Below are 63,772 nucleotides of genomic sequence, written 5' to 3' on the forward strand. Positions count from 1 at the left end.
CTAGATATTTTGCGCATTAGGAAAAAACACCTGGTGTCATCACTGACACCCCTGTAGGATAGAACACCTGGTAGAATCGCTGACACCCCTGTAGGATAGAACACCTGGTAGAATCGCTGAAATACTGGTTAGATTGACACCTGGTGTCATCACTGAAACCCCCGTAGGGTAGAACACCTGGTGTCATCACTGACACCCCTGTAGGATAGAACACCTGGTAGAATCGCTGACACCCCTGTAGGGTAGAACACCTGGTAGAATCGCTGACACCCCTGTAGGGTAGAACACCTGGTAGAATCGCTGACACCCCTGTAGGGTAGAACACCTGGTAGAATCGCTGACATGCTGGTTAGATTGACACTTGGTGTCGTCACTGATATCCCTGTAAGAGAGAGAACCTGGTAGGAACACCAACACTGTTTGGAATAAATGTCCTATGGGATCACACGTATGGGGGGGGGGGGGGGGGGGGGGGCGGGTATGGACACTTATACTGATCTCTCGGTAATAAAACAATACACTCGGTGTATCCACTTTCATCATTGCAATACTGTTTATCATCACTCAGTCTGAAAAAGAAAACAGTGTCGTCACTATCGACACGGTCATATTGTTGGACAGTGGCATAGATATTACACTATATCTAAATGCTTAGTCTATGTATTATTAACATAAATTTAAAATATCCAAACCAATTTAGAATTATGAGACGCGAGGTGTGATACTACACACATCTTCAATCACCAGATTGTCTGGTCCAGACTCGATTATTTACACACATCCCTCATATACCTGCAGTATTGAGTGCGGCGTTAAATAACAAATATATCCATTAATACTGACACGGGGCACCTTGTATAATTAATGACTCGTCACTTGTCTCAACCCTATTTCTGAAAACAACAAGAAGCTTGATTTCCATTCATAATCTAACCACTAAACGACTGATGCACCTGTAGAACTTATACACGCCGCTGGTCCAGGTATGAAGCAATGTACCATGAAGGTATTGTGAACTTCAGCTGGGTCGACATGGGTAAGCGACTGTCCCAGTGTCAATCTACGTCACGTTAGGCTGTGAATGGGAAGTAATAAGCGTTGTGATCATGTCGCTACAGTTTCTCACGCTCTCTCAATGTTGTTTATTTACTGTTATGGTGATTGATGAAACAGTTCATTATAACGCACTGTTGGGTTTTAATAATTCAGTATGTTTTGGTTTTAAATGTGGGCGTGTTTAAGTCGTATTGATTAAATATTCTCTTGGGACTTGTGTAAGGTGTGAGGCATGTATTATTTATCAATTTCTCCAATGATTCGAAAACGTCTTTGAATAGTTCAGCAGTTGCAAGGGATGAAATGAAAAATTCTCATCCTTTTTAAACACTCCTATTTTTTATGTGTCAAACCACTATGACTTCTCGCTTACATTTTCATTAATACTAAATTGTGTTACAAATGACTGACAGGAGCCCGGGGATGAATAAATCGTCTGCTTGTTGCCGGGAAATTATGCCAACAAATACGTGTAGTTGTGCGCATGCGCACACGTCGCCTGAAGCGGATTAACATCAGTGAGTGATAGAAGGCATAGCAGACGACAAATGAGAGCGCGACAGTTTTGACCACTGGCAGACGACACAGTATGAGAGGGAGGGCTGAACGGCGCAGACGACTGGTGTTCAGCTGTTTGGAGGATCGTGTCAAGTGTTAGCCGTGTGTTGAGCGTAAACATAGACGATTAGAAAAGACTTAGTCGAACACTCGGCGTATTGGGACTCTGGTAGCTGTGATAGGAAACAAGGAACGTAAACTACCCAGAGGGATTACCATAAACTGTTATGAGTTGACTGTTGAGGAAATGCATGTTCTACTCAAAATGTTCCCTTGCAACCGACTGGCAAACTCCAGAAGTGTCAAACCTATTTGTACATAGCGGATCAAACAAGGTATACAGCACCCCAGGTTATTTGTGTGTGTCTTATTTACAGCAGAGATTAACACTGAAGGGAGATATTTGCCATAGTTAATGTTTTTTAGCTACTTTGCATCTTACAGAGTCCCCGGAAGAAGAGATTTGTTTGCATCCAGTGTGAAGAGAACAGCAGAATCTCCGCTATCACAAGTCTGACCTGAACGCAATGCACAGTGTTAGGATATAGATTGTGGCGTCGGCATAACACACGTGTTGCCTTCTGGATGACAACAACTCCTGCTGCTCTTAAGCTGGTAGTTACAGGAGGGACGTCAAACTCTTGTGGCATTGATCCCGTTTCATCAAGGGGGGATCTCTGAGGATCAACCAAGTACTTTCAATATTGAGTCAACTTCCTTCACGTCAAGGTATATGTAGTTTCGGGACTGTTAACTAAATTCAACATGGAAACTTCACAGATTATACAAGTCGGGACAGAGTATGTTGCTGCGACTGAGAGAATCAATACAGCGTTGGCAACGCTAAGGAGAGAACTGGTAAGTAGTATTTTACTTACTGCTGTCGCGTCGTATATACGTGTTCATGTATAGTTACTGTTTACTGATTCATTTTCCGACATTCGCGCAGGTATAAGTTTTATGTAGTAACATGGGGCACAATTCCGTTACACAGATAAGCTTTGTGATAACAGTACCCTCAGGAGAGAGATGATTAACGTACACTTTAATGGGGAACCAGTTAAGCTCATGACATCGTACCCACATGTGCGAGTACTTAGAATTCAACATTTGTGATAAAATGTATAATATTATTTTACATTTAAATCGTATATTATCAGTTAAAATGTATAATGACCGAAATCAGTTAATATACATAAGAACTGATTATATAAGTTTTAATTTAACATATACGCATATATGTACACAGCATCAGGCTACACTTCAAGTTCAGCTTTGGTTATGGCATATGCCACTATTCACACCGTCTCTATGGATATATCTGCTAACGTACAGCGAGACTGATTACAGAACACATTGAGGTATTCTTTGGTTTGGTTAAGTGATACACTTACATTAAAACGAGTTAATCGTTGGTTGAGATGTGATAACCACGATCAAATAGTGACATGAAATGAAGGAATTTACTTCCAGACGATATTATACTCTTACTTCATATAGAAACACAAAAGCAGATTTACTTTAAACAAACCGTTGATTGTATTTATTCACTAAAACTTACTGCATAGAGTCTCGCAGGGGCAGATTTACTTTAAAAACATCGTTGATTGTGACACAGAAGCAGATATAATTTGAACACATAGTTGATTGTGTTGTATACGCTAACCTCATATAGTGACACAGTATCAGGAAATAACTCTTTTGAATACGTAGATGTATATTGCGATGCAGCTGTTTTTATGCACTTACTTGACATTTTGACACGGAAGGGATATTTGCTTTATTGCTGGACCTGTGATATGTACTCGCATACAGGGTAACGTGTACTGTTAAAATTACATCTGGTAATTCACCTTTTATATCAGCATTGTCCTGATTCCATGTACGTTTAACATGCGAGGTTCCATGTAATCCTTCTACATGCGAGCCTTTAACAAGCGAGGTTCCATGTAATCCTTTAACATGCGAGGTTCAATGTACGTCCTTCAACATGCGAGGTTCCATGTACCTCCTTTAACATGCGAGGTTCCGTGTACCCCCTTTAACATGCGAGGTTCCATGTAATCCTTTAACATGCGAGGTTCAATGTACCTCCTTTAACATGCGAGGTTCCATGTACGTCCTTCAACATGCGAGGTTCAATGTACCTCCTTTAACATGCGAGGTTCCATGTAATCCTTTAACATGCGAGGTCCCATGTACCCCTTTAACATGCGAGGTTCAATGTACCTCCTTTAACATGCGAGGTTCCGTGTACCCCCTTTAACATGCGAGGTTCAATGTACGTCCTTCAACATGCGAGGTTCCATGTACCTCCTTTAACATGCGAGGTTCCATGTAATCCTTTAACATGCGAGGTTCCATGTACCTCCTTTAACATGCGAGGTTCAATGTACGTCCTTCAACATGCGAGGTTCCATGTACCCCCTTTAACATGCGAGGTTCCATGTAATCCTTTAACATGCGAGGTTCCATGTACCCCCTTTACCATGCGAGGTTCCATGTAATCCTTTAACATGCGAGGTTCCATGTACCCCCTTTAACATGCGAGGTTCAATGTACGTTCTTCAACATGCGAGGTTCCATGTAATCCTTTAACATGCGAGGTTCAATGTACGTCCTTCAATATGCGAGGTTCCATGTAATCCTTTTAACATGCGAGGTTCAATGTACGTCCTTCAACATGCGAGGTTCCATGTAATCCTTTAACAAGCGAGGTTCCATAAGTACCTCCTTTAACATGCGAGGTTCCATGTACCTCCTTTAACAAGCGAGGTTCAATGTACCTCCTTTAACATGCGAGGTTCCATGTACCTCCTTCAACATGCGAGGTTCCATGTAATCCTTTAACAAGCGAGGTTCCATAAGTACCTCCTTTAACATGCGAGGTTCCATGTACCTCCTTTAACAAGCGAGGTTCAATGTACCTCCTTTAACATGCGAGGTTCCATGTAATCCTTTAACAAGCGAGGTTCCATGTACGTCCTTCAACATGCGAGGTTCAATGTACGTCCTTCAACATGCGAGGTTCCATGTAATCCTTTAACAAGCGAGGTTCCATAAGTACCTCCTTTAACATACGAGGTTCCATGTACCTCCTTTAACACGCGAGGTTCAATGTACCTCCTTTAACATGCGAGGTTCCATGTACCTTTAACATGCGAGGTTCCATGTAATCCTTTAACAAGCGAGGTTCCATAAGTACCCCCTTTAACATACGAGGTTCCATGTACGTCCTTTAACAAGCGAGGTTCCATGTACCTCCTTCAACATGCGAGTTTCCATGGATATTTTAACATACGAGTAAATTTCGAATCCAGCTTCAGAGAATTATTCTCATACGTACGATTGCAATATTGCTGAGAATAAGGTAACCGTTATATCATATAGGGTTAATATACCTTTCCACGATTAGGATTAAGGGATACAGATAAGAAAACTAGTGAAATGCAAGGAAGATATAAATTCACGACATTCATCTTTGTAAAGTTCCAATTGAATGCCAAGGTGTCCATTTTTAGGTACCCCACCCGTGATATTGCTGGAATGTTGCTAAAAGCGGCGTAAAACCAAATTCACTCACTCACTCCAATTGAACATAATACTTATCAAATGAAAAGAAAGCGTCTGTGTGTGAGAGTGAGTGAGTGTGTGCGTGTGCGTGTGCGTGCGCGTGCGTGCGTGCGTGCGTGCGTGTGTGTGTGTGTGTGTGTGTGTGTGTGTGTGTGTGTGTGTGTGTGTGTGTGTGTGTGTGTGTGTGTGTGTGTGTGTGTGTGTGTGTGAGGTTTGGAGGATAATCAGAAGTAATCTCATCAGTTCTATGAAAAAAGAGCCAGATTCTGACGACTGTGTTCATGTTATATTGATTGTACCCACAGCTGTAGGGGACTTTATCCTCGAGACATGAGCGTGAATTTTAGGAGGCAGTTTGATGATTACATTGTCGATTATATACAATGTCTTTCAGATGTAGTGCTAAGGCGACACAGATGTATAACAGTTAATAAATGGAGGCACGTGCAAAACGCGTCATGTTGAGGGTGTTTGACTCATGTGGTTCACAGATGAAAATTTAAACATGACATGTTATATATGTACACTAGCAGCTGGTGTTATTACACGTAAGCGTGGTTGTATATATCAATTATCAACAGAACATAGGGGTGTAGTGTTAATTATGATACAGTTTCTGAAATGTGGTTGGAAGCATTGGCTAAGAAATGAGGATTCACAAAAGGAACAGTTTGAATCTGTGTATTGATATGAAATATGAATGATGCATGACTGTAAACATAACTCATATGTGGAAATGCTTTGTATTCAGGGTAGTGATTCCTTCAACACAAGTTTTGTACTATACTTGTCGATGCATATTAGAGGTTTGGAACAATCTCTTGCAAGTTGATGGGTACTTCCAAATTGTAACTATATGTCGAAACCGTGTATGCGTAAATCATACTTCTTGTAGTGGCAGGTTAACGGAATACTTCAGGTCTTTGAATGACATTTAGAGTGAGTGAGTGAGTATGGTTTTACGCCGCTTTTAGCAATATTCCAGCAATATCACGGCGGGGGACACCAGAAATGGGCGTCACACATTGTACCCATGTCGGGAATCGAACCCAGGTCTTCTGCGTGACGAGCGAACGCTTTAACCACTAGGCTACCCGACCGCTCCGAATGCCATTTAGAAGTGATACACATAAGGAAGATTATTTAAGGACGTCAGCTTCTTTATTATGGGGAACACAACGTTTCGGAGCATATACTTACTCCTTCATCAATTGGAGGAGTAAATATATATTCCAAAACGTTGTGTTCCCCATAATAAAGAAGTTGACATCCATAAATTCTCTTCTTTAGTAATATTTCATGATAAAATAAATTCTTTCCATATATAATCAGTTACGTGCACGACGCGGGAAACAATAGATGATTAAACTCGGGTAGTACTGGTTCATATCCATGAATTTATTTTAATAAATTAGACGTACGGAATTCCTGTTCAGTGAAGGACCAAATTAATCAGAATTCTGCGACTGACAAAAATATGGACAGAGTCAATTATTATTACCAGTATTATTTTTGCACTTACTAACTCTCGTCGCCTTCATTTGTAAACAATAGTACTTGTAAACAGAAACATATTTACCACAATGGGTAATTTATCACTATTTGTATAACACATTCCAGGGCATTATAAATCACAGGAAATTGACGCTTGTCCTTGTGAAGTGTATTCAATATAGCCTGGGCGTCCTCCTTGGGTGTATTTATGTCACGACACCAAGGCTTCAAGGACTGGTCCAATATGAGTCTACATGAAACTGTTGTATTGTTTACAGTAACACTGGCCCTGTGTGACAGTATGTGTACTGCTGCGGTGTTAGAAACGTCCCTAACGTAGCTTTGTAATAACCCTACATTGTTATTACAACTGGTAAAAAATGCTTGTATTCTGCAAATTATAAATCGTTGAGATCATTTTGTTACATAAAAACAGTGAAATGCAAAAAACATAACGTGATAACGTATACACTTCTGTCTACATTTCTATCGTATATGTACTGAAGAGATCAAATGTTGTATAAACACACACACTGATATCCTATGAGCATGACCATAGCAAAACAGTTGTAAAACAATGTTAAGGAGAAAGTCAATCCTCGTTTATCCAGTGGATATATTGTCATAATAGAATGTAGATATAATACACTGGCTGATCGAGGATGGAGAAGGCCTGAGTAGTACTGTGATTGAAGACATCATGTGTTTCTTGTCTTTACTGTATATATTGTCACAAGCAGGTGCCCTGAACTCGTCAAGCTACACTGGTAATTCCGTTACTAGTGCAATGATAACAGTGACATATTTATATGTTTTGTTACCACGATAAGAAATACAATACATGTGGACATACTTAAGCTATTTCATATGTAATAACATCTGTTTACTTCGGAGTTCTATTCTTCAATGGTCGACAGATCATATATCTTTCGTTACTTTATTGAAATGATATGTGGCTTCCTGTATGTTATGTGATACCGGTTTTATGTAGTGTATGATGTGGGTTATGTGATGTCACTTACAGGTATATGCACGTGGGTGATGTGATGTTACTTCTGGGTGTATGCATGTGGGTTATGCGATGTCCCTGCTGGGTATATGCACATGGGTTATGCAATGTTTCTTAGGTATATGCCCGTGGTATATGTTATTTCTGTGTATATGCACGTAGTATATATGATGCCACTTCTGGGTATATGCATGTGGGTCATGTGATTTCCCTTCTGGGTACATAAACCTGGGTTATGTGATGTGACTGCTGAGTATATGCATGTGCGTTATATGATGTCACTGCTGGGTATATGCACGTGGGTTATATGATGTCACTGCTGGGTATATGCACGTGGGTTATATGATGTCACTGTTGGGTATATGCATGTGGGTTATATGATGTCACTGCTGGGTATATGCATGTGGGTTATATGATGTCACTGTTTGGTATATGCACGTGGGTTATATGATGTCACTGTTGTGTATATGCACGTGGGTTATATGATGTCACTGTTGGGTATATGCATGTGGGTTATATGATGTCACTGTTGGGTATATGCACGTGGGTTATATGATGTTACTGCTGGGTATATGCACGTGGGTTATATGATGTCACTGTTGGGTATATGCACGTGGGTTATATGATGTTACTGCTGGGTATATGCATGTGCGTTATATGATGTCACTGCTGGGTATATGCATGTGGGTTATATGATGTCACTGTTGGGTATATGCATGTGGGTTATATGATGCGTACATTTTCGTGTTATGACACCACTTCCCATATGAAGTTCACATATTTGACAACAGCTGCAGATGTTCTCTGTTACTCCCGACCCCAGCTGTAGCGGGCCAGACAGTATATGATTTACCCAGTGTTTATTTAAATGATGTCACGACCTTGTACACTATCAGTTCCTGGTGCTGTGGAGATAACAATAGGAACTGGACTGCTTCCGTCCTCACCGCTCCCGTGACTCGTCCCCGTTACACAGTTTCACTTTTGCAACAGAAAAATACTGCCTGGATATAGTACTATCGTACCCAACTCACACATGTACGTCCTTTAACAAGCATGGAACCTCGCATGTTAAATACTGCCTGGATATAGTACTATAGTACCCAACTCACACATGTACGTCCTTTAACAAGCATGGAACCTCGCATGTTAAATACTGCCTGGATATAGTACTATAGTACCCAACTCACACATGTACGTCCTTTAACAAGCATTGAACCTCGCATGTTAAATACTGTCTGGATATAGTACTATAGTACCCAACTCACACATGTTTTATCCGTTTAGGAGCTTGAAAAGTTAGGTTTCATTAAACACCAGACATGTTCAATTATAGCAACACAACTGACTGATTAAATTAGTAAATAAACTAAACAGTCGGATACGTTCATCCGAATGGTGTATGTTGACTGGTCTAGTTCACGGTGTTGTTGCGCCTTTTACGCAGCAGTTAATAGGAGAGGTAATTAGCGAGACTTCCTAACCGAAAGCTAACAGTTCATGTGTTTTGAAATACGATAAGTGTGGAGAAACGATCTATTATTAGACATAAATGAGGGGTTGTCATGCAATTACAGGGATCAGTGGGTACATGCAGATTATCTGACATTTCCATATACATAACGTGTCGATAAACAACATTCGAGTCAACTATTATTTAATTTGTAAAAGCAAATTTGATATTTTCAAATGTATCAGAATAGTGACTGAAAAGTTATGAGCCTAACTGCGAAGTATGTATTGCACTTTAACAGTTTACATGGACGTTGCTCCTTCCAGCCTGTTAAGAGCTGGAAGATTTCAAGAGGGGAAGGGAGAACCTCGAAGATTATCTAAGAACAAGTGCCACCACTTAGGAAAGTTATGTAACTACATGATAAGATTATGGATGTTCGACGACACACCACACGTGACATAGCTCATAAAGGAGGCTTCTCTCACGAGGGAGTTGACAACATTCTGAGAATTGTACTGGGCATGACAAGGGTTTCAGCACGAAACATTAGACCATTAATGGCCAATATTATGCTAATCTTCTTTGGCAACTGCGTGAGAATATCAAGGCTAAATGACATGGAAAATTCACAAATTTACGAAAGATGTGTTGTTAAACCACGACAACGCACTTGTGCACATTGACTGTGGCATTGAACTCATTTACATCCTCTGCATTCAATATATTTGGCAGTGTCATATTTCCACCTCTTAAAAGAAACAACTGTCACCAGGAAGAAGCCTTCTACACAAGTTGGCTCCAGCAATGTTGGTAAATGTGTGTGGACCTCAAAGTTAGGCCCAGAACATTTCAGCCATCCCTCGTATTATGTGGTGAGGTGAAAAGGGGTTTAACGTCGCGTCCAAGATTATTGCACCTATATAGCGCCGTGCGTGTACGTGTATGTGTGTATGTTTGTGTGGCTGCTTGTACTAGTCCGGACTGATGCCGATTTATAGTGCTAGCTCACTGAGATACCATGCCGCAGTTTAACATGAACACCCCACTCAGACACAGTATACTGACTCCGAGCCGTCCAGTCCTTGTTTTAGCCCCTTAATGCCGAGCGCCAGACAGGGTAACAACAAGTACCATCTTTTAACGTCTTTTGGTGTGACGCGGCCGGGGATCGAACCCCGGACCTTCCGCTCTCCGGGCGGACGCTCTACCACTAGACCACGGAGGCGGTCTCGTATTATGTATGGAACCAAATGTATATGAAAAAATGTATATTTTGGCTTGTCCATGCAACAACACGAACCCACAAACCCCGGGCTTCTTTCATTATCCATCCAGCGTATATTTTCTAATATGTATCCCTATCCCTATCCCTCCACGCCTCTATCCTTGCACCCTCCTATCCCTGCACCCACCATCTTGCTCCCTGGGGAAGCATAGTTCCGAGAACCCATTGTCGTAAGACTAGATTAGAGAGGTTCGGGTGCTCAGGCTCTGTGACTTGGTTGACTGAGAATTTGATTGAAAAATATGGTATTGCCTAAGAACAAAAGGATCGGAAATATACTGTGAAACTTACATGGTCGTCGCCATCTCTGACCTCAACCATCTCGCTTCCCTGCATCTCTAACCTCACAACTATCTCGCTTCCCCTGCATCTCTAACCTCACAACTGTCTCGCTTCCCCTGCATCTCTAACCTCACAACTATCTCGCTTCCCCTGCATCTCTAACCTCACAACTATCTCGCTTCCCCTGCATATCTAACCTAATAACTATCTCGCTTCCCCTGCATCTCTAACCTCACAACTATCTCGCTTCCCCTGCATCTCTAACCTCACAACTATCTCGCTTCCCCTGCATCTCTAACCTCACAACTATCTCGCTTCCCCTGCATCTCTAACCTTACAACTATCTCGCTTCCCCTGCATCTCTAACCTCACAACTATCTCGCTTCCCCTGCATCTCTAACCTCACAACTATCTCGCTTCCCCTGCATATCTAACCTAACAACTATCTCGCTTCCCCTGCATCTCTAACCTCACAACTATCTCGCTTCCCCTGCATCTCAAACCTAACAACTATCTCGCTTCCCCTGCATCTCTAACCTCACAACTATCTCGCTTCCCCTGCATCTCTAACCTCACAACTATCTCGCTTCCCCTGCATCTCTAACCTTACAACTATCTCGCTTCCCCTGCATTTCTAACTTCACAACTATCTCGCTTCCCCTGCATCTCTAACCTCACAACTTTCTCGCTTCCCCTGCATCTCTAACCTCACAACTATCTCGCTTCCCCTGCATATCTAACCTAACAACTATCTCGCTTCCCCTGCATCTCTAACCTCACAACTATCTCGCTTCCCCTGCATCTCTAACCTCACAACTATCTCGCTTCCCCTGCATCTCTAACTTCACAACTATCTCCATGTCCTTCTATCTATATTATATTATCACTATTCTATACATGAATATACCGCACTTATTCAGGTACTAGTATCTGCTCAAATGCTGTTTATTTGTTCCCCGACCGATGGACCCGTTTCATTCCAGTTTGCATTTTCAACTCCCTTATAATTATCTCTCTGACCCTCTATTTCTATCTCGCTACCCCTCTGTCTCTACCCTTATAACTATCTATCTGTCCTATTTTTATCTGTCATCCCTGTATATCTACTCCAATGACTATCATTCTATCCCCCTATTTCTGTATCACTTCCCCTCCAACTATCTATCTCAATTCTGCCACTACAACTATCTACCCTATACCTTTCTCACTAACCATCGATTCCTGTCAGTACCCCCATAATTATTTCACTATCCCTTAATCTAACTCCCCTTATTACAGTTACTGTTTATCCCTATATTTTTCTCTTTATATACCTTTCTCAATACGTATATTTCTGTGCTTAAATTTCTATCACTCTGTCTCGATTTCCATTTCTCAGTCTCTCCTATATATCTCTCTTTCTACCCCTCTGTCTTTCCATTCCTCCGTCCCCTGTCCCCTTCCTCCTGCCCTCTGTATCCCTATAACGATCCCGTTTGTTTGCCTGCATCACACATGATGAATAGCATCACAACGAAGGACACAATTGCTGTAAATTCTTACTCCTGTTAAACAAAAAGACGTATTAAAATTTCAAATACCGTAAATATTCGGCTTCTATTTATATGCAATTTAGATAAATTTTGAGCCACCATGTAAATTGAGTATTGTTAAACCACGAAATGGATGGGTGGGGAAAACAGCCGTAGAAACTTCAAATATGCCCAGAAGCCCGTACGCAAATCCAGAGAGGAAAATGACATTTGAAGATTGTTTTTTGTGTGGAAAGTTTATTTCAGTGGCAGTTTTCAAGCCTATTTGTTGAATTTAAGACACCTACAGAATTCCTGCTGCGTAATTCTGAAGTTAAGCCCTGTGTTCTGTGGAAAGGCCAGCAAAAGAACAACATGTCCTTGTTTCTGCGGAGCTTGCATCTCGGTATCACCAGCCCGACTTGCATATTGTCAACATCCCCTTCCTTCATATACGCGCACGGAAGTCTTTCATGTCTTCAGTTTGTCGTTTGATGTTCTGTGGCTGTCCTTGTCTTGCCTTTACTTATATGCTGATCTTATAATAGCATTACTTTGTCGCTAGACACGTAATCCGCATATCGTGCAACTGTCATTTCACATATGCCACCAACTACGTAAACATATTTTTTACCGAACCACCAGCCTGTGAGAAATAACAAGTGACACGAACTACTTATGAGATATTCTTAATTGATTATTTATATTTTGGGGCTTTTTAAAGAAAGGAATTTTGTATTGACAATGAACTTGGAATGTAAGTGCTGATCTAAACACTGGGGCTACCGTGTCATGCTGTATGTAGTCTACCGCATCTTTACAATCCGAATGGCCCCTTTTGGGACCAAGTCTCTTACTTATGGCGTCGTATTGCTCTGAGCAGATTTGCGTCCCTTAGTCGTGCAAGGATACGTTGTTTGTGGGTTCGAGTCCAAATTCGCCTTGGTTATGATCCTGTATGTAACATACCTTTCCGCCAGTATTTCATCCAAGTGGTCAACGTCTTGAACTGCGGGATTCTTCTTATGGGAAACTGATACACCGTGATATATAACTGAACTGACGATCAAAGCGGCGTTGACCCTAATACTCACGCCACGCCTTCTGTGACAGATGTGACGAGGGCACGAATTTGATTATCCCTCTATCGTGAGTCTCCAGAAGATTGCTTAGCATCAGTGCGCTCAACAGACAATTTGAGCTGTATACTCCCCAGGGATCTGAGAATGTAATTTGAATATACGCTTATCCGTTCACCAAGGTAGTACCTGTACGTGCCATGAACACGTGTGTGCACAAATTAGCGTCCTTGAAATGTAAATAATTACCAGAGCATTCACCCTTTAAACCACCTGAAAACAAGTATAGGTTACTGCAGAAACACTTGAAAAAAATGGGACTTTACATAAATGGGATTACATTCATAAAAAAAGTAATAATTACAATTGCAGTTCCTGTACAGACATTATGAAACCAAGTAGTTCTGTATCTGATATGTTATGCCTATATGTCTGTCTCATGTGTTTGTATCATGGACCCAACTTCTTACCCACAACGAGTACCTGAAACGTCAAAGGATCGCTCTCTGGGTTTATAGATGTATAATAGTCGTCTAGAGGGTAATTGATAACATCTCATGAGCGACAGCAGTAAATCAGCGGTAGGCATTTGTTTTCACCCCAGACACTGACGTGTGTACATTTCTATCAAACCGGGAGACCCTAGGTCTGGGGAGAGTACCATGGAAGCACTTTACACTCTACATTATTCACCTTGTAAACATACTTCATCTACTATAGAGCAATATACGTATTGCTTACAAAATCATTTCAGAACATTTTGTAATATTTCTGACAGCTTGATATGACTTAATTATGAAAGGGGAGTATGTCATTTATTGACAATAAACATGAACTACTTATCTTCTCATTACACAAACCTCGGTCTGGTGTATATTTGTGTAATTCCGAGGATAAATAATGCTTTTTTAAGGCCAACGCTGGCTACGTGTTGCTGAATAACGTCTGTGTCTGCGATTATTTCTGGAGAAAGATGTCTTTGTTGTATTTCCAGACGCTCTGCTTCTTGTGGAGTTCTCGTTTGTGGACTATCACACGGGTTGTCTGTCACCTTGTACACGTCAACCTTTACGCATCTTTAACATAAGCGTCAATGCAGTAATACGTGTCATGCATGCGTATTGATAGCGGTTTGACGTTAATATGTTTTAATGCTACATCTAGCGTGAGAAAGGGGTTTTAATTAGATCGCAGGTTCAGAATTGTGTGCTTTTCTGCTGTACCCCTTAACATAATACAAAAACTCGCATGTTTAATTTAACCGTAATCGTAAGGCGGTGTGCACTCTTTGGCGAACACCTGGTGTCATCACTGTAGATGATTCGCGGATGTATGTGGGGACCAAATACAAGGTTATCCTTTCCATGGCGAAGATGTTGATGTACAAAGGCCTTGGTGACGTCTCATATCTCCTGGATGTTTTTGTATTGACCCGAGGAGGCATTGGAGATCTAATGGGCCACACTTCACCGTGCTGAAGTGTGTCCCTTAGGCATGACAGTAACCAATGATCTTGGGTTCGAATCCAAATCCTAATCATGAGTTCTGGTTTGTCGGCACCAAACACCAAAGTGATCACCCTCTAACACCCTACTCCCTTCGGGCATTCTTAAGTTTGCAGTGTTTCGGCGACTGTTTTCAGCCTAGTAGCGTTGTGATAACGTTTTTAATATATGGTCACATCCAGTTGTCAAGTGTATTCTTTATTAGCCCAGGTTAGTAGTATAACTCACCTTTTAGTGCTGGCTTCATGTAGACAATAGGACTATCCAGAGTCATGATCTCAGAAGTGTTATTTGACAGCACATTGGAGTCTATAGATAGTACCCCTTTCAGTAGAGTTGTACTGACTGTTTACGTGAATATTCATACACCGACCCCATGCCTGGATAACTATTGACGACAACGTATCGTTTTTTTCTTTCACTGAAGTGTATTTAGTATTGGAAGGTTATTACAACATTATCATTACTATAGGTCTGCATATGGTTATGTGTACACATTCAACGGGTAAAATTGCGTGTGTAAGTGTGCAATATACTTTTGTCAACATAGTTGTAATTTACAATTACATGACTCAGGTAAGATGTCATTACAGGCGTATGTCAGTTATCACTAATTACTACAGCAAACACATGGAACATTGACAGTGCATGACTGCCGACGATATACATTTCAAGAAATGTACAGTTAAACTATGTTTAATTACTACTGTCAACATCGTAAAGGTATATATACATGTATGTATTTAGTCAACTTAATTCAAATTAAAACATACAGTATTTGTAAAACTTATTTTATACGTGTGTAATTCAACTAAGTAGATTGTTATTGCAGTTGTAAAGACTGTTTTCATATGATGTACTATCCCATCTCCTCAGAGCAAGACGAACCATGGTTGTCCCTATGTACATACCCTCACACTTTACATGCTGCGAGTATATGTCAATATATAGGTGTAAGCGAGAACACAAGGAGGACCACGTATTCACATTAACAAAGCACATACAAACATGGGTTCGTCAAGATTCTGTAGTTATTGGAATTATCCTTGATTATATATGCAGGCTTCGTAAGTCTTAGCATTGAAATTCTGCTCATGTTGAAAACGCCATAGGTTGGAGATGTAAAATTGCTTGTCTGAAGCGAAACGGGCAGCATATGTAAACATTTGACATTAAGAACACATTATGGGTGGTTTTTTTTGCATATTTGTAGCTTTTTAATCATCACTGTACATCTTTATATAATTGTATACAAGACGATAATTGTTGCATAGATTAATGAATACATCAAACGTCAAAGTTTATAATATCCCCAATGGGAATTTGTATACAGAACATACCGCTTATATTTATTGCATTCCTCTGGATATGATTAAAACGTTAATATTTGCATCAATGTGTTGTCAATGTTTTAGAGTGGCCCAACGTTAACATACCTTAACGTAGCTCCTTCCAAGAGTAAAGAAATAAGGTTAATTAAATGTACACTGTTCGGAATTGTGAATGTAAGGGCGACAAAATTAAACCAGCTATCTTAATATATATTCCATTGTGATGTATGACATCGCCCGTCTGGCACATATATTCTGTTTATATTGTAAAAACCATAATTGAACATATTTTCTTTTCTAATAGCCCTTTCTGAAAACTCAAATGAAGGTTTTACGTGCCCGTGTTGTGAATATCACATGGGAAGAATACACTCCACAGTTTATGAATATATTATTTGAATATTGTGACCAATATATTATTTATTATTGTGTATGCCAACACCTTTATTTTGTTCCCGTGTCACCATGACACACAAGCAAAACACCCCATCCCCATTCCCACCAACCCCCCACCCCCTCAGCCTCAAAATATCAAATGGACGGTCCTAAAGTGGTTTGAATTAATCAGAGGTGTTGATTGTGAACCGATTCTAAACTGGGCGACTATTCGATACCCTTCGTTCCCAGAGAGTCAGCAACATGGGCGAACATTCCTCACTATAGCAGCACATCTACTGAGTTGACATTCTATTGATCCACCAGTGACCACACTTAATAGCCCATAACGATGCAGATGGATTTGATATACCTATTATACACTTACCCTCTTATGAAAAAGTCGTTTGTCATCTGTCACGCTGGATTTCACGAATTTTTCCAGCCCTTGTTGATGTATTCAAGGTTTCTGTTGTAGTTCATGGTTATGAAATACGTGACTGTTAATCTGTCATAGCTTAAATTGATGGCTGTATATACCATATGGCAACTGGTTTTTCTGGGTTGTAAAGTCTGTTAAATTCAAAATAGCAACTAGATTTTGATCCCTTTATAAGCGTTATGATAGAGATTTAGAAAAAATCCATGTGTCCTTTACGTATAGCAGTGGAGATCAATCTCACTTTAATGTTTATTGTTTGGGCGGAGACATGCAGAGCATAATGTTTATTTCAGTCCATTTGATACTGATTTTTTAACAAAAAAAGGAATTTCAAAACTAGTTGTTAGCTTTCAAGCTCAACATCACACATGATTAATCCCATACCTCGTAACATCTTCAAAGGCAAACGATTTGTTAAAAAGTAGTTCAGGTTACAAAAAAAGACACCCTGAGGAATATTTAGATTAATACAAATGTGTGAACATCCCTTTTCGTCAAATGGTTTTATGGAAACATGTTTGAAAAAAACATGTCTTCGTACTGGTCTGTCATATATCCATGGCAGTTGTTGATATGCACAGTTAACTTTGTTGAACTTGATAAATGTGCTTACACAGCTAAATGAACCTGCAGCAGGGAGAGAAGCCCCAGAATGGGGAAAGATTAAGCCTGTTATTCAAATGTCCGGATGAGTCACACGCACCTAGAGATTGAACAACAACTCCTGTATTACTACGGTGTTACTGGGGTGTGCCGGGTGGGATGGGCTGCCACCAGGAGAAACGAATGCCCCTGACACGAGGGCGCGGTAGACATGGCTGTTCATACCCCTTAGTGTTGTCTAGAAACATATGCATGTTAGTTTACGACAAAACAAATCAATTTTATGTAATCATCTTTTCCTGCATGTGTGCACAATGAATACATGGCATTTAATGGTGGTGAAAGTAAAAAAAAGACTTATTTTACGCTAGTGACGTATGCTGTTATTGACAAAATCAGAAACGAAATCAGAAACTCATAAAAATAAGAAAATTGAACTGACATACTTATCACACAGAGGAATACATCATGTATTGACGGACATTTTATCATACGAGAATAACATATTAACTAATTAAGGCTATAACGAAATGATTTTTTGGATCTAAGAGTAAAACTGTAATGGAATAGTGAAATATAGTCTATTAACTCTGCTGGGTTTTCTTTTCAATAATGTATAACTCTTCGCATAATCAAGGAAACAAATTTATACTCAAACGTCTATAGATTTCACATGGTCAGCTGTCAGTGAGGATCCGCTTCACGCAGCGTTTAACAGAATCCCCAAAATATCACGGCGGAGGACATCAGAAACGGGCTCCACACACTGTACCATGTGGAAAATCAAATCGGCTGGTCAGTGTAACGAACCAAAGCTTTAACCACGAGACTACCCCATTGTCACTTTAACAGGTACTGCAATGGCGGGGATATACTTGTCAATGCAGGTCATATTGGTGAGGGCAACCGTTGTTCAGTGAACTTCAGATAACCATACCCACCTTCGGCTGTCAATATGCTCGATTAAGACACATCATGTAGGATCGGATAAGATAGGGGAGTATATTGAGGTTATCACATTGATACACCTCAGAAACCCTTTGGTCTCATCGTTGTTCCTCGAACAATTGCCAAGTGATAAAAAAACACCAAATCACACATATTCAGATAAACTATTATCTTGTTCAGATAAGCTTGCGACATTAGTCAAACACTGAGGAATTCAAGGGCGTCATTCAAAACTGGATGCAGAAAAAAGAAATGGTTTGTATCGAGGAAACACCGGCGAAGATTGCACCTTTCAATCCATCTCAGAAGTTTTGTGTGTTTATTTTTGTTTGTTTATTGCTTACTAATAGTTACGTTACGGTGCAAACCTGTTCACCTGTTTATGTTAGGGCGTCATAATACGAAAACAAGGACGGCAATGCGACCTTACAAATTACAGTTGTCATTATACATTGTCTATTGATCAATGGGGGCGCTTAAGATTTAAGTTTGGGGGATTACAGATAAGATAGGTGTACAGCAGGGATCATCATGTGGGGTATACGGATTAGCGCCAAAAACAGAAATTAACTTAAAGGGCCTCTCCAATGAAGCAGTTGACCTTTGGCAGTCGTTTCAGAGCGAAGTCTGAGAGGTGTTCTGTAATGCCTAACTTCTGCGAGTTAAGGGATATTTACTTTCCAGAATACATCTTTGACAATTTCTTGTGTTTAGTTAGGCAAAAAATGACTCGACTAGTGTATGAATGCCAAAGATATATTTGTAAATATAGCATCGATTATGTTTCTTTTATGAATTCGATTCATGTTAATTAATGTTGTAATCGACACTTAATGCCCATTTTGAAAGCCATGTTTATGTCATGTCGTCTGTAATCAATTATTAATTTTATAGAACACTATATTTGAGAAGAGAACATGTAAAGTATCAGAAACACTGAGTAACGTATGTTAAAACATTTTTCCTAAGGGGTCGTTACAGATATCAAAACTAATTTATTTATTTAAAGCGACTTACTCAAAACACGTTTCGAAGATAAAACCATACATTAAAGCATGTCCAGTAAGTGGTTACATAAATCACGTTTTATGACAGGGTCTTTTCAAAGCAAAGTTCTGTACAACATAAATAATACGTGACCTCTTTGACACGTGGAACCCCTCAACGAGCCCGAGGGGGTAGTTTTAAGATACTTGCCAATTTTTTACTAAAATCATACGCCAAACACCCCGAAATATCTCCCCTGTAGTGAGTTTGTTCAGACCAACAAAGTGTTTTATCGCCTGAACCCCTAATTGACTCTGTGCCTCGCGTTGGTCTAATACAAGGAGATGATCTTGATCCGCGTACATATGGTGCACAGTACTATACATTACCAGGTACCAATAAGTATGCCACCTCGGACTTTCGTAGCCATAATTGTACTGAACTGCCTCAATTAATCAACAACGCAAATACTGTGGATTTATGGAATGTTTAACTTTTACACAACTTAAAGGCGCATGCCTATGTCAGCAATAACTGTTTGAATATTTGATGTCATTGTAATTCAAGCTCCCACAATTTAAAGACGCAATCCTGTGTCCCCACAATTTGTTATTTAGGATAGTGCTGTGACATACTTGTATATATGTAATGCAGTTGTGACGTAGATACTTAATAGTTCATTAAATGTTAACTACAGTTGAGGTTCGATTCCCACATTGGTACACGTGAAGCCTGGTGTCCCCAGGAATATCGTTAAAGCGACGTAAAATATAGTATAACTCACTCACTTAAACGCGTGACTCCTTGACAAGGACAGGAATCATTCCTCACTTCCTCAGTTGTCCAGACTCGAGTGATTTACCAGTACCCAAAACGTTCAGTCTATGTGATATGAATTTATTTACCATAGTAATGTATATGTCCGCCTCTGTAATGAAAATTATGTATTACAACAGTCGGTGTGACATACATATTGCATGATGTAATATGCACGTGGAAATAATAGTGATACGATGTATGTCTGCATGCGCTAAATAAATCAAAAATGAGTTTCTCGATCAATAACTGACACACAGCGATCTCGTGACATATCATACGTCTATACACCAAAGCTAAGCTCGCTTTGTGCAAGAGGGCCCAGAATTTCTGAATGCTCTTGTATGTAAATCTCAATTTATGGCGGATCATGATTATGTACGGATTACTGTATCGGTTTTAGAACGTAGCAGACAGGTTGCCAGTGATCTAATTTAATCATCCATAGTCTCTGATACTACGTTCGATTATCTGCCATTTACGGATATGACATTTTGACTCCTAGGCAGTAGATTATAACATATCCTCGAATCTTTAGTATGCGGATTAAAGTAATAGTTTGACACTATCTATTATCTCCTGTTTTGAACTAAATCATTATTTGTCTTTATCTAATATCTTCTTTTGAATTTAATTTCGTTGATCGTATTTCTCATCATCTTCGATTTATAAAAGTTTACCATTCCCTCATTCCACAAGGATAAATACTCTAATTAGAATGACACGACTCTAAAATGGCCGTCCACACGAAACTATGGGAACGAATGACCAGGACATTTCTCATAATATAATGGAGATTTATAAACTGGATAATCGAGAATGACCTCTCACGAGTACGCTTATAACCTATATGTGCTATCAGTACATAGAAACTTAGTGTTTAAATATCAGTAATTAAATCTTGGTAAGTTTTCACGCGCCGTTTGACTGGATTTACTGCTGTGTATTAAACTGCGATTTCTAGAATACACTAAAGATAGATATGCGAAGACACATACATGTACGGTGAATGTGACATATAAAAACATATATTAACAAATACAATATTTTGATCTTAACAGGAAACTTGTTATGACAGAAGTAATTATTTTATATATAATATCAATTACGTAACAATAAGTAATGCATCATGAAAACTATGTTCACTACAATTATAGAGTCCATGATAGTTAATATATAGACAGTATGCCCACACGCAAACATTCATACATATAGTAAAGCATATGTGCATAGATACATATATTCACCAGAAATCTACATATGCCTTGAGCAGTCTTAACTGTACGCGCACAATACGACGCTATTAATGGAATTCGAAATGCAACTTCATCTGCGATGCGTCAAAAACAAAATGCAGCACTTATTTCAACGCGTCAGATCGCATTGTATGCACAATTTGGCCAAAGTGTCTTTGGCTACGTAGAAAGCCATGACGTGCGGGGTTTTTTTCATAGGCACAACGCTCAAAACTACGGTAGTAGTGTTAATCTCAGGCTAACTTATAGTTGATTTATTGATTGCAGCAAAAGACATCGGAACTGAATTTTGAAAATAGTCAGACACTATGAGTCATTATATGGGAAATAATAAAAGTCAGGTTGACACTCAATAGGTGACAGCATAGTGTCTGTACAACCGCCACGCGCTAACACTGGACACAAATACCACTAACGTTACTCATCGGTGATTTGCAATTTTACAGCTTTAAAAAAAATCGAGTCATTTCTTTGCCTGGGATGATGAACATTAAAAGCGTGGTATTCACTGGGTGCATGAGACACACAGGCACAGAGAGACATTCTATCACTTTGTAGGATGAAAGCATAAGTCAAATTCCTTTTCTCAATCTGAAAGAAACTACTTCAGTGTAAACAGGACCTTCTTCTAACTCAGTCAATATATTTACCCAATAACGAGAGCTCATGTTGTGAGTTGCCAGGCCCGGGTTATAACAAAGAGGCATAAAAAGGCTTGTGAATTATGAAACAGGACATTTACATGACGTATTTAAAAATGGCATCTCACCTGGTTGATTTGATAGGATAGAAACACAATAGGTGGCATATCATTAATTAAGTCTCCATCTACTAGTCTTCGTTCTATTCGATTACACTTGGTTTGAAATATTAACTTTGTTTTAATGCATCTTTCATTGTACGGATTCATCCCTATCTATCGTGTGAAGGGTATTGGACATCATTGAGGATCACCACTTAGGAATCGTCGTGGACTCTTAAAACTCTATGTTCATTTCTTGTCATAATATCGGATTGGGGATCGGGTGGTTACAATGGTCTGTGAGTTTGTGTATTGTTGTTGAGTTATCACTTGGAACTCCAAGCTGTTGAAAATCATTTTCCTTAAAATTCACGCAATTAGTTGTTTTCCCATTTTCCATAATTTTCTGATATGAAATGTGTAAACATCATTTGCTGATATAACACTTGTTATTAGGGACTTATCGCACAATGTAACGAACATATATTCTTGGATTATTTACCGATCAAGATTCATTGAATAAACACATGTTTAAATTATATATTCTTAACACGCTGATGACTACATGTACTCCTTGATGTTGTATTAAAGGGTCGTTCTGAAACAAATAGTCTACAACAAAGCGAGCACGGGGAAGTTTTTTAACCCGGGATTGCAAAAGACGATCGATATAGCAGAAACGTTAGTTATTTTTTCTCTCAAGTCCATTTACTCAAAAGTTGGCTACCACGTGTTATTAATAATATTCATGAACCATATGTATTTCCCTTACTTCGTTGTACTGAAGAATAAATGTTCATGACATTAACGGAAGAACCAGCATTATATTTCACAAACGGAAACATTTACTTGAAACTTTCCATGAAATCGTGACCACGAACTAATAATGTCGTGCTTTGTATTTGTTGCATGTCCGGTAATAACGCCATGTCATATATGACACGTCAAGTTCAATCATATCATAATGGAATGACCTCTCTTATTTAGTTTAAACATCATATTCACATGACACAACTGCAACACTGGTATATATAAGTATAATCAATTATCTCCTTGAACAGAATTCTGTTGCTCAATATCGCCATTTGACTGACAGCCTTAACTCCCGACGAAAAATATAGTTATACATTATTTTGAAAGGATGGCTACGATTTGGACCCACAGCTGAACAATTTCTTGTGACCTAAGTAGGTATCGTCATTTGATGAAGCATGTGAAGGCGTAGGGATTTTGAATCAACAACAGAATAGTGAGTTAATATTACTGAACGCCGCAGTTGGCAGTATTCGAGCTACATCACGACAGTCTGTTAATAATCGAGTCTCCTGAACCATTCAAACCAGTGATTGAAATCATGATGACTATACACGCCACGATGCATAAAAAATCAAGTCTCAGAGTCATAACTCTCAGTTTTTCGCCGGCTCCATCGACAAACACGAGTGACTGGACACCAATTCTAACATGAAAGTTCACAGATGATTTTCTACGGTAGAAAACTGAGCCCTTGTATAAAAACACTATAAAGCACTGCGAAATTGTCGACAATTTTGGTTACATGTGGTATTAAACGATTAACACATTAAACAGTGTGTTTGAGTTCACATGAGCAATTAGTAGTTAATATTGTCTCAATCTTCCCACACTGGCTTCATCACTTTCAAACTTACCTATGGTGAAAAATGTTGACTTTGTAATCGAAACGTGATTGTTTCTCTAATATGCTAAACGTGACATCTGTGCAAGTACATGTATGCTGTTGCGATGTATATTAAAACATTTCGTCTCACTCCATCCACACTAGATTCTTTTATCTCGAAATATAAAGGTGTGTAATTTATTTTTAAATAACCCCTGCATAATCTGGGGACCAGTAGATACAGGAACGTGCCTGGCCGATCTCCGGGCCCGGCAGACAGTGATGACCCGAGGGGTGGCCCGGGGTGGCGGACCTTGGAGGGCGGAGATAACACAGATGTTTGTTTGACAACCTAATCCCGGGGAGACTGTTTCACACCTTTCCGTTTTTCGTCACTAATGGTCTGCTTATATATTATTAAAATGTCCTGTTTTGGACATTATTTTAAATAAAAAAAATTGGGCATAACTCATCACGCCCGCATCGTTTTTCTAAACAAGAAACATTCGTGCACTAAAACTAAAAGGTTCAGGTATATTCTCATATTATGCAATGAACACATCTCAACCACACAATGAACACATCTCAACCATTCAATAACCACATCTCAACCACACAATCAACACATCTCAACTATTCAATCAACACATCTCAACCATTCAATGAACACATCTCAACCACACAATCAACACATCTCAACCATTCAATGACAACATCTCAACCACACGATGAACATATCTCAACAATTCAATGTACACATCTCAACAATTCAATGCACACATCTCAACCACACAATGAACACACCTCAACAATTCAATGTAGACATCTCAACAATTCAATGAACACATCTCAATCATTCAATGAACACATCTCAACCACACAATCAATACATCTCAACCATTCAATGAACACATCTCAACCACACAATCAACACATCTCAACCACACAATCAACACATCTCAACCACACAATCAACACATCTCAACCACACAATCAACACATCTCAACCATTCAATGACAACATCTCAACCACACAATCAACACATCTCAATCATTCAATGAATACATCTCAACCACACAATGACCACATCACAACCATTCAATGACCACATCTCAACCACACGTTGTACACATCTCAACAATTCAATGTACACATCTCAACAATTCAATGAACACATCTCAAGCATTCAATGAACACATCTCAACCATTCAATGAACACATCTCAACCACACAATGACCACATCACAACCATTCAATGACCACATCTCAACCACACGATGTACACATCTCAACAATTCAATGTACACATCTCAACAATTCAATGAACACATCTCAACCATTCAATGAACACATCTCAACCATTCAATGAACACATTTCAACCACACAATCAACACATCTCAACCACACAATCAACACATCTCAACCATTCAATGAACACATCTCAACCACACAGTGAACACTTCTCAACTATTCAATGAACACATCTCAACCACACAATGAACACATCTCAACCATTCAATGAACACATCTCAACCACACAATCAACACATCTCAACCACACAATGAACACATCTCAACCATTCAATGAACACATCTCAACCACACAATCAACACATCTCAACTATTCAATAAACACATCTCAACCACACAATGAACACATCTCAACCATTCAATGAACACATCTAAACTATTCAATGAACACATCTCAACCATTCAATGAACACATCCCAACCACACAATGAACACATCTCAACTATTTAATGAACACATCTCAACAATTCAATGAACACATCTCAACCATTCAATGAACACATCTCAACCATTCAATGAACACATTTCAACCACACAATCAACACATCTCAACCACACAATCAACACATCTCAACCATTCAATGAACACATCTCAACCACACAGTGAACACTTCTCAACTATTCAATGAACACATCTCAACCACACAATCAACACATCTCAACCACACAATGAACACATCTCAACCATTCAATGAACACATCTCAACCACACAATCAACACATCTCAACTATTCAATAAACACATCTCAACCACACAATAAACACATCTCAACCATTCAATGAACACATCTAAACTATTCAATGAACACATCTCAACCATTCAATGAACACATCCCAACCACACAATGACCACATCTCAACCATGCATGCTATCACACCCGGCCATGTCTGGTGTCAGCTCTACAATTTAGGCGTAGATTATCTGACTGGTTGTCAGTGGTATTCCGCACACAGGTTTAAGACTGCAATATGAGAAAATATAATGTGCAGTAAGGTTTGATCTTATTCCTTGTTTTAACTTGGAATCATCACCTCAGTGCCTCACATGCTGCTGTTCATGCTATAATCTAGCATCGAATGGCAACACATCTTTGGGTCAAAAGTTACATATTTTGTGTTTTATGTTCATTAGATAAAACAGTCAGCTTTTCAGCAAATTGTCTGCGACAGGTTTGAAAACTCACAGAAAGGATAATAAGGACGTGACCGACACAATGAGTGTTAAACATCGTACATTCTCCACTTTGAGAAAAGAGTACACGTCATCTTAAGCAGTTCAAAAACACTTATATGATATGTCTGGTGCTCTTTAATGTTTGTGAAATACAGACCTTATCACAGACTCAATGTGTGGTTTAACACACCTCTATCTTTAATGAGTTAAATCAGAATATTTCCAACTTTTGTCAATAGCATTAACCATGAAGAATATTCACTGCTAGTGCAAATATTGATGATGTAAATGAGCGCGGGACGGTAGTAAATAAATTATAAAAACAAGACTTGATGCACGCCTTGAACCCGAGCGGTACATTCATAAATATGTATAACCCCGTGGCTGTGTTTCATGCGCATATACTATAACATTGTGATCTAAACCCGATGCATGATACACATACACACATCAAACAGGCTCTGACCTGGTTAAGATATAAACTGCTCTCTTTTATCTTGCAATCTTTATGAGCTTTCAAGTTTATTTAAAGCTTAAATAATTTGGTATCGTTTGACCACAGTACATGTTTTGGCGTCTCGTAGTAAAAAATCTCAGTGACATTACGAAGAGTTTGACATGGTTTGTTTGCTCAGAATTCTTTTTTGTGATATTCTATACTGCGTTTATTGACTTTTTTAGTTTTGATTTTGGAAAACTATCTTACTCTACTATAGGTTTTTTATTCTCGACGTCAATTCACGTTCCCACCATTTCCAAAATCGTATTCTGTATTACAAATATAAGTTCATTTAAAATCAAACTCAAACCTAACAAATTAAGATGATAAAGTAAGCCTACCATTTGGGGTGGACAATTCACTGACAGGTGTACATTTGACTTGGTGTACATAAACTGTACCAGCCCATTCTACATGTAGGAGCACATCCCATCCTGCTGGATGCTGCGGTGTCGACGTGACAGTCTACAGTATTCGTGCCCCTGGGCGGATATCGCTGTTATCTGTAATGGTTTTGGGGGGTGTCATACAATATATCAATCCACGGTGACCATCATAAACAGTGGAATGTTAGCTGGACAATGTAAATATTGACATCAGATGACCTTGAATAGTCGATGGTTATTGTGTCAATAGGTCTCCAGTGACATGGAAGATGTTTGTTCAGATCTCCAAGACTGAAATGGAGTTAATGCTACAGATAACAAAAGTTTTATGTCCCCAGTCGTTGATGATATGAGATATATAGTATAATGTCATGTTCACAGAAATTGTTATAACGCTGCATGAAAGAGGCAGAGGGAGCGCAAGATATAGATAGATAGATAGATAGATAGACAGATAGATAGAGAACGGATAAGAGAGAGGGAGCGAGAGACAGAGAACGTTGTAGAAGAGAGGGGATAAAGTATATATATATATATATATATATATATATATATCTACTTCGTGTAGTTCAACACAAAAAAAACTATGTCTCTTCGTGTAGTTCAACACAAAAAAACTATGTCTCTATGTGTGATAGATACTCGAACATGAATATCTCTAATGTGTCGTGTCGTCGCCAACTTCAAATAAGTTCATTTATTTTCAAGCATTTCATGTGTTAAATAGTATATATGATATATGTAATGTTCTTGGACAGCAGTTACAAAGTATCATGCGTTTCCTTAAATGTTAAACGAGATCTCATAAATGAATAATAAAAGGGTACACATGTCACGCGTCTTATACTTACAAGGTAATTGATCAGTACAAGGACATAGAATGATGTAGTGTTTATCACCGACGTCATTTAGATTTGCGGTGACTGGCGGCGGTTATCCATTAGAAAGAAGCAACGAAATGTTCCGAAAACAATGTTATGTTGACAGTTAAAGCTTTGTGTACTTCCCCCACCCCGCCCTGGGGGTGTCCGGCTGTCAGTCACACAGGTGATTTACGATATCGCAAAAGGCCTCCGTAAACAGCTGTCTTACGATGTAATTGAAATATACTTGTTTCTGACATTGCCCCTGACAGGCGGTATAAATCTTTGCGCTGTTAAAAATAACAATCGTCCAAAGGAATGCGCGTAAAATAGATTTATGATTGAATGGCATGGGGATGGTTTATTACTTTTTCCTTTTAAAAAGTATGATATGCACTTAAGTGTCGACGTCACTGGCAATTAAAATCACACTCTGTCATATATCATACGTTAGGTGGTTACATATATCATAAGAACATTGAACAATAAAACAAATGATAACTACTTTGGAGACGTTCGAGACAATATATACATTATCATGATAGTAATTATCTCATTACATACGACGCATGCTCAGAATACATAACATACCATCAGCCCAGATTACCCCACATTCAAAATACCAAGTCATCCTACCGGGTACCCATCAAATCTATTATTGTCTATCGCCTCTTATGGTTTTCTATGAACGCACTTGGTTAGGAAAGGTGGTCAGTAAATAAGTGACTATTCGCCTGACTATTACACTAACACGTCTATCTATCTCGGAACCTTGCTTATGTATTAAACATACGGGAGCTTTCGAGAGTCATCCTCATCAATACTTCCTTGTTTTACGTGAGATAATGTTATTTAGGCACTACTACCTACATGGTCCGTCAAGCCACTTGTAGATTCCATTTTTAAATGTCAATAAAACCTGTTCACGTATACTAAATAAGTATGATTTTATATATCGGACATGGCCTTGATATATGGAATCATTACCATTGTCGAATATTCCTGTACACTCTAACATTATTGTCTTATTGTTCCAGACTGCAATGCGAGAACAGGATCTGAAGCTTCTCAAGCAGCTCATCCACATCAACGAGACAATCCGGCGTCTTAGCTCGGGCCGTCGTGCACTTCATGAAGGTTCCTCTTCCTGCAACGTCAGGCTCAACAATTCACACAACGGCTACTCTACCCTCCCTGTGCGGAAGCCCCCGTTGCTGCGACAGCAAAGTGAGCCCAGGTTCTGTCTTGAGGAGAAGAATCTCTCAAGAACCAGTTCCACATCCAGTGAGCAGGGTATGTATCATATACCAGTGTATCATCGACATACTCATGCACACGTGTGGATTCTGGGACTACTACATGTGGGTTGTTACAAAACGAGATGTGTTACAGGTAAAATGCTTTATTCAGCAGTAAAACTTCAAATTAAAGTAATATTCTTACCATTATTCCGGGGTACGTGTTCATTTTGGGTTGACATTATTTATTCATAATGACGTTGACAGAGCTTCCTGGAATACATATATGTTACAGGATCTGGAGTTACCTTGTCAAATATTTCACTTCCATTGTCATATTTTTTTTCAGACACCCTTGGGTCTCAAGAAGATTTCTTGTACAGCTCTGGTAGTGAACTCGAAGACAGTACGTCATCTCTACGTCTTCTCAAGCAAAGGTTTCGACCTCGTTCCTTCTCCTTCGTGTCTGCAGTCAGCTTCCCCGTGGACGGACTCACGGGTGGAGACTCCACCTACGACGAGATCCTGAAGAGGAACATCAGGTTGTGGAAGTGGAGTCAAACTCAGGATGACCAAGTGTTTGAGGAGGAGGCTCCATCGCAAGTTGATACAGAGGCAGAGCGGTAATAGGAGCCTGAGGACCAGCATGCTCTGTTGTTGTCTCAATGATGCTCTTCACGGCGTCAGTGGATCCTTAATGAGTCAGTGGATTCCACTGAGCCGTTTGAATTTGTATCTGGGTCCTTTCGACATTTGTTGCAGCACATGTACTGTCTTCGTCTGTGCTTGACTTCCGCAATGAAATGTCAAGACCATCAGATGATTGTTCTCAAGGCTGTGGCAGTGGATGGTTATCGGAACACAGGACATCCTCGATTGAATTGAGGGCGTATTGACTGTAGAAATGCATGGGATATGTTTTGATGAACATAGAAAGCATATGAACACGGAAAGAAGGAATAGAGGAAGATGTTTATAGTAGTGATTTGTTTATTTAAGATTGAACGCTGATTGAATGTGACAAAGCGATGGGTACCTCTTCTCTGAGATAATCCCAAGAAACATCCAAGACCCAATGACAGTGACACCGGTGCATGGTTTCAGATAAAATAGACTGTTGCTTAGACCAATAAGACCACAGTTTGAAATGTATTCCCATGAACGTAAAAAGATGCAATGATGAGCAACATTTAACGTTGGCGATCAGTTCAGAAATATTTTGACTAGAACTGACGTCAAGATGTCGGTGGGTCCATGGCAAATATACGCGCAATAATGTAATGTTTGAGCTGTTGAGAGTGCTCAGTACGTCCTCTAACGTCCGCTGACAGTGATAGATATGAATACGGTTGTGAATGGCAGGTTAACTTGTCTTAAACGTTCGTTAGGAAACCTACCTTAGCAGATATTGAAAAGTGTCTATAACAAATGTGCCAAATCATTTGGATATTAACCACACTATCATTCCAGAACCACTGAACACTACTGCACGTTTGCCTTTACCCATAATCGCATTATATATGTGTGAGAGTGCCTTAATTGAATACAAACCCGTGCAGTGTGAGTTTGATTTAACGCCGCATTGTTCCAGAAATATATAGGACACCAGTATTCACATGTCTTCGGGGTGACGGGCCAACAATTTTAACACCACCAACTTTTTTTTAAGGCCACGTAGAAGGTCTAATTCTAAGTTGCTATTTAGAATGACTAAAAAACATCTTACAGGTATTGTTTTATGAACGTAAGGATGAATATGGAATTTTGTTTTCAGATTTCTACCTGAGCGTAACGTATACATTTGGGTAAGATTTTATGTCTGCGCGACTTCAACCTGATGACATTTGAACTATTTGGAATTTGGACGCTGAACGCAACCAAGTTTGTTCACCTTGAGGTATTGGAATTCCTCCTGAAGGTGTACACCAGACAGAGCCTGCGCGTTCTGGCCATCTGCCTTGGACGTTATGATGGCAGACCAAATCGTCTAAGGTGCCGAAATCCGCTGTAAAGATACGAATCCCAGATTGGCCCTGTTTCTAGGTTTGTCAGCTCGCGGATTTCACCTTAGTGGTAATCGTCTAAGACTTGCATCATGCGGGGCGGTCGGGTAGCCTAGTGGTTAAAGCGTTCGCTCGTCACGCAGAAGACCCGGGTTCGATTCCCGACATGGGTACAATGTGTGAAGCCCCTTTCTGGTGTCCCCCGCCGTGATATTGCTGGAATATTGCTAAAAGCGGCGTAAAACCATACTCACTCACTCACTCACTCACTCACTTGCATCATGCGGTATTTCCTCCCACCTCAAGCTGACACGCCGTGTTATAACTGAAATGTTGTTCAATGGCGCTTAAAACCAACTCACGAATTAATGTGACGACATTTAAACATGTCTGTGATATGTTATATAGACGTGCAGTGGCGGGCGAGGAGTGAGTGAGTGAGTGAGTGCAATTAACGCGACTTGGCAATAGCGCACCTACATCGCGGGAAACACTCAGAATGACAAATTGTAGCTATACTAGGAATCGAACCCAGATCGCTGACCCGACTAACCACTGGGCTACTGTATCGCTCCATATGGACGAGGAAACTACTTATAAAATTACAACCTGAAACAACATGTTTACGTTCGATATATAGTGTAATAAAGACGATCTTGAAATAATATATGTCATATGTTCCATTGCCTATTGAGTCGCATTTAAAATAATATATAACGTAATGGGTCGCCCGAATTATTTGAAACAGAAAACAGATGACATTATGTTTGATACGTTGTGTGGTATCAATCTGAATTACACTTTTTCAAAGCCTAAACCAACAAAACGCAAGTCAAGCATTCTAGCCGTGTGACATTTCCGACAGTGACCTCCATAACAGAAATTGTGACGCTTCTGAAAGGGCATTGCAGTTATGTTATCAAACCTTACCTCTTGTTGCGCGTCCTACTGTGCATTCGCAGTCACGTCGAGACTGTATTTAAGCTCCTCCCATCATCCTTACCATATGTGGAGCTTTTGTCGTTTCCTGCGTTAAAGGTCAAAATGGTGGACACAATTTGCTGTACTTATTTGAAACATTCATCCGACAATATGACCAACAACGATAGTTTCTTGTATTGTCACCACTGCGTGAGTTTATCTTGTGCAAAAAGTTGTATATTTTATTAAATATTTGAGAAAGTTATTTTACAACAAAATGTATATATGAAAGCAAAGTTATATTGGTTGCTCCAATGCTTCTTATTTATATAAACAGTTTCACCCACTTCATAGCGTTGGCTTGTTTGTCTTTTCAAAATGCGATTGCACCCCTATTCTTTATGATAATGTTATTTTCTGGCATATGCTGATGTTGATAGTTTATAGTCATCATACTGTGAACATTTTACAGACAGCCGATCACAACTGGGGGTACCCAATTCCAAATTGGATTCAAGCACGATCCAGTTCTTGGACATGACAAGAGGCACAACAAATAGATGTCCCTGGTTCTAGATAATGCGAAAGGGTGACACCAGGACATTTTATCACACAAATATGATTTATTACAGGACATTGTTAGGTTGATTTTTGGTTTGTTGCTAGGTGAAGGCGGACCAACGTAGGGATTGATATTGTGAGCACTGTTCCATGCCGTCGGAGTAAGATGACACGCAATCAACCAGAACCTGACCACTGATCCTTTTAGTTACTGGGGACCTATAATTGTAATCAAGAATCCCCACGGGGGTACGTCGGTGGCAATAATGAACATCACACGAAATATATCAAATGAATATTCACTCAATATATTTGGCCCAAAGACTATGTATGCGTATTAGTGCCAGATTAGTGTAGATGATTCACACACAATGAAGCTCGCCAAGAATGGACATCACACAATGTTAATGGGACGGGCGGACACTACAGTTGAGGTCATCCAGAAGGGACATTACAATATGCCCATTGGACTAGGACTGACACTACAGTTGAGGTCACCTAGAAGGGACATGACACAATGTCAGTGGGACAGACGGACACTACAGTTGAGGTCATCCAGAAGGGACATTATAATATGCCCATGGGATTAGGACTGACACTACAGTTGAGGCCACTTAGAAGGGACATGACACAATGTCAGCGGGACAGACGGACACTACAGTTGAGGTCACCCAGAAGGGACATTACACAATGTCCATGGGACGGACGGACACTACAGTTGAGGTCACCCAGAAGGGACATTACACAATGTCCATGGGACGGACGGACACCACGGTTGAGGTCACCCAGAAGGGACATTACACGCTGTCCGTGAAACAAAGACAGACACTACTTTCTTGTGTTAAATGAAACACCTGTTAAAGCCTTTGGTCAACTCGTATGCATGTACATGCTGATAGTGAATGTGTAAGAGAAATTATCCCTGAAAAGTTAACAACCAAAGCTCATTGTTATCCCGATATGCAGTCTACATAAGTTTGGAGAAGGAAATAACATAAGAATCACATGTACAGGCGATGTGTAAGAGAACACCAGACTATCAAGCCATCTGTTTATTCAAACAGGGGAGTAGCGAAATTGGAAGCGTTATATCTAACGGTGTTGCGTTATCGCGTGGAACCTACGTCAGCTTACTGAAGCTTGGAAGGGTCACTCTGACTCGAACACGATTGTAATACATGTATAACGGTTACCATGACAGCCGAGAAATACCAAGACAATAATACCCCCCCCCCCCCCTAGTAGCAGCAATTAGCATTATGTTTGAATAACGCATAGAAATGATTACATGGCCCCGATAGTATGATTATATCCGGAATAAAATTTTCATCACTCTTTTGCCCCTTCGCTCAATATTCGGCAAATATACGAGACTAATTGCTTATTATTCTCATGCGTTGACGTTTTAAGTTAAGTTAAGAACCGTATTCACGTTACGGTTAACAATGTAAAAGAATGCTAGTCGTTATTTTTTTATCTGAAACAGTTACAACAGAAACAGTACAATGTCATAACACCAATAGACTTTTCTAATACAACACTCTGGGGTTCCAAGAGTGCACACCACAGTGTTTTACTATGATTTGACGTCATTCGCATGATCTTCGAAACGGAGAGACGCCTTAACTGCCCACGTATATATCGAAAGGGTGTAAGAAATCAATGCATATTCCTGTCTTAACAATGTCACTATTGCGCTTATTGTTTATCTACATTACATGTTGGATACCGGTAAATGCGGTACCCAAACAATACAATGCGTACAAACAACCTAGTGACTTATTTATGGTGCAATTATTATGGAGTTGATCACGACTTACGTCGGTGTACAGCAGTGAACTCAGGTCAATACCTCCATGCATCACAACCTTTGAAAATCAATAAACGTAAACTGGACGGGTTACACTATGCACTGGCTGAGACACTGCTAATGCTGTCTATACACAATTGTGTGTAGGGTGGTGAACGGGTACATTGTCAGCGCGAGACACTCTCGGGACTGAGACATGGCTAATGCCGTCTATACACGATTGTGTGTAGGGTGGTGAACGGGTACATTGTCAGCGTGAGACACTGTCGGGACTGAGACACTGCTAATGCCGTCTATACACGATTGTGTGTAGGGTGGTGAACGGGTACATTATCAGCGTGAGACACTGTCGGGACTGAGACACTGCCAATGCCGTCTATACATGATTGTGTGTAGGGTGGTGAACGGGTACATTATCAGCGTGAGACACTGTCGGGACTGAGACACTGCCAATGCCGTCCATACACGATTGTGTGTAGGGTGGTGAACGGGTACATTGTCAGCGTGAGACACTGTCGGTACGAACTGGTGGTGCGTGAGTGAGGCTGAACGACGCTACCAGTTGTATTATAGTAACGTCACAGAGAGGCGTATCGGACTAACACTCAAACCAATAATTATTATATCCGATTATCATCTTACGCTTATATAAATCTTTGGAGTGATTGTTATCTCCAATACCATTGTGTAGCTATATCATCTACTTCAGGGAAAAAGGGATTGCATGACTTAATGGCCATGACCGGTATGTTTAACAGCTATGTATAATCAATCATGTGACTTTGAAAGTGAATGTTAATACCGATTGCGACAATCGAACAACTCGTCTAGATATGGGCATGTTGACGACAAATCCTGCGTGCAAATAGTACCACGACTGTCCTCAAAACGCCATCACGATAACAAACCTCTAAGACCAGCAAGTAGAAGAGTTCTGAACTATAGCTGAACGGGATGTGTAGTACGCCACACTGCGATGTGTTGTGACAGAACCATGCTCACATCATTTCTGCATACATGTCCTGTGAATACACTGTGATAACATTCAACCGGGAATATTTACTTTCAGGTAACATCAACTACGATCGCTTAAACGTCTTCACTGGATAACTCTTACACTTTCACGTTCACTCAGCCTCACTTAAATAGTATCCCTTGCAAAATTTTCAGAGAATAAAAAAACATTTGATAGCACATGTATGTATCTTGACTTAAAGGGGCACTATTCTTAATGATGTGGTGTTCAGGGTATATATTTCTAGACGTTGTAACTAGCGACTCGAGTCGTATTGAGTTTGTTTGTTGTTTAACGCCGCACTAGGCACTTTTTCAGCTATATGACGGCTAGAGTCGTATTGAGACACCATGTAGGTGTAATTATGCTACTCGTCAATTGCTTGATTTATTTACATCGTAAAAGTTACAAACAATTTGAATTTGGAATGACTTGAATTAACTTTGCCCGGGCTACCAACATGCTTACAAAGGTGTGCGATCTACACCATGATAATAAACACGTCATAATGACGTCAAGTATGAGTGAATGAGTGAATGTTGTTCCAGCCTAATCATATATATTCTAGCAATATCTCGGCGATCTGTACATAATCCAGAGTGTTCAGGCAAATCAAAGGTTGCTAGATTGGAAACAAAGGTACGATGACACAAACATGTAATCAGACACACACTATAACCACCCAATCCTCATTTTAATCGATTCTTTCAAATTAATATGACAATCTTTATGGACAGCGTTTGTCTGGAGTCGCTAAAGGTAGCTGGTGTGGTGATAAAATCAGTTTAATCAAGTATGTTGGAGGTTCGAAGAAATTCATAGTTGAGATGAAATGAGACTACAGCCTCTGATATATGTGCCGATAATGTTAATGGTGCACAGCTGATTAAGCAATGTAGCTGTGAATGCCCCACCAAGCAGAATACGAACATGAATGACTTCTCTACAATGAAATCAATATGATAATGATGGTTTGTTATAGAAGGAGAAAATCTCAGGCTATGTACATCTATTTCTATGAATCGCTTTCCCATCTAAACACCCAGTAACTCTGAAAGAGGTGAATGGACATTCTCTCCATCTAATAACGTTGAACTAAATCTTGATACTGTACGAAGGCTGGGGTTAGGCCGTCTGTACTTAGAGTGTGTGAATATCGCCAGCAGCATTACAGCAACATCAGGCGGCCTGTAATACTCCACTCATGATGTTGACCAAGCAAACCTGTGACTGAAAGTACCATCATGACCAACGATCCACGCCATCGTGGCACGACGACGCGATTCTGCCAAGTCACAGCCTGACCACCCGGCCCATTTCAATAGAATGTTAGGATCACCAAATGATTATTGGGCACCCACTCTACACCGGGGGTTCTACATCACACAGACGAATCACGATAGTTTTATACTGTACCAGATAAATACTGTACTGAAAGTATTTGCAGTAATCAAAACAAACACAGGCTTGTCACCTTCAGTCACCAGATTTCGTTACCTGCACATATTGCGGTGGTGGTATAAAATAGTTTTATTATCATTCCGTTTTGTTTCTAAATGATCGTTTGATCAAACATTTTGCTAATTCCTTGACAAAAAAAAGAATGAATTGAAGTGTGTTCAACGTTGTACAGACGATACATTTCTTATTCAGAATGTGCCAGATTTAGGCAGATATCCCAATGCGTATCTGACCTGTCACCAATAAAGACGCGAAATGTATCTATGTGTAAAACAGTTTGTAAAGTAACCAAATGATAGACGTATTTAATTGATAACACATTCAGATTGTAATGGGACAGATTCAAATTCCAAGCCGAACAGTGTGTTGTTAAAGTTTTCACGTTGGATAAAATGCTATTTTGATCTTCGTTGCCACCCAGTGCTGGAAGAGTTACATCCCTTTATAAGAAGTATGTTTGCGGCGGTAATGGTCGGCTGTTCTGGAGGCTCCGGTTAATTGGTCCCCAGTAACCTGTGATTGTCGCGAGAGACTAAATGGATCGGATGGCGCTCCTTCGGGACGCAACTTTGCACATTATACCCATGCTATTTATTTGAAGACTTTTAGAGTCATTCTAATGCGTGTCTCTTTGAAGCAATGTAACCTTGATATATGCATTTCTGTCAGATGTGGTTCCCCAATCATCAACACAGCAGAAACAACCCTGTGGTGTTTCTACGCAGATAAAGATGAATTCAAACGCCTCACAACTCTAGGACCTTAAACAAATAGCCGTTTTGTACAATTGATAGCCTTGGCTTGGATTGACTGTCATGTGTCTTTAGTGTCGACGTAAACGTGATCCGATGGCTTTCCTACCATTTGTAACGTTAACAACTGTACACCTGATAGAACTTGACATTTATACGATTAGGGGCTCACTCTGGCAGTGTGAGTTCGAATCCTGGATGGGACTCAACCCAAAAGTATGTACTTGACTAAGAAAGTGTTATCCCAAATATAACATTTGTTACATTTGACAACTTTCTAAATGGCAGTGTGTATTCATAGATATAATATGTCTGAAAAATGAAGAATGTGTAAGAATGCTTTGCCATTGCACACCACACCTTCGAGTGAGTGAACATGGTTTTAAGGCACCTTTAGTAATATTCCACGCGTGCCACTTTGCACACTGGGCTATCATCCCATCGCCCACATTGATCCCAGAAGAACAAATATTAGGTGATAGTGGTCAGTGGATCAGTGTTCACTCGAATAACAGTGTTACATTTCTTGCCTCACTACACTAGAGTATTAATCAAATAGGCTTTGCACAAATACAGAACGACAATGAAGTTACGATTGGATCTTCACAGCATAAACTTAACCATTAACACATAATTTTTTTCCGGATTTCACACATAAAGCCTGTACACATAATAGTTGGTAAAACATCTCCCGTTGATTTGAAACCCACGCTGCAGAACCGACTAGCATTCGGTCGCCTAACTCCTGGGCCACCTCCCCTTACATTTACTTCTCAAACTCCGCGGGAAATGTTTCTTACAAAACACATAACACATATAGTTTGACGGCGAGAGCTTGAAGAGTTACCTCCCTTCGAACTAGCTGCCATGTTGAAGTCAATGCGTGCAGGAAACACTCTCCTTCCAGTTTCTCATTATATATATGAATTTACTTATATATTATAGTCGAAATCGTATTAGTCTAATCACGTATTGGCGAAAAGGTTTTCAGACTGTTACATTCATTGTATTTCGTTTTACAGAGGAGAAAATATGCATCATTGTATTCACTAACAAATTAAACACACGGCAAATTGTCGAATACTAAATACGTGCCGAGTGTAATAAACAGGTAGTGTGTGTGTGTGTGTGTGTGTGTGTGTGTGTGTGTGTGTGTGTGTGTGTGTGTGTGTGTGTGTGTGTGTGTGTGTGTGTGTGTCTCCCTTCCATACTTTTGCTTATTGTTGGACGATACCTTGTATGAATCTGTTATATCTTTTCTATTATTTGTTTGAACAAATATTCCCTTACATTTGCATACGGATTACGAAAAAAGACGTATTCTTCCAAAATCAAGAAAAGTTCAAAGGTGATCTATTTCTGTGCAAGAGATTCACGTCCTGTCTCGCATGTTAAGTGTAAACCAAATCCAACCAGTCAACACTGAGAAATTAAACAGTAACCGTTGAATCCGCGCGGTGATACAATTTTCACTCAAGCGCTCGTACAATCCCGTTGTTGCTTATCGCTGATCCATATGACAAAAGAATTGGACATTTGCCGAAATAATTTATCATTTACAGAGCTCAAATAAATGCCCATACTGTAAACACGAACTTTAAAATGAATGCATAATCTACAATAATTAACTGTATAGTCTGTTTCCAGGTCATTCTCGTTTTGAAAAAGTTTCTCATTGCACTGATTTCAATCCATGTAACATTGATTTTAGTCAAACTTAAGAGTCAAATTATTGCCAAATGACAAGAACTTAAATACTGTCGGAAATGCTAGAAAAATGCTTTTCTGGCTTCATTTTATAAATACGATCATAGGGCGATGAAAATATATCAATATAACGCAAATCTACCTTATCTGGTCTATCCTAACTGACAATATGATTAGTCTTAAAAGGTACATGTACAGGTAAAATGATGATAAACTTTGTTCGTGTGTTGCCATGTATGTATGAAACGGCCTGTAGCCCGAGGTAATTACCTAACACCTGTCCAGAGGTGATGACCTCACACCGGTCTGAGCATTCTCACAGGTGCAAATGTCACCTGAGTTGGGGTTGGTCCTAAAATATTGCTGTTATTGGACTTTATACAGATATGCGTTGACGGGGTAGAAATTTAGATATGTACTGCATTATATTTGCTTGGCAAAATGTTTAAATAGTTAAAAGCTATGAAACGGGATGAGTATTGAAAGGTTGGTGGCTATTGAATGAAGAAGTATTTGTTGTTCTACAGATGATTCTACAGATGATTTCTTCAGCCGGCGACCCGTGAAGATCCGGGTTAGAATAGGTCTTCAGCAACCCATGCTTGCCGTAAAAGGCGACTTTGCTTGTTGTAAGTGGTCAGGCTCGCTGACTTGGTTGATGCATGTCATCGATCCCAATTGCGTGGATGGATGCTCATGATATCAATCACTGGATTGTCTGGTCCAGACTTGATTATTTACAGACCGCCGTCATATAGCTGAATATTGCTGAGTGCGGCGCAAAGCAACAAATAAACCTATCTTCAGCTGGCATCTGACTCAGTCGATGTACTATCACCAAAAGGTATGGTAACTAGTGCAACAAGAATGATATCTATGCCGTCCAGTTGTCGGAACTAACGTTAATTTCAAAACGTGATCTTCAGCCTTTCACTATGCCTCTGGTGTCATTCTAGCAAAGGCTTCGTTGATCAGTTCAGTTTATTCCTCAGAAAGACCCACCAACGTTGGTATATAAGAAAAAGTATAACATATATTCATAATATAATAAAAATATCAATATCAAGATGACAGGAGAATTTGCAAATATCATATAGGGATCAAAGGTTACAATGAAATATGATAGAAATGAAGTAACAAGAATCTCATACACGTTTTCTAACAGCTTCAACATTTCTAAAGTTGGTATTGATGAAGTTTTCTCTAATGCTGGATAAACATTGTTTTGAATTTATACATGTCAGGCCATTCAGAGAGATCTTTAGGTATGTACATAGACCGCCACTAGGGGAAGTGCTTTACATCTAAACTGGTAATGAAAATCGTCACCAACCGCTTGAGAACTACATAAATTCCACAAACGTTCCACTCTTGGGATATCAGACCAGCGTCCAGTTTCAATTGGTAAGTCATGGTTTGTGGTTCTAAATTGTAAGATTGGGTGATCAACTTTTAGGCAGATAAAGATATTTTTCAAGGGTTATATTTTCTTTAAACATTTTATAGCACACACCTTTAGAAGTCTCAGCAATGGAACTGTGATCAACCCTTGATATATGAGAGGTTGAGTGTTGTATTATATCTTGCAAAGAACACTTTACAGTTAGCCTATATATCCTCACAATGTCTGACTGGCAAACATATGACAAGGTGGCAGTGTTGTGCCACCAGGACATCTGTCGTATACTTCACTGGCTTCTTATTCAGGAGAATTTTCTCCATGAGTTGAACTTTCGGTTTCCGATGGTCTGAAGTCGACATTGCAAGATGTCAGATATTCCTGCATGGTCGCCTTCAGACTATTCATGGTTGGCGCGACAGTATCCGGTCTATGTCTATGAACACATCACAATTCATTTCCTTATGATAATCACCAGTTTTGCTTTTCGCCTTAAAACTAGCTCACGTCCACCATTAAGCACCAGATCACGGGTTCCAGTGTGCAAAGCAGTGACACGATTACCTTTACCTGATGGTACCATGGGTGCTCTTCATCCATCTGACGGTAGCCACATGTAGTTAGAGGAATGATTCTTTTTCACCCAGGTTCCGTCACGGTAAATGGTCTGGAATACCAGACTCCGATAGTCATGAAAGGTGCGGAGATAAAGTGACCTCATAGACAGGATGGAATATACTTGCAGTGTATCGAAATCACATCTCGTTGAGAGCAATAATTAATGTCGTCCGGGAAACATTAATTGTGATTTTAATTTCCTCCCGAATTCTTCACCAAGTCGGGGGTACCTTTTGCTGATTAAGCCTGTACACTGTACGCCTAAGAACCCCTGTATCAAAGCTGTCTAACATCCGTTTACGTCCCGTTTTTGTTTAAGAGACGACCCCTACATACTGTAGGCTTGTTGGTATGAAAGCCCCAGAGCTTGGGCAGATCGGTTATAAACCCGATCTAAACTAATAAATGTTTTTCCTCATTTCCTACTACAGACCCCATGTCGTCTACCATGGCTATGGCTATGCAAGTGTAATGCAACATGCGTCATGGGAGGGACAGTGTTGACAAAACAAAGGCAGCGTCATTTTGTTATACCTAAGATGCACATCTAGAATTTTCCCATAATGACTTGGTTTTTTTGTGTGAATTAGATGTTTTATAAAGGCAATGTTATTATTATTATTATCATCATCATCTTCTTCTTCATCATCATCATCATCATCATCATCATCATCATCATTATTATTATTATTATTTACAGATTAAAATTTTAAAATGCCGCAAAGAGGGTTTTGGTGATCCTGGCACAGTCAGGCTGGTCAGGTTCATCATCAGCCCAGGGCCCTTGCCCCCTCTACACGCATCCCAGACAGCGAATGCATTATCTGCATCTGCATTACCCAGATTGTCAGAAGGGCTGTGTTACTGGTAGCAAACCCGGGTACTCTCCCAATGTCAGTCAACAGATTGGGAGGTACCAAACCCGAGGCACCGAGAACAATGGGGGAGTCGGACAACTTGGTACTTGGGATGCAAGCGTGACATTTCTAAAGTGAGATCAGCATATTTGACATATTTTTTCCTGAATCTTGTCAATCACGTTAGTGTCAAAGGGGACAGAAAATTCAATAGCATAAACGATTTCATTGGATTTATCAAAAAGGACAAGAACAGGTTTGTTGGCCTGGATACGTCTCAGGGTGTAAATGGGCCTATTCCAAAGAATTTTGTATTTATCATTTTCCATGACGCCCTCTACATATTCCGGGTCGTACCACGGGTGTCAAAACCACAAGCATGGCGAGGACGGTAATAAAATGATCGAGCTACACCATCATGTTGTTTAAATTGTTTAAGATACCGTGTTTGTGCCAAAGCTGGGCATCCACTGACAATGTGTTGGACAGTCTTATTAAAGTCATTACACAATCTACATTTCATATTTACATTTTGATGCAAAATCACACATTGACGGGTTCGAGTGGGAAGTGACTGATCCTAAGCAGCAAACAGAAAGCCTTCTGTTTCTCTTTTCAGGCCAGACGACTTCATCCAAGTGAAGGACTCTGCAGGATTGCTGATCTTCTCAACACACTGCACATAAACTCGATGCAGCGGTCGTTCAGATAGCCTCTCCTTTAAAAACTGAGTCAGGGCCGACTTGATATGGCACTTCGCTTGGTTGACACTCATTTCTGTACCGTCCAGCAGTACAGAACCATCAACAAAATCAACACCGACATTGAGATTATATCCCACATCCTTGGCTCGTTTTAGAAAACTTGGGAATGCCTTGTTTTCATCATGTCTTGACATGCTTCACAGGACTGCCCTCTCTGACCTTGCTGTTTTCATTCGAATTTTCCTCCTGTAAAATTGTCGATGGGACACCTTGTGACTGAAATACTTCAAACCAGAGGTAGGTGGATTGGTAGTTACTCGATATTATAACAGCAACTTAACGGGCAAAAAGCCTTTTCATCATTGGTATCTATTTTTACGAATTTTTCAGCAAAACCACAAGATCGGATGTCGAATTTAATTTGTTATTAATCGGTATTTTCTTTAAAAAGTGATCCCTTAAACTCCTGATTGCAGAGAATAAGGTCAAAATAAAATGAAAGAAAAACTGGTTTGGGAATGACCAGTAAAATGGTTAATTCCAGTTTCCTATAATTCGTCTACTTAAAAATGTCATTTCTGGAATAATTTAACAGGCACGATGGGAAGAACAATTGCTCTTCTCCAAATGTTTCTATATTCTACTTCAGGGAAACGTGAGGTCGGTTAATCCAAGAAGTTAAAGAAACGCGATAATTATGTACACAGCGATGTAACTAAGCAAGTTTTATTCAGTAACCATTCACATAATCATGAGTGGCAATTACAAAAGACACACAATCATGAAAGCACAAAGACGCCCCTGTCAGAATTATATGTTGTAAGTTACATGATGACGCAGTGTTTTAGTCGTCACTGAATCAGCTTTAAATATCCAACTGACAACATCACTCTCATTCTTCAAGGATTAAATAATATCTTAAAATTACACTACCCAGTCCACCTTCTCTCCTTCTATTGCCAGAAACTTTTCTAGGCCCCTGAGCAGTTTGGTGTTGTTGTTTTTAGGTCTTTACGGCGGTTTGTAAATAATCGAGTCTGGACCAGACAGTCCAGTCATTGACATTATGAGCATCGGTCCACGCAAATGTGATACATTGACATGCATCATCAAAGTCAGCGAGTCTGACCACACGATCCCGTTAGTCGCCCTTAAAAACAAGCATGGACCGCTGAACACCAATGCTAAAAAGGATCTTCACAGATGTCAAGACTGAGTAGTAATATAGTGGCAGGAACATGGCTTATAATACATAAATCATTACTGCAATCCACGAGTATTGATATGCAGATGCACATTGATTCTCTCAAGACGTATTTGAGTTATAACATATTTCATAACCGACACAATCAATAGAAGCCGCGGATGTTTGGATTAGTGGCGAACAAACATACAATCATGTTTGTCAAGCGGATTAGTAGTTATACTATTTTATGAGTAATCTCCCCAGAGGCTAACCAGGCAATTGAGTAAACAGGCACATAACTTTTAATTCCTTAATACTCGTAATCTACTCATCAATTACTTCTATTGTTTTAAATTACTTGAAAATACAAAGTGAGCAAAGTGATGTACATTTTAGTCGAGAGAACCACACGACATGTATGTTATTTCATTCGTCAGAGGCATATTAAGGGCATGATTCGAAATGCTATTTTTGTGGTGATGCGCAATTTTGGATTGTTCATAAGACATTTTATTTATATATTTAAGCATACACGTATATTTACTTTTCGTTTTATAAATAAATTGCTGAATGAGTTTCAATAAACATCCTCTGAACAATAATTATTTCCAAGGTAACGCAAAAACAATGTACTCTCTGAGTGTGCGTGCCACGTGCGTGCGGTGTGAGTATGTGTGTTTGAATAATGCAGGGTTGAAAGAGTACTCCTTGAAATACCCTTTCATCGAGTACCTTTACGGTTTTGACAATAGAAATTAAACATAATATAGCTTTGTATTTGTTGCAATGTATATCCCCGACAGTCATGTAATGTCAATGTTCCTGGTGTATGCTGTAGTAATTACTGATAGTTTACATTTGTCTGTGTGTTTGTCTGTTTGTTTGTTATTAGAGCCGTCAACCCCCGCAAGTTACCTTTCAAGCGACACGATTAGCGATAACCACCAGCCTAGCTGCCCCATGCGCAATGTTTACGTCTTCTCGAGTTACAATGAGGTTGCTAGCGATCGCGATCACTCAATCAATAAGTCCCCACAATGTTCCCTGTATTATCTTTCAGCATTTGAAAAACTTTGATGCGGCCCACAATAGCCTCTTTTCATAATGCGTCCTGCTTCGCGCTGTGCCGTGCATAGATCGCATAAATATCCTACATACAACCTGACGAGCAGCTGCTAACAGCCCCGGCGTTCCACCGTCATACGGTAAACTGTCCTTACTACGCGAAAGGCTTTGAAGCGAACAGGTTTCAATGCTGTATTATCCGAAGATTTACGCCGTGTATTATCGGTGTTGTCTGTTGGCAACACGAAAGTAGTATTGTAACAACGGCATTCGCGGATAAGTCAACACGACAACTGAGAATCCGACGACGAGGGCAGTCGACAGAGGCATCATGCCGACAGCGGATTGTTCCCGACAGCACGACGGCGGAGTGGATGACACCACCAAAAAACATGCCAATAACACAGCGACTCATCCAGGGTCAGCGGGAAGCCGAAAGGGTATCGTGAACGGTGACGCGGGAAATCTCCCAGATACGCAAATCTCTAACAAACCCGATTATGACAAGAAAGGCTCAAACGAGAACGTGTCTAAGAGTGATTTAGGACGAAGGTCTGCCAGTCCGGAAGCCAAATCCAGTCCCAGTAAATCAACAGGTAGACGGCAGGTTAGTTTTGAGAGTGGTGATCCGAGGAGAGCGGAAGACAAGGGGAAAGGACAAGCCAATGACACCCCGAAACACGGTAACCAACAGAAGGGAGGAGACCGCCCTGGATCGGGCTCCCAAACTGTCTACACTTTAAGGAATGAAGGAGAGATTGTAAACATCAGTACGACTGATCAACCTGGAACTGTAGGTGTTGAGGAGGATTCGGAGGAGGAGGAAGACGAATCGGAGGAGGATTCGGAGGAAGAATCAGAGGAGGAAACGGCATCTGAATCCGAGACAGAAGAAGATACTATGGACGGAAAAGAGGAAGGAGGTGTCAGTGGAGACAGTGGTATTGTGTTAAATCCCGACGAGAGACAGACTGACAGCGCAGTATCACAGCATGACGATCGTCCACAGACAGATAGTGCGGCATCACAGCATGAGCATCAGTTCTCTGCCAGCTCTGAAGCTTCATCTCCCGAGCATCAGTCACCTGTACGGCAGGGTCGAGGGGTCAACAAGGACTCTCTGGACCTGCAGAATGCAGCCTCAGCTATTCATGACATGCAGGACAACATTCAGGGATTACTGTGCCGTGCCAAGACCATTCTGGGAACTTACCACACGGAGTTGTCAGCAAAGCCTCTGAAGGATTTCGTGCTGGAAAAGGAGGATTTTCATGACAACTTTGTCGCCATCGGCAACATCTATTCAGAATGTGAACACGTGACGTCATCAATTAACAAACAGTTGAAGGAATTACGTCAAACTACCAATGAGATGTGCAGGCTCATCAACCGGAAGTTCAGAGAGGAGGACCTGGCATCATGGGTAGATGTAGCGGGTGATGAAGATGAGAGAGGTAAGTTGAATTGAGCAGGAGTTGGAACGAAGTTTTCTTTTTAAACTGTGTATTGGTCAACTTGTGGTGTTCTCTGTGATATGATAAACATCAATAACGATATTCTTAACTATAGAGATTTTAATTCAGAGAGCACTACCAATCCCCGTTACTAAGAACTGTTGTATAACTAGATACCACGTGTATTTAGTTATTGTCAAACACATTTCAGAACATCTCTCACTGTCAAAACCTTTCCTGTTTTAGAATAAGTTCTGAACGAATAACGACCTCTTACGAATTTGATATTAAGTAACATAACAACTAAATTTATACATACGAAATTGATAGTTTGTCAACAACATATATCATTAAAGTTGATATTTAGTCCATACTTAAATGGATAGTGGGAGAAATCCAAAAATGTATTACGAGTAACGAACTAAGGACATAACGAACACATTTCAACTGTTCATTTCTGAGTTCATTGTAACCTTGTTTTGCTGTAAATGGCGGTTGCAAGTGTCCTTTATTTCATTTATTTTCCCTATGCCACTGTGTATAAAAGATGTCGTCACGTACTCGGAGCCCCTCATGTGTCGAAAACCAGATAAGTCGAAGTGATACTAAGATCTCAAGCTATATATCTATTGAACTACGCTCACAGGAACTCGTTTATACGTATTACACACTAGTCGCTATCGTTGACGTTCGTGGCGTTAAGCGCTATCCCCGAATTCAGTATCGTCATAACAGAATGCCATAGAGAACAATCATGATTTCCCCCAAGACTTGTGTATTCTCGGTTCCTGTCACCAAGCTGATGATTTAAGGCAATCGTACCAGGTCGAGTTCTCCAACTCTCATAATATGTCTTCTAACAAGACATTCGGAAGCAATGTCTTAACTGCTACCTTGGCAATGCGACCTTGCACCAAACAAACACCGCAGGCGCAAGCAAATATAATTGGTTCAGATCACGAATCGTTCGCCCTGAAAACCCGATACGAAATATGCTGGGTCAATATATGCCCATATCTCTGATCAGCGGGAGGACTGTGAATCACATTCGCTGCTTAATGGAGCCTTGGATAAAGGAAAACATTGGGTCTATCAAGTTTCAGAAAAGTACATACTTTACTGTAAGGCCTTAATGTCCCACCACCCACTGTCATAGAGGGGATTAATGTGTAGGAGAGACGCATAGCCTGGGGTAGACTGTCATGTTTACATGTCAAGAAGAAGGACCATGACACATTTACTAATGAATTTACTAAATAATACAATTTACAATTCTAGTGAATCGAATAGGCGTCAGCGAGTGAGTGGGTTTGGTTTATTGTCGCCAAGAACAGTATTTTAATTATACCACACTGATAGGAAATAGGCCTCACATTTTTATCTTTATAGATAATTATCACGGAAAAGCTGGGATTAGAACCCACAACCAGCGGATACTGGCATCGCTAAGGGACGCAACTTTGCACAACAATGTGGGGCGCTTTAAACCACTGAGCCACCTGTAACTTCGAATAATATAGTAACATTGTATAAATTGTACTTACATGACATACCCGGTACGTACACGGATAGTCAACCGCAACCCAACTTCAGAGCATTTACTACGAGTAACAAACTTTCTTTACCTAGTACTTAATATCCGATTAGTTTTATTCATGGTTAAAATCTATTTGTAAGGGTTTCTTAAGGTTTCATGGTAATCATTTTCTTACATATATTTATCTCTATAAAAACGCTTTGTTGCCATAAAAATTTAGCTTAAGTATCACGATACATCCAGCGAACATGTTTATGTAATACTCTATGTATTCTTCCAATGCTTATCAAAATGCTTACAAGCTATAAAACTTCTATAGAACCATTATGCCTTCACACGAGCCTCCACTTGACATTTCCAACTACCTTGACATACGTATGTGTTCAACACAAGCATGTGCAGTTGCACAATAACCGCCCAAAATATACATACGCATTATCATAATCCTTCACTCGCTTTGTCGAAATGCTTTCACAAAGAAACCGTCATAACGTATCCATGCCTCAACACCTGAATAACATAAACACACGCTGAGCCTGTTTTTTTCTTCTTTTCGAATTTAACGACATAGTTATTATCAGTGGAACAGTGGTTCAAGGCAACATATATCAGAGTTGCGTCCCATGTACATGCCGGGATCCTCTTATAGTGTATCCGAATCCAACATTTTCCCTAATTGGGTCCTTACTGAGTATTATATCTGTGTGAGGTTTATCAAAGCAGTAATTATAAACGTCTACCACCTGTGTCACTTTACACATTCTTCACACTTCACACATTAAACCTACACGTATCGATAAACTGAAATGTTGACTGTTTAAAGTGTCGTGAAACCCAATTCACTCACTCACTTAGGCTTACATATTCAGGCGGGCCCTTTACTATACTAGTTACTAGATTTACGGTAGGTGGCGTCACTGACGCGTTGCATACAAGCTGCTACCAAAATCAGATTACCGTCATACGTGTGTAACTCGGAGTCGCTTTATTCTCTTCCATTGTGAGTGTTAATGACCCAACACACAAGAGTCTAAATACTCCACCAACAGTGTGTGGTTGCACCAGAGGCAACTAAGTAGATAAGGCAAAGCTATTTAAACCTTCAGCATTGTCCCTGTACTATAAGTAGATTTATATGGGTGGATTATCACCGGATAGTCTGTCTGCGTGTGTTTCAGCTAATCAACTCAAGTCGTACTTACATTCCAGTATATGTACGACAGTGACCTGTTTCACATGCAGAAACATGTCAACCATCTTGTAAATGTCCTGTGGTTGTATCTGGTGAACCAATTGTGTTTTACGTGCTTTATGGACGAGACAAATCAGTGGTTGATGGTTGACGCCATCGGGGTACGATCATGAATTTTAGTGGGGGTTATAGCTAGCTAAGGAAAATAGGTACCTATTTTTTCCCTTAAAATCATGATTGATATATATTTCATCTCGCCCTGGGTTTTCAGGTTGAACCTTTCTGGTTGTCTAGGGTGTGTAGTGAAAAACAGAAATATTATTCTTCACGGGTACGTATTCGTCAGCATGTTATATGTAGGTTTTCAAGTGTAACTTAAACTGTTTGAACATGTTTGAGTTGTTACAGAGTTACCAAATGATACAAATGAAAGGGTTTACTTTTAGCGACGTGTAATATCAGGGAATATCACACTGACAAGACACAATCGCATACAGGATATGTGGTATAACAAAATCCACAAATGACGATATGCAAATACTATCAACTACAGTTGTATACAAGATAAGTAGAAATGAAACTTAAAACGTTAAAACTATTTCACAATTTCTATTCTAATGATCAGTCTAAACATTTTCCATACACTTCTGTAAACTGAAAATAATATATGTAATATTAATGTATTTTAAAAGCTTCAAACGAAAAGAAACAAAATACTTCACACGTGGAAGAGTTGATGTGGATATGTTTACAGAAATATATTTACGAGGTCCCGGGTAATTCATTGACAGAGAAATAGTCGTATTCCGTTATCAGTCACGCACTTTGCCTATGATTTCCTTCAAGAACAGAAGCGTGCTGATATCGGGCTGACATATCACAACTATACCGAACACCCATGTCTTTCTACAATAGTAACCATATTTGTCAATATGTGGCTTTCCACTTCAGCGCACTCTCTCACAACACAAAAACAGTTAAAGCCTCACTGTTATAACTCTCCACCGCTTAAGTCAAAATGACAGCGTGTGTAACGAGGGATAAATAATACCGATAGACATGTAGGCTGAATAGGCTTTTGACTCCAGCCTAGCAACGTCGTGTGCAGATGTCACTCCTCTACCCAGCCGTCGTCACACTCTCGTGGATATAACACGTTAGTGACCCCTCTTCATGGCTGTCAACATTAAATCCGTTAGAGTTATCAAGTTTATGTCTGATAGAGAAGCTGTTCTACTTAACTCAAGTTTCTGTCCTTATTTCAGCTGAGTGTCTCAGCAGTTTGAAAAGAATATGTTAACCGATACAAAAAAACAATCAATGAAGCTGAAGTTCTGCATGAACACAGAATGATTTTCCTTGGCAGTACATAAATTTGAAATGTGAAATCATCATATTTAGTTTAATGCGTATATGTGGCACTAGTATATGTGTCGATCCTTAATAGCCACCTCTTAATATTCTTTTTTGTAAAGGTTGGTGTGTGGATGATCTTCAATTTCAATCTTCATTTGATAAACTATGGTCCACCTGCACCTCATCCAATTTGGTGACTTCATTGCGGCGAGTTTGACCCACGACAAGACTTCTCATATTCTTTATCTATTATGAATTTAACGCCCAAAAGCCTTCAGCTATAGTCATTTAATGTAGCCTACCAAGTTTGGTCAGCAGGAACACATATGTAGACATGGTTATGTATACTTTACCACGAGAAAGAATAAACGAACTATACAAGAGACAGCTTTAGAACCAAGTAAATTCCATCACGGTCATTAATGTATCATTTGATTAATATGAGACCATTATAAGAAACAAAATACGTATTTTGGGGGACTTAATACAAAACATTTTCAAAACTACAGTATTCATATACATTTGATGACAAGGCAAATAATAAATACCTCTTCTGCCACCTGCCAAACAAAAGATCGATAGACGCTGTGGAAAACATATACATATATGATAGAAATAGAATATAGCATTCAGCCAAGTGGTATATCCAAGGGAAAATATACTATTGATATGTCTATTAAGATATTTAAAAAGGATGCTATTAATAGAAGCTTACATTTTACCCGGCTTCATTTTATTTGCAGTTACAACATATCGTCCACAAGTTATGTTCAAATGAAATACCGTGTCATTTGAAAAACCCGTCATGGTAGCATTATAGTTTATTTTGACATATACAGTGTTTACAGTGCTGCAATACCCCACGGAGTATATTTAACATGATTCAAATTATTTTGAACGATGCCTGAATGGTTTACGCCTAATGCAATAAGCATTAAACTTCTAGGGACGACATTAATCGCCTACAGTGATATGTATATGGACACTAAATCATCATGGTCAAACACTAACATCGCTTCACGAATCTTTATTGGAATAACAACAGCTATCCTCGGTATGTTCTTCAGCATGTGTTTATCAAGACTTTGAAAGTCATCTCACGTTAGCATAAAGCACTGGTCGATCTGTACTGAGCTTACAGGGCTTGTCAGTTCAAGAATGCTATGTAAAATCAATAAATTATCAAACCTGTTCAAACAACACGATAAAAGGATTCAATAAGAACAGGTTTCCTCAAGAGCGTTTATAGTATCCAGATATAATTAAATCTTTGTGGTTCGTTATCTGCCGTCTGTAAACACAGACAAAGGACAGTTGAGTCTGGTGTCGTGACAAGCTTGTAAAGTATGTTCAACGTTCTGTTACATTTAGACCAGTTTGAACTAATCATTCACACCAATATATAAGTATGTTGTGGCTTGGCGTGCGGGGAGATGAAGAAAGTGAAGGTTCAATTAACTTTAACATTGTGGAGTCATTATGTTGCCCATGCCAGAAGTAGGAACATAACACTAAGCGATAGCAAATGCTTACAAGTACTCTGTTTTGTATTATATCACAATATACATTTAATATTTAATATAACATAAGTTTAATAGTGTCTTCCCTTATTCTCCGCTTATTTTTCGCCGATTTTGAAATTGCAATATTTATATACATGCACTTTGAGATTCTTTTCAACTACTTATATGAACGGTGACAGCGCTTGTTCCCTTGTGCATTTCTCATATGACGGATGGGTTCTACCTAAAACGTTACTGAAAAGCTTCAGCGTAGAATGCAATAGACGAATTGACTAGAAAATTGGTATCGTTTAGCATTGATGATGTATAAATGTAATCAAAAGTAATCGTAATATACGCTATATGAAAAGTTAAAAAAGTCAACCCGTCCTTCGTTGGTGGAAAATTGCATTGAAAGCCTTGCTACAACTGTTTTGGTTGCAGTTTACCTAATATTCCTTTTCCTCCCTTGAAATAGTAAATAATATTCATAAACATTTTCTGTATGTAAAAGGTTCATTTCCATACCACAATATCACAACGTCTATTTATAGACCCTTGCTTTTTAGTGAGGTGAGGTGAGGTGAAATGGGGTTTAACGTTGCGTCCAAGATTATTGCACTTATATAGCGACGTGCATGCACGTGTATGTGTGTGTGTGGCTGCTTGTACTAGTCCGGACTGATGCCGATTTATAGTGCTAGCACACTGAGATACCATGCCGCAGTTTAACATGAATACCCCACTCAGACACAGTATACTGACTTCGAGCAGACCAGTCCTTGTTTTAGCCCCTTAATGCCGAGCGCCAGCCAGGGAAACAACAAGTACCAATTTTTAAAGTCTTTTAGTATGACCCGGACATTCCGCTCTCCGGGCGGACGCTCTACCACTAGACCACGGAGGCGGTCGCTTTTTAGTGAGTCTGATTTCACGCCACTCATCAATGTTACAGACGTAATACAGCAGGGACATACCAAGAATGTTCTTTCCAATGAAATAATCTCACAATATTTTATTATTTCCCACATCCATTACGTCAGAACTGCAGCAGACATCTACGGTAGTGTAACATCTTGCAGTATAACAAAGACCACTGTTAGCATCTGTTTGGAAACTCCAGATGTTACCGGTAATCAAGCGTCTGTTTGTTTTCACATATGCCTGGTGTAATTAAATAGTATTATTTTGTTCATCGTTGATTTCGGGATTTACAGTGGTCTACGGCGCCACATTTCTATGCGAAGAGTTGCATCCCTTAGGCATGCCAGAATGCTATGATCTTAGGTTCGAATTCAAGATTTTTGTGATTATTGGTTTTAACAACACCAAACTCGTTGACCTCACCTCTTCGAAGACCTCATAGAAGACCTGCATCTTTTTCGTCTTCTAACTGCGATCAGTTCTCAAACTCAAAGTACCTTTGAAACCCGAACACGTATACGCACAAAGGTAAAATGCTCGTTCAGTGTTTGCCTTTTGCGTTCGTAATGTAGTCGTACTTAAATATACCTCGACTGAACCAGTTGTTCAATCAACAATCAACAACTGCAAATCTTGTACAGAAAAAGTGCACAGTCCAAATTTGATTGCCAATGTATATACATGACAACGTTCTTAAACATGTTTATAATCCCGGTGCCATGCATCTTCATGACAGAAATAATCATTTTTTATATGACGTCAATCAATGCAATGATATTTTAATGTTGATGGATGTTAATGATATCCCTTCAAAATAACAACCTTCAAAGAACCACCACCTTTTGTGGAACCCCTTTCAATCACACAAAACTGAATGATCTAACATAAATGTCAAATTAACGCTCAAGAAAAAAACGTTATTGGGGATTATTCGCACTCGTTTGCAGAATTGTATGTATAGAAATAGACCCCCGCCGAGCTCGGCCAACAGCATTGTGGGCCAGCTGAAAGTGAACACACAGACGTTAAGACTTACACTCTTGTTTAGGTTTGTAAACCGACAAAAGACATTTTGTGTATGCACGGGGTATATAGGGGTGTTCTTAAATGTCTGCCTTCAGGTCAAGCTCGGCTTGTGTGTATTTCTTATATTCGTATAGACAAATGTAATGTAACTGCCTCAACCTTTGATGCTATACTAGGGTGTGGTTCATTGAGATAAATCATGTTATTGAAGGATCAACGCTGAGTTAAATGTCAACCATCCACACAGATCCGGTGTAAGCAATTTACCATTATGAGGTGTGTGTGTGTGTGGTGGTGTGTGTGGGGGGTGTCTTTCTTAATTCCGGGATAATGTTGAGTAATGTTTGCTAGTATATGTACATAAAACATTCACTTCAGGTATCGATTTTTGATATATAACATCTCGAATAAAGGTTTAACGCGTGCAAGCAGTGTGTGTATATATATATTGAAAGATTAACACTGAGTAAATTGTCAACCGTCTACACAGGCCCCGTGAAAGCAGTTTACCTCTAAAGCTGTTTCCAAATAATGTCATTGAACTGAAAGCATCCACTATAACAATAGTACAATAGTTGAATAGATAGTTGACCATATACATATGTCAACATATACCCGATTGCAAAACTATCTGATCCAATAAATGTATTGGAAACATGGATGTATGACAGATCGATGAGTCCTCTACTGTTTCAATACTTATTGAATACTTAATGCAAATATTACTCACAGTACAAATCTCTCCTTAATGTAGAATAATACTTATTATCATGTGAAATCTCTGCTTATTATAAAAGATTAATATGTAGAACGTGTGTGCATGTATTGCCACTCCAAAGGTTTAACTCTAATTGAGGATGAGTGTCATGTATTGTCAATCTGTGACAGATACCGAACTGCAAGAAGAGAATGCTTTGTTGAAAGTGAAATCAACTTTAGCACATTTCAACAGTTTTTAAACCTTATGTCAACAAACTCCACAAGAACTTTAAAACACATTGGACTATTCCTATCTAAAGTTATGAATATACGTAACTCATCACTGTTCTAACGTATTCTAAAACTATGTGTCTTAAAATAACGCCATAGTATATAAGCATGTATGATCTACATTATGTTAACATGTATTATGGGCTGGAGGCCTGATTACTGAATAAATCTGTCTGTCTGTCTGTCAATACTTATTGAGTCAAGAGGGAATCACACATGATGTTCTTGCCCTGACAAACGACTGGACATGTTACCAGATATTTCAACAATAATATTTTATTTTATAAAATGTCGGCAGCACCAGTAAATTGTAAGTCTTCAAAGCAAACGAGTGGTGGGCTTTTAAAATTGCAATATTGTTTAAAAGAACATTAACACAGTTATTTCTTGCTTTCAGTACTCCTACATATAAGTGGAAGATTATACCACGTCATACAATGTATTGCGGCGTAAAACAGTATTCAGTTTTGGTACAATAACAATGATATATAGTTGTTGTCATAATTTTATATTTTGAATTAAATGTAAAGAATTGTGTTTGTATATTACTTACTCAAACATTTATATTATTATTGTAGTAGCGTGTTTGACTATTTAACTGGAGAGGTGCAAACAACGCATTAAACTAAGTCATATAAAATTAGATATCTACGATGGAACTTACCATCAACACAGATCAAAACCAATTTATGCTAGCTCTAAACTCGAGATAAAATACACCCATGTTTAATTGCAACATTAGGCTATAACCGACAATATAGATATCATTATTAATATCTTAGTATAAAACAAAATTAATGTGAATTAAATACTACCTGCCAACACCAAGTATATGCACGATAGAAATCGTTTAATTTCGTGAGGTATATAAACACTCGAATAGTATTGTACTCTAAGACTTTGATTAATTCCATTGCTTCTTAATCTGTCATTGAGAAAAGATGAGAAGTGTTTTCTTTCATTGATTATACATATGCGCCAAAGATCGATGACACGCGATTGATACTCAGAATGCAGGGCTCTATAGGGTATTGGTAACCGATGAATCACAGCACTCTAATACATTGACCTCTATAGATCGAAGAATGACAGATCTATGCAATGTGCTGAAAGATTCTCATACATTAATCATTTCTGATAACTATATATAATGTTAAGCTGACATGCGATATACATATAATGTTATCCTTGAGCATTGTATACAAGGACATAACAAACAATCACACACATCATATAAAGGGCAAAAATCTTTTTCATCAAAGCTGATATTGATTGATAGCACAATTCATTCTCGCGATCAGCCATTTAGTTATCAGGCGGTATAGAAACACAATTATTGTACATTAAAACACCGATCTAACTGATCACATGGATTCAAAAGAATTAATCCATCAATCTATTTTTATATGTTTTGCCTGTATTCATAAAAGAGTAACGTTTAGGTTAAAATGTAAATCATATAAATGGCATATTCTAATGCTGAACAAGTCTAGATATATTCACGAGAGCCTTGTGGTTACATTGTTGTTGCAATGGTTCCGGTTCTAAACTATGACGTCCTATATTATCAACAGAATTCCGTCTAAGAGAGGAAAGGACGGCTCAGGAAAAGGCTGTACTTGCAAAAGCGGCAGAAGCACGCGCAGCCCTAGCAAAGGCTACGAGTGGTGTCGCGGAAACACAGGGGATCATTGCTCAGGCCGAGGCCGACGCAGCGGAAGCAGAAGTCACTGCCAAAAAGGCACGTGCACTTGCAGATGATGCTATCAAAACAGCTGAAGAAGCGAAACGAGCAGCGGAGGAGAAGAGAAAGGTGGAAGAAGAGGCGCGGAAGAAGGCTGACGCGAAGGCAAAGATAAAGGCAGAAGAAGAAAAGAAGAAGCGTGAGGAAGAGGAGAAGAGGCTGGCAGAAGAAGCGAAGAAGAAAGGAACATCTGTGGACGAAGAGAGGCAGAGAGAGATGGATGAGAGAGAGGCCAAAGAGGCGGAGAGGAAGAATCCGAAGAACTGGCCTCGATACATGTGAGTACATCTGTGATTAAACGCGAATATATAAATACATATACACACGTTACAGTACTTTCCACAAGTATGTTCCCGTACTTTACTGTACTAATCAGAGAGTATGTTCCTTCAAGAGTATTGCACCTTTGTTGCGACAGTCATACATACGCTCTATCCAATCGACCACGGAGGCGGTCCAGAAAAAGAATGGATGTACATATTATGTTTGTTTAATTCCCTGTTTAATCTACGAGTGTATGGATGCTCGGTTTCTAGGGTCCTTATCTTCTAGATTTCATACCATCATCACTGAGTGTGGGTGACATCGGTGTATTGTTTCTTTGTCTAACGGGTCCTGGTTTCATCATCAGATACAGTATTGAGGGCGGTGACTTTGACCCTGGTGTTGGTTGTATCATCCGGGCAATAGCTGGCAGCATGTCACGTGACGACGTGGAGGTGAAACGATTGGACCAACTTTCCGGAGTTTTGTCTTTGTATGAAAATGAGGAACTCATCAGCAACATTGTGCATGTGCAGCCCAACGACAAAGAGAAATCCTTCACGGTACAGAGCTTACAACGTATAATTTGTATTAATTAAAAGTATCAAAAAGTTTTCAGAGACTAACACACAACGCTGCTCTAAAACACAATCATATATACTAATTATTATGAGTAAGCTAATTCCTTGTGTTGGTGAATGTTTAGCGTATTTAGGACATGTATAAGTTCGCACGGAGGACATCACGAAAAGACATCTTTTATTTATAAGTGAATAAATGCCATCAGAATAATTTTATTTTGCAAGAAAGGTGTTTTCTTTTAGCTGTTAGAGTAAACCTTATCAGTCACCTTTTCACAAAGGGTACGTATTATTTTTGTATAGTTTGATGAACCATTTTCTATCGCCATCCCCCACTGTGCCCCGAGGTCTGGGCTGGGCAGGGAACCCGTCATCAAGATGTTACAATCCAATGGACGCTGGGCAGATATGCCTACCAACGACGTCCACTTCGAGGACATTAAGGTAGGACAACGTTGTGCAATAAATTGTGTAGATGAGTTGAGTATACCACTTTAGCATTAGTCCAGCCATATTACGTGATATTAATGCGTCATTTAGGTGTGGGACCTAAAAACCTACATTTGAAGTAAACATAATATTTAATCATTTTCAAGTTAAACAGAACGTATATTTGAGGGGACCACAACATTTAAAACATATCCTTGAAGTATTAGAGGACACAGAAGAAAAGATTTAGACTGTTAGAGAGGAGACAGCACAAAGCTGTGATGAGAGGTAGAACATTCAAATATATCATTGGGGGGATCCAAGGCAGCGATTCGTTGTTTGCTGTAGGAGATGACTAAGATGGTCACAGTGATCGCTGAGTATGAACGGTATGTGGGACCTACTCCCAGTGACCTGGCTGACCACAGGACGTTGCTCCAGTAACCCACTCAATAGGGAAATGCATCTATCTAAGGGCAACAAAAGACATGGGCATATGTTACATGGGAGGCAGAAGTGATTAATGTTAATGTTAATCCGTCGCCACTTTGAGAAACACCGTTTTTATATGATGACGTATGGCAGTTATTTCAGCTGGAGGCGGTGAGGTAGCCTAGTGGTTAAAGCGTGCGCTCGTCACGCCGAAGACCCGGGTTTGATTCCCCACATGTGTACAATGTGTGAAACCCATTTCTGGTGTCCCCCGCCGTGATATTGCTGGAATATTGCAAAAAAAGACGGCGTAAAACAATACTCACCAACCATTTCAACTGTATGCGCTATAATCGCATCTGGAATAAGCCTCGGGCTGTATGAGGTTGAAAATTTAATTTCTTTTACGGCATGACATGACGTTTTATAAATTTATGTTATATACGAACATTGCAAGATGCAGTGCAGCTTTAGTGAGTGTATGCATGTTTCTGCACAATAACAGTCACACCTCCGCTAAGTCATTGTATATTAGGCATAGCTGTGGTTGGAAAATGCGAAATCTCACATCAAATCTGAAAACCATTTCTTTTTATTGCTCTACACCTGTTTCTTTAATAATGTTACACCCTAATTTATTGCTAGCAAGACTGAATTTGAAATTATCACCTCACGCAAAGTAGACATTGATCATCTGTGTTGGTGTTGACATGCTACTCGTGTTGTGTAATTAACACGCGATAATACCATAGTTTCTAGGGCGTTGTGCAATTCACACAACCCTCATTACAGAGTCGCCGGGTAGAACTGCAGAGTCAATACCTGATCAATGAAATCACTTACTTCTGGTCGTTGTTCGTGATGGGCCAAACTCAATATTCGATAGCTAATGTACAAGTATGCATGTCAGAGTTTGATGAATTGAGCAGTGCTAATTTGTATGTCTCTATACTGTATAGCGTCGTCGGTGTCAGGATTGAGTTATTACATTATATTTAGCCCGTAAATAATAGCTATATCTACATAGTTTTAATGTGACTTATATCTAAATGTATCAACTGTTGTCGTCATTGTCACCCTGAACAAATAATTCCAAAGTCGCATTTATTGTGTTCAATGCCTTACGAAATATTTTTAACACTCGATATCAATATTATCAAAGAAACGTATTGTTCATGTCATATGTGATCTTTTCAACTAACACAGAAGACCTATGTTAAGTTCAGTAAAACTTCATATTTGCGTTCCATAGCTGTCAGGGTTCGATACCCAGAATCGCTGCAATGTGTTCCGAGTCTGTCAGTAGTCTGTGGCATGTGTGTAACTTTAGGCTTCTTGATATCACAGAAAAACTAGCTCTCAAAACGAGACATGACGTTGCGGGATATTTGTTCTCTGTTCAGTAAAGGATTAAGGTTAATGTCATAGTAACTTACCAGACCTGATTGCAGCATGTTGAGTAGCATATGTCTAGGATATATCTCAGAAAATCAATAAACACACAGTTATTCACTCAGGTCACATAGTATGATCCAGACAAGAGATTCCACAAGTTCAAGACAATACTCAACGCAGACACATTTTCAAATAGTAACAAATGAAATATGAATGTGATATCAAATATAATTTCAGGAACTGCGTTTCGTTGAGGCCAGGTTGAAGCGGTTTGGTACTTTCGCCGTCATCTACAAGATCAAGAAGGATGTGCTGATGTTCACGAAGAAAGGGGGCAAAGTGACATCCTCAGTCGACTCCCGCGTCACTTTCATTGCAAAGCCGATGTGTTTCAGGCATAATGCTAATTTCACACTCGAGGTATGGATAAATGAACATTTATTGTTTGATCACAAGTATTCGTTTCCAGGACTTGTTGCTGCCGTGCATAGGCGTGCTTTATCACTAGCATTGGTAAACTTAAACCTAATGGATTGTAAACGAAAAAGCACGAGAAATAGGTACAGGTACGTTGAATCAGCTGATGTGTAATTAAGTCCTGTCTCAACCCCTGGACACTCTACAAATGTATATATGACTTTATTACATTAAATTCAGTGACGAGTTGATTATACTAGTGGAGATTCAAAGAAAGATGGCCACGTCATTGAAACGGTCGGTTACAGGTCCCTGTTCCATAACTCGATATTAGCCGCAGCTATCAAAAGTCTGTGTTAAAATATGGGAGTTACGATCGTCATAGCTTTAATATCGCTTTGTTGAACGAGGCCAGACCCTTACATGCAGTAGTAACTCGTCACAGAATGTGACCGTAGAGTGACTGGAACAACAGATCAAAATATTGCAATACTGAACTGTTTCAGGTTCAGTCAGTGGACATATCATTAGTTTCGGATCTCCGCAAAAAGCGGTCCGAGTGCTCAATGTTCCTTGCATCAAGTCCTATCATCAAACTCGGAAGCCCTCATAAGAAGTTCCAAAAACCAGTCACAGTCACACTTCCTGTTCCCCCGAACCCCTCAAGGCTCAAGAGGCCTGGGACGAGCGTAAACAGGGAAGAGACGACGGACAAAATAGATACTCGTCCGGCCACTGCCAAACCAGGAGTCACCTTCACCAAGAAGGAAGGTGGGTAATTCTGATGGTGAATTTTGTGATGATTTTGAAAAGAGTGTGACCAAACTCTAAACATACGTTATTGTGTGATAGAAGTTATGCCCCTTAGACAAATCAGGATCCGCTGTTTGGCAAGAGTCACCAAGCAAATTCACTGAAGGATTCCCTCCCACAAACCTCGTAGGTAAAACTGAAATACAGTTTGAAGCGGTTTTAAACTCCACACTTATTCACTTACAAGTTCAATATTCCGCAATTGTATTAAAAACTTATCAACATTTTATTGCAGAGGAGACACCACTAGACGGCCTCCATCTTGTACATTGTCTCTCTGATGGTACATGGGCCAAGGTCACCAATGTTACATTAGTGCAAGCCAAGAATAAAGACATTGTAACGTTTGACATCAACCAATTATACGAAAGGTATGCGCCCACTATAAAACCAAGATAACGCCTAAGTACCAGTATCGGGTTATAAACGTTTTTATTTAACCAGCAGTTCGTTTGTTTCCATTGAGCATGGTTACATTATAGATGGATTAAGTTCAACTGTTATTGTTCCAGGTTCTCAATAATTAGAACCAAGCTTGATGCAACAATCGGACAAGTTGAACAGATCGCCACAACCCTCAATGAGGCAATCCCGCACAGAACTATCCAGCTGTTCCTCCGACAACACAATGAGAACCTCAGTGAGATTGTCATCTCATGTTCTAATGTGTCTCGTGTGGACAGGTCTCTCCGTAAGCTGGAAGACGAGGGCTTCGAGGAGGGACCATCTCTTAGCAAGGAAATATCTGTGAAAGAAGGCCAAGTCATTGATCTCAAATTCAGGGGAAACCTCCAACCGGAAACAGATGAGTTTAAACAGCAGTTTGTCTTCAATTCACATATACCATGTCGAGTGGATTTCACTGTTCAAACGGTCGATGCATTTGCTCAGAAAGGTTTTGACAGTTTCCGTGGATTTGCTCAGTTGTTCACAGAAGGTTTCGTGCCCAAAACACTTCCTCCAGTGGACGACAACAGAGAATCAAAGCGTGGGAGTACACAGAAAGCTCAGCCACGTGTTGTCATGGTGATAGGAGAGGTCCTCATCTCGGAGTTACTTATGACAATACCAAAGGTATGGTTATCCAAATGATATACCACATGAAGCGTATTTGTTCGTTTACACAAATGGTATTTGCAGATTCAAAAGATATATGAAAATCAAAAATGAAATTAACAGTTTATTTTTAGTTAGTTGATACTGACATATCATTGATTACTTTTTCAGCCCGAGCCAGAACCTCCGAAACGCTTGTTAACAGCGCCTTTATCGAATGCATCAGATGGTAAAAGAATCATATTGTTTGTTTTGTATGTCAATCGTAGTTAATCCAACGCTGATGCCTATCTTTCTTAACACTTCAAAAAGAAAATTGTGTTTGGATCACGGACGAGGTATACATTAATTATGAATTATTTAATTATTTTTTTATGGTCACTGAATCGTTGGCATGACAGAATGTAGGGGCTTATTTGTTCCAATATGACTCATGTCAGTGGAATGGTTTTGAAAATTCGAGCGAGAAGACCTCATCAGTTTACTAACGTGCGCTTTCACATAGTAGCAGTAGTAAAGCGGCCTATTCGCGCCCACCCCATACCTGGTAAGGTTACATGAGTTATTTCCCTTGGTTTTAAGGCCCTGTTGATAACGAACTGCTGCTTCGGCTCGCGCGAGAACTGGGTGATGAGTGGAAGAAGATGGCCCAGTACCTCAACGTCAGGAGGACGCGTATTCAAGCCATCCTCAGACAGAACGTCAACAACGACAACACACACAAGGTTTACGACATGCTGACGACGTGGTCTAAGCGATTACCGAGGGCAGTCGACAGGGTATGTTCAGTTAATACGGACGATCTGCAACAGGACATGCGGTCACAGTGATTCATCAGGGAAGTGTTTGAGGATATGTTATCCCATTTTGTAAGGGCACGAATGGCCCAGTCGCCTAAATTCGCTTTGCAGAGTTGCTTCCCTGGGGCACGCCAGAAACGTATGATTGTGGGTTTGAATCGCCCAGATTGAGGCTGACACGCCGTGATATAACTGGAACACTGTTCAAAGCGGCGTTAAGCCAGCTTACTCATACGCTCACTTCCATGTTGGTTGGCCTCGATGGAAGTGTATGTGGTACGAGCATGGTTGTGTACTTGGCACTGTCGTCTCTGCCTCGTGTAGAAGTCTGGTGGAATGCCACATTTTGGTTTTAGGTTGCAATGTTTCATGTAACACTGT

General features: G+C 39.7%; 2 protein-coding genes across 2 annotated transcripts in view; both read left to right on the forward strand.

The window, feature by feature from the left end:
- The first annotated feature begins 1,580 nt into the window (after positions 1-1,580).
- Positions 1,581-32,691, forward strand: LOC124137128. Its single transcript, XM_046503305.2, has 3 exons — positions 1,581-2,472; positions 29,220-29,475; positions 29,770-32,691. The coding sequence occupies exons 1-3, from the start codon at positions 2,380-2,382 to the stop codon at positions 30,045-30,047; spliced, it is 627 nt and encodes a 208-aa protein (XP_046359261.2). The 5' UTR covers positions 1,581-2,379; the 3' UTR covers positions 30,048-32,691.
- A 12,822-nt stretch (positions 32,692-45,513) lies between these two features.
- LOC124137126 overlaps positions 45,514-63,772 on the forward strand; it is a 20,861-nt gene continuing 2,602 nt past the window's right edge. The window contains exons 1-10 of the mRNA XM_046503304.2: positions 45,514-46,933; positions 57,035-57,482; positions 57,836-58,031; positions 58,353-58,493; positions 60,543-60,725; positions 61,229-61,493; positions 61,771-61,906; positions 62,048-62,609; positions 62,763-62,820; positions 63,174-63,370. Of these exons, the coding sequence (XP_046359260.2) occupies positions 45,811-46,933; positions 57,035-57,482; positions 57,836-58,031; positions 58,353-58,493; positions 60,543-60,725; positions 61,229-61,493; positions 61,771-61,906; positions 62,048-62,609; positions 62,763-62,820; positions 63,174-63,370 (3,309 nt within the window). The 5' untranslated portion in view covers positions 45,514-45,810. The remainder of the gene's footprint in view (positions 46,934-57,034; positions 57,483-57,835; positions 58,032-58,352; positions 58,494-60,542; positions 60,726-61,228; positions 61,494-61,770; positions 61,907-62,047; positions 62,610-62,762; positions 62,821-63,173; positions 63,371-63,772) is intronic.

The sequence above is a fragment of the Haliotis rufescens genome, unplaced genomic scaffold (genome assembly GCF_023055435.1).
Source record: "Haliotis rufescens isolate VD_foot unplaced genomic scaffold, xgHalRufe1.0.p SCAF_5, whole genome shotgun sequence".
In the NCBI taxonomy this organism is placed as follows: Eukaryota; Metazoa; Mollusca; class Gastropoda; order Lepetellida; family Haliotidae; genus Haliotis; species Haliotis rufescens.

What these genes read in the sequence shown, in the direction of transcription:
- LOC124137128 (XM_046503305.2), top strand. Translation starts at nt 2,380, where the DNA reads ATGGAAACTTCACAGATTATACAAGTCGGGACAGAGTATGTTGCTGCG. An exon ending in CAACGCTAAGGAGAGAACTG is followed by an intron (nt 2,473 to 29,219) that starts GTAAGTAGTATT and finishes TTATTGTTCCAG; the next exon opens with ACTGCAATGCGAGAACAGGA. An exon ending in TTCCACATCCAGTGAGCAGG is followed by an intron (nt 29,476 to 29,769) that starts GTATGTATCATA and finishes ATTTTTTTTCAG; the next exon opens with ACACCCTTGGGTCTCAAGAA.